This window comes from Squalius cephalus (genome assembly GCF_949319135.1).
Source record: "Squalius cephalus genome assembly, chromosome: 20".
In the NCBI taxonomy this organism is placed as follows: domain Eukaryota; kingdom Metazoa; phylum Chordata; class Actinopteri; order Cypriniformes; family Leuciscidae; genus Squalius; species Squalius cephalus.
The window spans coordinates 3,645,814-3,717,902 of record NC_137141.1 but is presented as its reverse complement, the minus strand read 5'-3'; the positions used below and the strand labels follow the sequence as shown (position 1 = coordinate 3,717,902).

At 38.0% G+C, this 72,089-nt stretch overlaps 2 protein-coding genes and 1 long non-coding RNA gene across 3 annotated transcripts; all 3 read left to right on the top strand.

Annotated features, from left to right (window-relative positions):
- Positions 1 to 26,140: 26,140 nt before the first annotated feature.
- Positions 26,141 to 27,988, top strand: LOC307148205 (uncharacterized protein; the record flags this gene model as incomplete). The annotated part of the gene is made up of 5 exons (XM_079853560.1): positions 26,141 to 26,391; positions 26,860 to 26,958; positions 27,200 to 27,432; positions 27,550 to 27,728; positions 27,889 to 27,988. Exons 1-5 carry the CDS (start codon positions 26,238 to 26,240, stop codon positions 27,986 to 27,988), a joined length of 765 nt encoding a protein of 254 aa, XP_079709686.1. The 5' UTR covers positions 26,141 to 26,237.
- Positions 27,989 to 28,094: 106 nt separating this feature from the next.
- LOC307148044 lies at positions 28,095 to 28,749 on the top strand. Its single transcript, XR_013819402.1, has 3 exons — positions 28,095 to 28,198; positions 28,422 to 28,547; positions 28,696 to 28,749. It is a non-coding gene; the product is annotated as an uncharacterized lncRNA (long non-coding RNA).
- Positions 28,750 to 47,941: 19,192 nt separating this feature from the next.
- LOC307148029 (nuclear factor 7, ovary-like) lies at positions 47,942 to 65,132 on the top strand. Its single transcript, XM_079853207.1, has 6 exons — positions 47,942 to 48,585; positions 51,053 to 51,148; positions 56,529 to 56,759; positions 56,837 to 56,859; positions 56,941 to 57,059; positions 64,338 to 65,132. Exons 1-6 carry the CDS (start codon positions 48,184 to 48,186, stop codon positions 64,817 to 64,819), a joined length of 1,353 nt encoding a protein of 450 aa, XP_079709333.1. The 5' UTR covers positions 47,942 to 48,183; the 3' UTR covers positions 64,820 to 65,132.
- The last annotated feature ends 6,957 nt before the right edge of the window (positions 65,133 to 72,089 follow it).

Below are 72,089 nucleotides of genomic sequence, written 5' to 3'. Positions count from 1 at the left end.
TAGTGATCTGAACCTTATATTTCCATACTATTCCAAATATGTATGAAGTAGACATCCTATTCAGAAATAGTTAGGGCAGTAATGTTAATATTTGATTTAAATTCAATCTCTAAAACATAAAAACGTACGGAAAAAATCAAAGCCCGAGTTATAGTTTGCCTCCACATCACAAATTAATAATCTATTGGTATTTATCTACTGCTGTCATTTCTTTTGATAATTACTTGTTTGGGGTGCTCCATTTTTAATTTAATTTAATTTTAATTCTGTAATGGTAATGTATGTACAGTATTTCAATGTACAGTATGTCATATTACACCTCTTTAGATGCTATCTTCAGTCTAAAAATGTATTTAATCAAGTAAGAATATTCAAATATACAGAAATACAATCCAGATAGGTTGCAAAAAGTAATGCAAGAATGATTTAATGTAATTTCAGAACCGTTCTGAGATAGTATTTTTCATGTCGTGTATGTTGATATTTAGTAGGCTACACTATGATTGCCCAAAGAATTCACATTTCACTTTTTAATGTTAACAAATGTATAGGTAATGCAGAGGAGTACTGTGTGCTTTGCAGAATGCTGCAGACGAACCCAACGAATTGAAATTGTATACAACTTACAATACACACACCCAAAAATCATTAGTTTAACTTAATGTGCCATGTTTATAGGGCCCAAGTCATGAAAGGGCGAAGGCCCTATTGTTTTCCTTAGGATTATTTATTATTATTATTATAATTATTATTTTTCTTACAACTATTCAGGCACTTTTGGGGCCCTTAACATGCTCGAAAACTCTTGAAACTTTTGAAAGATAGTAGGAAAACCACAAAAACATTTGACTCAAATATACATTGACAGAATGAGTAAAAAAGCAAGAAAGATCACAATAGATAGTACTCACCCCCTCTCTAGTAAGTTTGAACTTTTGAAGTCCGGGAGGCGCTTCAGAGTGCCTCTGGCTAAAAGTATTTTTTTTAAATCCTTTATTCCGAATGCCATTAGTATCCTTAATCAAATTAAGTGACAACAACAAAGGAGTTAACTTGATGTATTTAAGTATATTTATCTTCATCATGATTTTTTATATTGTATCTTCCATGTTTTAGAAATATTCTCTCGTGTACGAGTTGTTGTTTGCATGTCTCTTGTATTTGTCTTTTCAGTCTGGTGAGTCAAAGAAAAATTTCCACTTCGGTGGACAATAAAGATTTATTCTATTCTATTCTATTCTATTCTATTCTATTCTATCATATGAAACTCGGTACACATACAGATCTCATCGGCCGAGCAACTTACTATGTTATTAGCTCCGCCCAACAGGAAGTCGGCTATTTAGGGTTGTTTGGAAAACACATACAGTGGAATGTGAAAGACTCCTCCTAGGGAATTTATCCGATTGCCACCAAACTCGGTGTGAATGAAGTCAAGACATTGAGGATGAATTATTGACAGCAGATTTTTTATATTTTGAACGAGTTGGCCGTGGCGAGGAAACGAATTTATGGCGAATAATGGGACACAGGAAGTGTGTTATAACTTCTGCACACATTAACTGATCTTGATGAAACTTCACCTTCACCAAAGGCACCAGGGTGGCTGTGCCCCCGGCTTGGGCCCACAATCGCTGCCTGCAGCTATATGTAATATATATATATTAAAAATATACACAAAATATACACAAAATATACACAATCTATGCACAAAAATATATACACAAAAATATAGCTGCAAGCAGCGATTGCGGGCCCAAGCCGGTGGCACAGCCACCCATGTGCCTTTAGTTACACTAAAGGCACCAGGCTGGCGGTGCCACCGGCTTGGGCCCGCAATCGCTGCTTGCAGCAATATTTTTGTGTTTATTTTTTTAATGAAAATTAAAATACCAAATAAAGCATGACTCATCAACAGGCAGTCTCCCAAACACTGTTGACACAATGAGACTGTGTAAACAGAGGGAAGTCAACACTTTTAAACTTTTATCTTTAACAATACACTTAAAGAATGATACATACAAGCTTGCCTGCCTTTCCTCTTGGATGCCTTGAAACAGTATTGCTCCATTGAAAACCTGCATACTTACAATAATATATTAAAAGGTAGACTTCTCAAATAAGTAACAGCAATATATATATATATATATATATATATATATATATATATATATATATATATATATATATATATATATATTAGGGCTGGTCCAATACCATTTTTTGAGCTTCGAAGCTTCGGTAGTAATGACCATCGAATATTCGAAGCTTCGGAGTAGGGCTGAAACGATTAGTCGACATTGTCGACAACGTCGACAATAAAAAATTGTCGACAAATATCTTTGTTGTCGAGTAGTCGTTTGATCCCACGTGACCTAATGTAAGGGCCTGCAATATCGTGATTTGACCGCTACGGCGCTGTAGCGCTAGAGTGTAATGCAGCCGTTACAAATGCGGTAGAAGAAAACACAGCGCGAATTATGACGGAGTGCAAACGAATCCGAACCTGATCCGAACTAGCAAGGTGTGTGAAAGTTTCACAAAACTTCAAACCAAGAATACTGTCGTGTGTAATACATGCAAGGCAAAACTTGCTTTTCACGGGAGCGCAACATGCATGTTAAAGCACTTAAAGAGGAAACACCCCGGCACGAGACGAGCCAGTGAGAGGTGAATGTTCTCCAGCTGGAGTTAAATAACTAGCAGTAAATCTCTTTTTAGAGAATGCAATACTACTAATACTAGCAATAATATTAACAATAATAATATAATTACAGTAATCTGATTATTTATTTTTGCATAGAATAAAGCTTGATCGAGCTTAGGAGTCAGTGCTGTTTTTATTATTGTAACACTATTAGGTATTACAGTCTTATCACTTGCCTGTATTTTGTTCTATATTCATTAAGACTTACATAAGGAGATGTCATGAAGAATATCATGTCAGTTACTTTTTTATTCTCTAAATTAAAAGGTGAATGAGTGTCTCTGTCAGCTCAGCTCAATTGTCATGTCATTTTTTATTCTTATAATAATTGTTTGCAGTTTAATTTTTTCTGTAATGCAGCTTATTATTTTTTTGTTTAGTTTTTTCTATTGAAAGAGAACAGAATATTTAACCAATGCTTAGAGAGCATTTGTGCGTGATTTGAGTTGGACAGAAATCTGAAAACTTAAAGAGAATGACCTGTTTAGTTGCTCAAAGTTCATTAAAACAACCATTTCAAAAGCTGAAGTGATTTTCTTTTTTTATATTATAGTTAGAATATGTATAACTCAGTGTTTTAACAAATTGAAAAAGCTGAATAATCGTTACAAACTTAATGATTAGTCGGCGAAATAATCGACGATTAGTCGATTAATCGTTCTAATAATCGTTAGATTAATCGATTATCAAAATAATCGTTTGTTGCAGCCCTACTTCGGAGAGAGGGGGCTGAACATATTCTTCTCTCTAATAAAGGCAGTATTCTCTCGGTGTCTGTCTGTCTGTCCGTTTGCATTTTGATTATTTCGAGAACCGTTCATCCAATCGACTTCACAAGGGAGTGCAGTGTCGCATTTGGTGCTATAGACACGCGAGAGGTGACACGCGACACGTTCAGAATGAATAAACTTTTAATAAACTATACACAGGGGCGGATCTACTGGGGTGGCACGGGGTGGCAGCTGCCACCCCTAGTAAAGGTCTTGCCACCCCAGCTGCCACCCCATTGATGTCAGCCAGGCCGGCTGAAAATAAGACGACATTTATGGTAAAAACCTTTGTTTCCTGGCCGCCCCTAAACGCATCATGATTTGAGTAGAACCTCTCCCGCCGGCGCCTCCCTCTCTCCCTCCCTCTGACATGCGCAGTCCAGCCAAGCAAGCAGTCTCTCAACTTTTCTCGAGAAGTTTCAAGTGAGGTTCACGTGGACAAACACGACGAAACACGGTAAGAAGAACACGCTTTTATACATCATATGTTCAAAAATGGCTTACATGCAACTCTATCAGAAGGGTCGATAATGTTAATGGGACAGCCCGTCTCGCTAATGTTGAACCAAAAAAGTATTCTTGTTTTTAATGCGAACGCGGTGAATCCAAATGGCGGACAGCGGTGACAGTGCTTTGGTCGTTTCGAAGAAGGAAAGGCAAGGGAAGACTAAACTGTTTGACATGGACACAATCGGATTGAAATCAATACGATTGATGAATCCGAACAAGGTGTTTACATGAATGATAAATAAAGTAATCGGGTTGATGTGCGCGTTTATATGTCACAAGTTTCAAATCGGATGTTTTGACATGCGCACACTGCACGAATATACAGAGTATCCCGCATAAATATTTTCCTTTATTGGTTCTTTATTTGTTTTAAACAGCAGACGTAATATTAAATCGTCTCTGGTCATAATTTAGATTAGCCGTTTTGCCGTGCTGCTTATTGATCACGCAGTGAAAATGCCCCTCCCCGCGGCCAAAACCAGACGTCTGTGGATGAGAATCCAAAACAAGGACTGGTGGGACGTTGTCCTGCTTCACTTCACAGACGCGCGAGTGAAATGAGAATTTTAGAATGACACTTTATTCAACAGGAAGAACAGCTCGTTTCGCGCGTCATACGTCGTCATTACGCTAGTTAACGTCATCGCACATGCGCAGTCCTTTCAGTTTCGGTTTTCAATCCGATCAAGTGTTTACATGTTCTCTCTATCGGATTACAAAAGGGATAAACCACCCCTTTCAATCCGATCGAAATTTCATTCGGATCGAGCTCAATCGGATCGATTAAGGTGTTTACATGAAGGTTTTCTAGTCCGATTCAGCCGTCAATCCGATTATAAGTGTCCATGTAAACGCAGCTGGACACTTGTGTGCCATCTCTTCTGGTTACGGGTAATGACGACGATTAAAGTCCTTCCCGCGGCTGCCCATGTCAGTCTCTTCCCTCTCCCTCATTCTATTAAAGTATTAAGTTGTTCCCATACCCAACTTCGTCCTAATTCTATCAGTTGCATCATGATAGGAAAATAATGAGAATATCACGAGGGCGTCATCATTTTATTTTCCTTTTAATTGCAGTACGTTTAGTAAGGCATTATTTGTCTCAGTGTGGTACTTTACTGTCATATAAATAAAATGTATATCGTTCAATCATTTAAAAAAAAATTCATTATTGACACTAAAGATGTGTTCATGTATCAAAACGAAACAGATCTTAAATCAAATGCATGCATAAATATGTCCAGTATGTCAAACATTGTTTACTTGACCCCACAATACTGTTTAATGGCAAAGACTAAGTGTTTCTCTTTCTCTTTTCTTTTTCTATAGATGATGATGACCTAATGAATGGGAGAGGAGAGGGTTGGTCCTTATCTCCCATTGTGGCAGTAAGTAAAGTATTTTTGAGACATTGGATAATATGAAATATTTATTTTAATTGAGTATTTTATTGCATGAATCACTTGTAGCCTAAAAATGAAGCGGAAAAGCATAGACGAGTTTTTTCAACCAAAGAAGACGCTTAAAGAACAGGAAAGTGAACATGTGAAGGAACAGACAGACAGACTGAGTGAGGAAGACGTAGAAGTTGACAAAGGGACAGATGAGGACTGTGAAGTTGCAGTGGAAGAAGAGATGAGTGACAGCAACAATAAAGAAACTGAAAGGGAGCTTGGCGATGTAAGGCTATCGTCTCAAGAACAACTTGGTATGATTTATGAATTTCCGTGTCAAATAAGGGATAGCTGCAGTATCAATGCTGAAATATTAGTGGTAACTGATGCCTACTGTATTAATAAGGAATTTATATTTTCTGTCCTTTTAGATGTATCAAAATCCTGGCAAGAAGGACCAAAGCAAGTGAAGTTAAATAATTTCCCCAAGACTACACACGGAGGAGCAAAAAGAAGCTTTCATGCTGAGTGGTACAAGACTTTCACATGGCTTGAGTACTCTGCAAGAAAAGATGCAGCTTACTGCTTTGCTTACAGACATTTTTCTTTACCAGATGCCGCTAAAAGTGTGTTCACGTCCACGGAGGGTTACAGAAACTGGAAAAAGGCGAGCTTTAAAGACAGTGGCTTTAGCTCACATGCCAAATCAGAGAGCCACCAAAATGCAATGTTTGCATGGGCAGAGAACAAAAAAAGACAAGACAGTAACACTTCACTTGTTGCAATAATGGACGGAAAAAATAAGAAACAACTGACTGAAAACCAAGACTATGTGAAAGCATTAGCTGAAATTTTAATCGTGACTGCAACTGAAAACACTGCTCAGCGTGTCCATAGGGAAACTGCAGACTCTGAGAGAAAAGGTATGTTCCTGTCAATGTTGGAATTACTTGCCAAACATGACCCAATGATCAGAAAGAGATTACAAAACCAGCCAAAAAATGCAATGTACACAAGTAAAACGATACAAAATGAAATACTTCAATGCTTAGCAGGAATGGTAAAAGACAATATTATCAAAGAGGTTAAAGAAAGTCAACAATTCTCCATAATTGTTGATGAGACAAAAGATATTCAGAAAAAGGAACAGATTTCATTTGTTCTGAGATACTTTTATGAGGGTGCTGTTCACGAAAGCTTTATTGAATTTTCTGAGGCAGATCAACTAGATGCAGGTGCTCTCTCTGAAAAGATAATTTGTTTTTTTGAAAAACATGGGTTGGAGTACAAAAAAAATCTGGTTGGTCAGGGTTACGATGGTGCCGCTGTCATGAGTGGAGTACGTGCAGGGGTACAGGCCAAAGTGAGAGAGGTTGCGAAGCATGCATTTTATGTTCACTGCAGTGCTCACTGCTTAAACTTGGTCATTGTGGACAGTGTCAAAAATGTCTCAGATGCAGGAACTTTCTTTTCATTATTAGAGCACTTGTATGTATTTCTTTCAGGATCATATGTACACAACAAATGGCTGAAAGTGCAGCAGGAAATGTTCGATGGTGCCCCTAGAGAACTCCAGCGTCTTAGTGACACCCGGTGGGCTTGTCGGCAGGCAGTGTGTCGCAATGTTTTAGACCGGTTGCCTGCTATTATACGCGTCTTGGAGGAGATAGCTTCTGAAATGCACCCACAAAGAGCTGTTGAAGCTAGAGGGATACTTGGACAACTTGATCTGAATTTTGTTGGGTGCCTTGTGGTTTTTAAAACGATCTTAAGTGAGTCAAAAATTCTCTCAGATCACCTTCAATCAAAAAACATTGACTTCAGCAAGGCAGTTAATCTGATCAATGCTTTTAAAGATACTCTGGATGATTATCGCAGTGAGGACACTTTTGGTGAACTGTGGAATAACATTGTTGACACATGTCACCAGAGCAATATCTCCACAACACAGAACAAATCCAAAAGGGTCAGACAAACAACAAAAGCGCTTCAGGACTCCATCATCGCCTCAACATTGGGACAACACGTTTCACCAGACGGAAAGACAAGTTTTCGGGACAAAGTGTACTATCCAGTCATAGATCACATGAAGGGAGAAGTGGAGCGGCGTTTTTCAAAAACAAATTGTGACATAATGAATGGACTCCAGGCTCTGAATCCTTCCAGTCGTTCCTTCTTGGGTGATGATGTTATGCTGTTGGCAAAGGCATATGGATCAAACGCTGATGACCTAAAACATGAAATTCATCAGTGCAAAAGAGTACTTGAAAGACTTAAAAATGAAGAAAAAGACTCACCAGCTACCTTAATGGATTACACACAATTTATGGAACAATACAAGGATGTGTTCTATGAGTTGAACAGATTATGCAAAATAGCTGTTGTGATCCCCGTAAGTAGTGCAAGTTGCGAGCGGAGTTTTTCAACTCTGAGAATAATAAAGAACTATTTACGCTCCACTATGACAGAGAGTAGGTTGTCAAACTTAGCATTACTAAGCATTGAAAATAAACGCACTAAAGCTTTAGATCTTGATACATTTGTAAGGCGATTTGCTGAACAACATGGCAACAGACGCCTTCAGCTCCTGTGAGCTGTTTAATTCATCTGCTTTGTTTGATAAAACCGAGTAGCAGAGTCAAGTTTCAGTTAGTTAGTCTTCTGCGTTTATTTGTAAAAGGTTATCAAAATGTTATTCTAAGACAATTGCTCTTTGCTACTAACTTGAATATTTTACAAGAGGCAATATAAAATTAAAGTCAGACTTTTGTTTTGTTGGTGGGTGGTACCATTTATGATCAGACAACCAGATATTTGTTTCTTCCATCCTACCTGATGTTCCACGTGCACCTTCCAATGCACTTAAATGCACTTCCACTTGCAAAGGAAATTATTTGGAAGATATTATTTTGTACTGGAGTGATGGCATTATCTGCTGTATTGTTTTTTTTATTGTGACTATACATACTTTTTTGCACTGCTGTTCAGTGTGTTCAACTAACATTATTTTACAGATGTAAAATGTATTCTGAAAACCAGATTTGCACTAATTGCACAATGATTTTTTTGTATCTACTTTTTAAAGGAGATATTGTGTTGTATCACACTTGATACAATTAAACAAAGGATAAATGAGGTTGTTGTTTTTTTTAAGGAAAAACATGTGAAACAATGTTAAACACATAAATACAGTGCACCAGCAGCATATAACCTTACATTGTCAAAGTGGTTTAACAGTTACAATACACAGGAAAAAGGCAAACCGTGTGGTTATAGACCTATTCACACAGGATTAGAATTACCTAGGGACCTCAAGTTAAAAGGTGCTTCTAGTCCTGTGTGAAGTTTGGAAAGTGTTTAAACAGCGTAATGAAATTTTTTATTTTTACCAGTATATTTGTCTGCAATTAAGATAAATATTATGCTATCAAAGCATTACTCCAACCAAAATTGTGTTTTTTTTTTATCCATTTAAAAAGTATAAAAGAGAAAATTACAGCATTACAGACATGAACCGGACTTACAATCTGGATGTCATGGTATCGTTAGACAAACCAACATGGCGGCTCTGAGGGAAAGTTTGGATGGAGGAGGCTGTTTCAGAGCGAACAGATTAAATAATAAAGGAAAGTGTTGTTTTATGATTACAGCAAAATCCCACAGACCTGACACTAATGTCATTCGTCGTAGCATGCAATATGAAACATAGCTTTTCTCGTTAAAGCAAAGCTCACATAAACCTGAGAGTTAGCGCTCGCATCACGAAGGAATAAAAGGCTTGTCATCTTTCAGTGTCATTATCTATCCAAATTAGTGAATTACTGACATTGCTGTTCCCTTGCACTAGTCCTGTTTGATTATTTAGTCCCAGATTAGACCTAGTGGTGCATTCCATGTTTAGTCCTGGTTTGGAAAAGTCTTCCAGGTTTTGTCCTTGTCTGGAACTGTCTAAATTCTAGTGTAGTCATCAACATGGCACTTTATAAATGCATTGTTTCAAGGACTAGTTGCAATCCAGATCTTCAAAGCCTGATTCATTTAATCGTTTTTTTGGGGGGTCTGTATAACAAATGTGATGTCTCACATCTGCTCTTGAAGCTACTTTGGTGCTTACAGAGGCTCACCCTCAGTTAGTACCTTTTTAGCAAGACAAGAATTATAATAACTTTATAGCTAAATAAGAAGCCAGGCACCAACTCCTGTGGCTCCCAAGATGATAATTTTTTTTTTTTTTTTTTTTTTTTTTTTTAACAAAAGTTAAAATTTGATCTGAGTTAGAAACCCCCTACTTATAATATGGACAATGCTACTATTTCTATATAATTTTGCCTTGCGATCAAGCAAAACTTGAGTACCCCTGCTATAAACATTCGCCACCCCAGAAATTATCCCTGACCCTGCTTGCCACCCCGTGATTTTTTTTCTAGATCCGCCCCTGACTATACAGAACAGCGCGAACGGGAAGCGGTGCGCCTCACGCGGAAAGGACACTGCACTATACTGTATTAAACATCTTCCCAATGAACAACACAAATTAAATATGCTCGCACATAACACACACACAGGTCTGTTAACTAAAGCAATACTCTCAACTCATTTATTAAGTTAGTCTAATATTTTTCTGACTAACAAATTACTGACACAGTAAAGGGTAGATTTAAATAAAGAAAAACGACATTTAAATAAAGAAAAAACGAAATTTAAATAAAGAAAAAACGACATTTAAATAAAGAAAAAAACGACATTTAAATAAAGAAAACCGACATTTAAATAAAGAAAAAAACGACATTTAAATAAAGAAAAATGAAATTTAAATAAAGAAAAAACAAAATTTAAATAAAGAAAAAACGAAATTGAAATAAAGAAAACCGAAATTTAAATCAAGAAAAAACGAAATTTAAATGAAGAAAAACGAAATTTAAATAAAGAAAAACGAAATAAAGTTAAATTAAAAACAAGAATAATTTAGATTGATAATAACGAGTAATTAAAGCTTATTACATTTGTTTCTATTATTCTATTTTCCACAATGTCAAAGCAACGCAGCTTAAACCAAAATACAAGCTCAGGCAGGCACGCACTTCTGTCCACACACACTCCGCTTTTCTGCGCTCTAGCCAGAGAATACTCCCGTTGCAGGAACACTTTATTAGGCCAAGAAGAAAATAACGAGGTTGGGTTCCTCCATGTATATCCTATTAAAATGGCTAGGCTAGATAGTTGTAAAAAAGAGTTCTCAGAGCATTAGCTCTGCCCGCGTGTGGAGCGCTGCTTCCCGCTCGCGCTGTTCTGTAGTTGATTAAAAGTTTATTAATTCTGAACGTGTCACGTCTCGCGTGTCTATCTATATTTCGTCAGATTTTATAGTGTTGAACATATTCAAGCGCGAATGAGGACCGTTTCCATGGGGATGCAAAAAAAAAGAGAATATTCCAATGTCAAATTTTCAAATCGAATACCAACCCACCGAACGAATATTCGAATATTCGGGTCCAGCCCAAATATATATATATATATATATATATATATATATATAGATTCTACATTGTTTTAGATGTACTAATTTAAACATATATTCATCTCTTTTATTTTCAGACAGTGTGAGAGCTGCAATAGATGGGTACATTTTAGATGTTGCAACTTCAATAGCCTAAATTTGTTTATTTGCAAAAAAATTGTGGTATAGTTTGAGTGCATTTTCATTTTTTTTTGTTCTTTTTTTTTGCATTGATGCATAATGTGCAGCACATGTGGTCCTATTTAATTTATATTTATATTAATAAGTACTTTTATTGTTTTACTCGTTTTGTATTGGTGTTCCATGATTTTGATTTTTTTTAATGAATTTGATTAATAATCTCTTTTCTATATTGTTCTGCTTGATTATAACTAAATGATCTCTTTCTCTTTTTTTTACTTAAATGATAACTATTGGATTATAATAACTCACCAATTATAATCCCCTCCTCTGTAAAATTTGCCATCGATAATTCCATGCTGTTTTGCTTGGTTTAATGATAATACAAGAGACCTAAACCACATAGGGACAAAGGCATGAGCGAAGAAAAACAAGGCAATTTTATTTATATCTAAATTTTGATAAAACTGCAATTTAAATATATTATTTCTATAAGTTCTACAAAAAAGGACAAAATAGATAGGCTGATTAACCTGTTCTATGGCATGTTAAATGGTGGTAGCCTAGTCTATGAACAGTAGCTAAACCCCCCTAAGCCCACAGAAATGGTTAGACCCAAGCCTTCAGCAGCCAATGACACTGACCCGTTCAAACTGATTTTAACTTGTATTTCACGCGTCCTTTTCGCCTGGTTGGAAACTTCACACACATTTGTACTGCCTGTTTGGGTTAACTGTTTACACGTCAAAAGCGTGAGTTTTGTCCTAGTCAAAACACACGTTTTCAACGCCCATTTTTGTTATTATAAACGCGCGTCAAAAACGCGCGTTTTCGGTGACCCCAAACGCACGTTTCAAACGTGCGTTTTAAATGGCAGATTATGGCAAGCCACGAGGTTCAGAAATACGCCATAGATTAATCGCGTTTAAAGCCAAGCGCCGTCAAATACGGCGTTTTAAACCGTATTGGACGCCGTAAAATACGCCGTTGTAATTACAAACGCCGTAAAAGACGCGCGAAATACACAAATGACGCCGTATTTGACGGCGTTTTTAGTGTGCATGGAAAGCGCCTCGTTTTACGCCGTTCATCTCGCCATATGACGCCGTAAAAAACGCCGTTTTGGTTGCACAGAGCGCGCGAGCGTTTACAGCGTTTTGCTTATAGTATAATGAGACACGCCCACTGATTTCCACAGCCAGTAAGTTTGAACTGTTCTCTCCCAATCAATGATGAACTGAGTCAGACCAGACGAATTCAGCACGGATCATTTGTGGTAATCCGGTTTGCATGCTCCCCAGGAATTAATAATTTTATGTATTAAAATAATCCAAGCTAAATAATAAACTGAAATGAAAGAAAATATTAAAGAACGTTCAAATCAATAAAGCAAAATTAATTTTAAAAGGGTGTCACACTTAATTTGAACCAGAACACGCCGGAACATGTGAACATGGGTGACACATGACTTGCCCGCTTGTTGTGCTAGTTGAGATTGCTGTTATAGCCTCGATCGTTTCACCCAGGGGAAAAATATCAAAAAGACAGCAAAGTTTGCTTAACTTTTTCGAATACGCTGGCCAGATCCCAAACAAGCAAAAATCGTTTGTGGAAAAAAAAAAAGAATGTGGAGACCATGGTGGACACAGCAGTAGTAGTATCGACATAATATCTCGTTATTTCGCCATAATAAGGGGACATTCTAATCTGCATTAAGCCACATTAAGCGTTCTTATAAATGGTTTTCTATGGGGGGAAAATACTTAACGTGTAATTGCGTTCTGGGCTCATCTGATTTTTTTTTTTTTTGTACATAGCATAGCCCACTTTGTTATGATTTTAGTATCATAATGATTAATAAATGCACGCACAATTATCCGTAAACGTGATTTGAACAAATGCCTTTCAACTTGTGTGTGCAAAATTCTGAATTAAATGAATGTGCAGCAATTTGTACAAATAGGGAGTCTGTAGGCCTACTATACTGTTGTAGCCATTAAATAAGCGCATTTAGTTTCATATTTGTTAAAATATTATAATGTTATTTTTTTCCTTTTATGTTGATTTATGAAAAGTGAACAGCACGAATAAGATAGCATGCGCAATATGAGACATGGAGTGGTTCAGACATGATTTTGACCACTTCATTAAGTTTTGCTTTGTAGAAAGCCTTTCTTTAAAGTGAATTTCGTTTTGTATAAATTGTATCTTAATTTTAATCAATTTTTCATCAACCAATTAATGAATAAGAAGCAAATATAACGGACAATATAATCATGGAGGCGCCCGCGTGGTCGCTTGCATTGCACGTTAACTGGAGCGCATCTCATCCTAACTTAACGAAACTCAGTGTATGCCTCACACAGACATGAGAAATACATCAAATACACAACGCTTGAAATGTCTTTAAACGAAATAATTCAAAATTAAAAAAGAAAAGAAAAAGGCTACTCTCTGATTATGTAATCCATTATGTGCATTTCTCTCTAGGCGCGTTCACTATACGAATATGGCGATCGTCAACTTCATCTTTGCAGCAGACAACACTAGACAACACTTTGCAGTCAGAAAACACTAGTTTATTAATAAAAATCAATGCACGCATCACCGGATTTACAAATGCACAATTTATTATGTTGACAAATGCACATCTTGCTTGTTGCACGCACACATATTATGTCGAAATAACGAGATATTATGTTGATATAACATTATTATTAATAATAGCCTACATCTTTTAGAATATTTGATTGTGCTGAATGCTGACTGTTGCGCTTGTTCAATTTAATAAAACTTTAATTGTGATCATTAAAATAATTGAATATTAAATATTTAGTGGCCAAGTTTTGCGCAGCTCCCCCTGTCAATGATCTAGCACCCCTCAACACATGAGTTAAAAATTCTCTGGCGCCGCCCCAGCAGAGAAGCTACTTAGGCAGTGTATATATTTTTTTGTTCCGTTACCTCCAACCCCCGTATGGTTTTGAGTCGCCGGATCCCTGTGCTCCGGGACCTCCCACTTTACAAATTAAGCACTGTCACAAAACCAGTTGAGAAACATTGTATCAGAATTATGGATAGAGTATAGAGTTATGGATGTTATCCTGTTTTTTTCTCCGTTCAAAGCACTACAGGTGAATTAAATACGACGATGAATCCCCCTATTCTGTTGCTGCTATTTTACATGCAGGCTAAAACTAAACCACTGGAAAAAAATGTTTTTGGTATTTTTAATGGGTCACAGTCACTTGTTCATTCTAATTTAATTTTAATTTTAATTTAACATAATCTTGTCGGTTAATGAATGGAAGATCGCGTCGGTTGAAGGTGGCAAAACCCCGAAATGAATCCAGTTTGTTGATAAAAACATTTCTCATTTCCGTTTAGTTTAAGTGTTTCAACTAATAGTTATATTTTCCTTTATTTCAGGTTTATTTCGATTAGCATTTAAATGTTTTTAATAGTTTTAGTTTTACTTAACTAACCCTGCCTGGGCAAAACATCGACAGAAGTTGAACTGTCAATTTTCCAACTCTGTCAAGCCACGAATTTTTACAAATATTCACGAATTATTTAATGCCGGTCTGGGACACAATATTAGGCCAATCACACTCATCCAGGCCAATTAACCTACAGCTATTGTTGCAAGCATAATTTACATTTCTTTTAAGAATAATGACTCAAATGTGGGAAAGAAATAACTAGGCTATGTTATTTTATTTATTTTTTTTATTGTCATTTGCTGAGTTTGCTCCCCTTGCACCTTATGTTTTATCTTTTAAAATGACGGAAATTATTTCAAAATTCGTATTTTAAAAACGGCTTAAGTACTCACTGAACTTCTATACCCACAAACGGTTGACTTTTTTCCCCAAGTCGTTTATTTCACTATGAATTGGACGATCGAAAGGGCAAAATATTTGAATCTTCATTTTACAAAAATATATTGGATATAACGAAATGTAACAATGTTATTTAATGAATATATAATCAATGTAATATGAATAAAACACGAATTTAATTAGCCTACAAAAATCGGAACACTATTTAATTCTGGAAGGAGAAGCTTATAGACCTACCAACAAACCTGCCACATTTTTTAGAAATAGCAAAAAATACATTCGTCTTATTTTATTTTTTTTTCCAAATAGGCCTATTTAAAACACACAAATTCATATGCATTCTATCTATGGGTTATATCAATATTGTGTGTTATTCAGCACTTAGATGGAAATGTGCTGAGTTAAGACAATACGACCTGGATTATTTTCCTTGTTTAATAACTCCTCATATATGAGAATAAGAATTGGATTAAATGATCCGTGCTGAATTCGTCTGGTCTGACTCAGTTCATCATTGATTGGGAGAGAACAGTTCAAACTTACTGGCTGTGGAAATCAGTGGGCGTGTCTCATACTATAAGCAAAACGCCGTAAAATAGCGCGCGCTCTGTGCAACCAAAACGGCGTTTTTTACGGCGTCATATGGCGAGATGAACGGCGTAAAACGCGGCGCTTTCCATGCACACTAAAACGCCGTCAAATACGGCGTCATTGACGTATTTCGCGCGTCTTTTACGGCGTTTGTAATTACAGCGGCGTATTTTACGGCGTCCAATACGGTTTAAAACGCCGTATTTGACGGCGTTTGGCTTTAAACGCGATTAATCTATGGCGTATTTCTGAGCCTCTTGGCTTGCCATAGGCTTGTTTGAGATGCGCCTCGCCTCGCCTGAAATGTAGGCGAGAGTAGGCGGCTGCAGTGAGGGGAGGAGTGAAAAAAGCGCAGGCAAGCCGGACAGTTCTCTCTTCTCGCAGTGGATCTGACACCTGCGAGATCAAAGGCGGATATCGCGGGATTCACTGGATTCACGCTCGTTCACAGTGTTGCTAATAAACTGGATGGAATTTAAGTTCTGTTGCTTTTATATGAAAATAAATATAATGAACAAGACACCCAAAGTAGCCTACTTATATAATACATGTTTATCAGTCTTTTTTCTTTAATACAGACGTGTTTTTTTTTTTTTTTTTTTTTTTTTTTACATAAAAATTACATTGCATAACCCATAGAGATCGCACTGAGATAGTTTGGGAATATTATCACATAACGTATACACATAAAACATGATATCAGAGTTTTAAAATCAAACATTTTAAAAGAGAACAATACATCACGGTTGTTTAAACCAATGAACATTAAGCTGTGTCGTCAGCAAGTCGTTTCCCATCATGCTTTTGATCAGCGCAGTCGGTGGAGAGCAACTGCGCTCGACTGCAGAATCCGACAGGAGTGCCTTGCGCTCGCGAGAGATTTTTGACATACGTCAGCATGACATCAGAGCAAGGCGGACCGCACTCGGACACATTTCTAACCGGCATGCATCTCGCGCTGATCACCGGTGATCGATTCTGCGCAGATTTTGCTCATCTCAAACAAGCCTAATACTTTGGCTTGCCATAGACGTCACGTTCATTGAGACGAGTGCATGTTGCAAAGTCATATTAAAGTATGGCGAGTACTCCGTGCCAAAATCAAACATCCGAACGACCGACCGATAGAACGTCTATCCGAACATCTATCCGAACGTCTTGAACTTTCAAACGGGTGGCCCACGTGACGACCTGACGTGACGCCATCGTCTTGAAATTTGCAGCTTTTTAACCATACAAGTATACAAGCTGATCTGTAAAGGCTATAAATGGACATGATAGGCAATACATATAAATATTGTACCCCAAAAACAACTTTCCTGAATCCTGTGCTTGTGGGGCTATGTGTTTTACTTTCAAAGAGCAGAAATACTGCCTATAGGCTACAGACATTCAATAGTCTTGACCAGTATAATCATTTTAACCATTTTTTATTGTTAATTTTATTGCCCAATGTACAAAGTTCCCACAGTCCATAAAAACACTCAAAATCAATGTAGTCTAATGTAGTTTTATTTTTTACTTTTTGATCCAGAAGGTTTTCATATTAGATTTATATATTTGGACTGAAAGATCTAATGAATGCTCTGTAGTGTTTATGATATTGAGCTGTGTGTATGATCTGAAAGCATTGTTTGATTTTGAGCACAGATAAAATGGTTTTGAGTAAATTTCTTTATTTTGACAAGCATCAGATGTTCTGATGTAGTTTGAAGATTTGGTTTTGTGTTTAAGGTTTTGAGAAAGTGGGTGATGGTTCCAAGAAATGTATTTTTAGCAATTCAGGAAAACTGTATAGATTAAAAACATGCATTATTTTTTTTATACATAACAAATAAAGTAATAAAAAGTAAATCTAATCAAGCATCATTTTTTGTTTCAAGAACTTAAGGAAACACCAGTAATTTGTTTAGGCTTGGTTTGTAGGGAATTCCAAACCTGCACACATATATTCAAACGCACATAACTAGAACCCGTTCTTAATGCGCATCTGAACGCCATCAGCGTTTCTCACAGGTTCGCGTTTAAAGTCTGTGTAGAGAGAATGGTGTCGTCTTGGCGGCCCTGATTTAAAAACAAATGATCGTTGCGACGGAAGCGAATCAATCAAAACTAACTTTAGCTGGAAAATAACTTTATTAAAGAACCGCTATAAAGCCAAACAATCTTACGTTAAACTATACATTTATCTCTGTAAAGCTGCTTTGAGACAATCTACATTGTTAAAAGCGCTATATAAATGAAGATGACTTGACTTGACTTGACTAGAGATCTCAACCCTTACTCAATCTTAATAAAATTACTAAATTATCATAATCTTTCACAAATAGGCCTAAACATCATAATTTTAAAGTGGAAAGGTTTATTAAAAAATATATGTATAATAGTTCTAATATTAGGCTACATTTAGACAAGATCAGCTGAATATACTTTACTTTGTAATTAAGGTTAGTTGATTTTCATGTCTGCCACATATAAACAATGAGCCAAAAAAAAAAATGTAATGATCATTTAAATAAAATCATATGTAATGATCATTTAAATAAAATCATATGTAACACGTTCCTACATGTGCTTACGTGTTGTTAACGCGTTCCCATGGCGACCGGTCGGAAGTGCGAGTAACTGATCGTCTTCACCAGGGGCGATTCTAGGATTTTTTCAACTGGGGGGCACAAGAGGGGCCACAATTAATACAGAGGGGCCAATCTTATGTTGTGTTTATATGTAAAACTGTAGATATCCAAATCATTTAAAGTTCAGTAAGATTTAAAATCCTCTATGATAGCTTATTTATTTTTAACAGCATTTATTCCATGCTGTAAATAAGAACAGTCAAATTCAATTTGTATTAACTTTTCACTTTTCAGAAGTGAAAAACTGTAATAAATACAAGAATCCAATCTGTGAATATAGAGTACAACTCACAAAAATAATCAAACAACATTAGGTTATATAAACTTTACACAAATCCTCACAACCTTAAATGCTTGGGCAAAAATAAATAAATAGAACAGCCTAATTTATACAAATGCATAAGTATTTTATTCATATAATAAATACATCAATTAATATATGTTTAATAATTAAATACAATAATAACTTGTATCCACATCCTATTAAATTTGCATAGCAGCATTTGCATTGATGAATAGACAAAATCTAAATATGCCAGGGCTAATTAGCCTTGTGCATATATGATTGTATACTCATATATCCATACTTTCTGTTAGAGGTATAGCTACTTTTTCAAAAGGGTATAGTTTAACTACATGCAAATTAAATTAATCTTATAAAAACAGTTTATAATAGCTTAATTAGCAGTGTTATTTTAGTATTATTTATTTATATATAGGCTAGTATACATTTTTAGTAGGCTAATATTTTATTTACATGCTATTTATATTTATGTTTTTTTTTTTAGAGAATATTTCTGGATGTCATGACGTTTTGTCACTAACTTCTGTGAATTCTATCTTCATAGAAAACATATAGAACATTACACACTTAATTTGAGACTCAAATTGTTCACTTTGCTTGACACAAAAAAAATAGCCAGATTGTGCCACACAACATGGCAAAACTACAAGATATTTGAAGAAAAACACCATCTATTTTATGTTTCAGACAGCAAGAAAACTCAACATCAAATATCTTCATAATAGATATTATGAGTCTCTTATAATTTCTCATAATATCTATTATGAAGATAAGTCCATTTCGAAGTGTTTAAAACGAAACAAACAATATTCGTAGATTCTCCTCTGCTCCTGTATTGTTTTGTGCTTGCACCGCGTCATGCAGCTCGTAGCTCGTAGACTCTGATCAGAGGCGCCGGTGCCGCTTCTTCCGTCGCTTGCAGTTTGTATATTATCTAATGTCACAATCATTTTATGTCGCAATCATTTTTTATTAACCTTTTTAAGTTTAATTACAAATCTTATAAAGTCATTATCGAGTCATGCGGTACGACACTGATTTAATTTAGAGTAACTTATTCGTTCTCAATTCAAAGTCAAGTAATTTTCTTCATTTATTAGAAATCTTTAAATTCGCGTGCAGTCACGTAACTCAAGTTGACCTCCACCTCTGATATTTACAGCTTTAAATTAAGGAAGATATATTTTTTTAAAGCATTAGATAAACATAATAGCCTATACGATTTGCTTCGGCATATAGTTTGCAATATCAGTTGCGTATCGGCCGAAAAAAAAATCATTACACAGGAAAACCCTGATTGTGAGCTAGGGGCGTCACCACTTTTGAATAAGAAACAATATCAAGACTATAAAACTCGTCAAAAAACGCGCACACACTCAAACCACCTGACTGCACATCACATTTTTGACTTTATTGATTCTGCTTTTATTCGTAATGCAATGGACCGGTGACGGTCAACGGGACATAAATTAATCCTTAAAGGATGGGACTTTATGGGACATTTGCACAAAAAGAATATAACTTACCGTAGCCTATTTTATAAGTCACATAGGCTATCAGTCAAAAAATGCGCCACGAGTAAGAAAAAAACATATAGGCTATAGCCTCGCTCTGAAGTCGCTTTTTTTTTTTAGAAATTTATTTCACACAGACACACACACAAAAAAAAGTTACAGACAGTTCTCCACTACAGACGTGAGCACTCTAAAGCGGCACTAAAAGAACGTTTTAAAACTTTCACAGAGAGCGAAAGCACAAAGCCTGCTTAAATTTAATTTCGTTTTGTATTAATTGCATCCTAATTTTAATCGATGTTTCACCCACAAATTGTCTGGGTTTAATAAGTATAGGCTATTAGAAAATAGATAATCAGGACACGGAGGCGCTGGCGAACCTGGAGCTCATCTCATAAATTAACCGAAACTCAGCGTAGGCCTATAGCCTATTGCCTCACAGACCTGAGACATAGGCTATAGATAGCTTGAAATGTGTACTTTTATCCAGAACAATTCAAAACGAAAGAAAACAGACTGCGCTGCTTATGTAATTCGTATGAAATGTGCATTTCTCTCTGGCGCTGCGAAGATCGCGAGTCGTCAGCTTCATCTGTCTAGCCGACACTGACATAAAAATAACTGTTTTATTAGTAAACAATTAAAATGTCTCCTGCTATATTTAACATATTTGCCTGTTCCATACAAAACACTGACAGTGGGGTTTTTGACTGGGTTTTTTTTTGACAAATTCTTTTACATAACACTCTGCGCTTATGTTTTAAAAAGATCATTTAACATATGGGGACTAAATAACATTTTTTAAATAGTCCACTTAAAGTGTTTATTACAAATAAATGACTAAATGCTAAAAATTAATAAATTTTAATGAACAAACATACGTTGCATTTACAATTCTGTGAAAACACTTCCCGCGGCCCTGCATCTGTGTTCTACAACTACTAGCCACGCTGAACCGTTAATTATTCAAAAGCAAGCCGAAAGATATAATTTGAAATTTTGAGTGACAGACAAGTAGAAGGGTGGGGGCACATTGGGGGGCCAATCAGTTTTCAGGAGGGGCCAGTGCCCCCATGGCCCCTCCCCTGTCTACGCCACTGGTCTTCACCATAGACATAATAAATACATAGACGCCCTATTGGCCGCTGGATCGTACGTCAACGGCGCCGCCATACTGCGGAGGGCAACTTTCCCATACCTCTCATAACAAGAATTGAGAAAAATGCCTATTTCATGTGCTGCTTGGGGCTTTACAAATCGCCACACAATTGAAAACAGGTCTCAGGGAATTACCTTTCACAAGCAAAACTGAAAAATTGTTCCTGGTTGTATTTCATTTACTATTTTTATTTTCAGAGGAGAAAGGCCGCGAAATTTAAAAATACTACTGTTATTGTGTCACGAAATGTAGTTTTAAGAGTTTTTGAATTTACAATGTAGTTGTTTAAAGCTCAAATCTGTGGTCTATTTATAAAGAGAGCGCCTTTTTAAAAATGTTATCTGGCGGTTTCGGAGTTGTGAGAGCCAGCGATCACCGGGCGCTCAGCGCTCATGTTCCCCGCCGAGAACAGCCTTGCCTCGGCTATAGTGCTTCTGACGCCGCTGGATCTGATGTCTTTAGTCTAATGAGAATAATTCGTCTTGTGTTTATCTAACGGGCGATCTTTGGTTTCATTAATCTATTATTTGTTCCTTGGCAGATTGTTTTGGCTGAGGGCAAAGTGAAGTTTCATAACTTTATATATTTAGGCTATTTGACTTTAACGGTGTAGCCCGCTGTATTATATTATTTAAAAGGTAGGCTATAAGAAGCTATACACGTCAAGAAATAAAGTAAACGATTCAGTAAAATATATATATATATATATTATATTTTCTACTGAATCGTTTACTTTATTTCTTGACGTGTATAGCTTCTTATAGCCTACCTTTTAAAACTGAAATTTAACAAAAAGAGACAGGGTTGCGTCATTTTATTTTATATAGACTATGTAAGAATATTTTAAAATATATAAATTTACATTATTTATTATTGTTATTATAATAATATACCACTTGCGATTATCAATCTATTATAGTTATGCTGTTAAATTATTGTACTATTCATAGTAACTATTTAACTTATTTTTTATTGTCTATATTCTGTAATTGATATTTCATATTCTATTGATATTATTATAGTATTATACATAAACTATATGCTATTATCAATATATTATTATTATTATATTAGTACTTATGATATTATATAATTATACTTTTCATTACTATTTAATTTGCTGTATACTGTTTGTTTATTTTATTGACTAAACTATTTACTATTAGCCTACTTCTCACTTTATTTTATATTTACTATTTGCATTGCACTGTAGTTGTACCATGTATTACCATAAAGGATCCATCAGTTATCTTTTTTATTGCTAAAATCGGGTCAATGACAGAATATGCTTTTCTCAATAAGAAAACTTTATTTAATTTAATGTGAAAATTAAATTATATCTCAGTATGACCATGGGGGTGTTCACAATTCTTATCCAAGAATGAAAAACCAAATACATGACAACCCTGAGCTTTGGCCATTCCTTATTAAAAATAAATAAATTTTATAAGTCTAACTATCAAGATTTTAAATAACTAGAAATGGAACTTTTTTGTACACCACATACAAACCACTGAAATTGGTTGATAAATATATTTTTTGGGGTTTTATACAGAAAAACCGCAGCTCACCTGTTTACTTGCATTTGATTACAGCGCAGTCTTGCCCTCCGCAAAATGGCGGACGCGTTGACGTATCGCAGCAACGTTCCAAAGCGGCCAATAGGGCGTCTATGTATTTATTATGTCTATGGTCTTCACAACGTGACACGTTGCAACCACTGATCTATATAGAATGACTGGATAGCTCATGACGTCATGAACAGTGAAGCCACCGCGCCGCTATAGCCTATTGGTAGCCCTAGTGAGCTCATGCGTTCTATTGAATCAATAGGAAATTTTATGATTTGACTGAAAAAACATTGCCTAACCAGACACAGTTTTAAAATCTAAAGTCTCCCTGCACATTTTTACAACGCAAACACCCTTAGCATTTAAATGGGTATTTGTTTAAAGTCGGACATTTTTCCTGCTTATTAAAAAACGGCAATTTCTTTGCAAAAGGAATTAAAAGCTGTACAAGAACACTAGTCGGCCTTCACTGAAAAGCTATCTTCACAGGTAAGAAAAACAGTTTGATACTATTAATTAAATAGTGAATGCTAAAGACCTATATTTTTTTGAATTGGTGAATATTCATGTGAATATTGTTTCGTAGCCACGTACGAATTAATAATACCTCAGCACAATACTAATTTGTTCCCTCGTTTTATTATATTCTTGTGGCCACGTTGTAATTCGTTAAATCAAAATGAGGGAGGGAATTAGTTAAACGTGTCCACGATTTATTAAAACGAGGGAACAAGTCGTCGTAACAACGAATTATTTCAACCTGATCTCACAGAATTACGTGAAATGAACACGACCCCTTAACCCCGATTTGCGTGGTGGTGGCACGTAATGTGTTACAATTACGTGTCGGCACCACGCAAACAACACCCATACAAAGTCAATGAGGCTCATTTGTCGTGGTGGACACACGGATTCCCTGGTTAGACAACGTCACAGTGGGCAGCGGTAAATGTTGTTTTCTAGTTTACGAAACGTCCTCCTTTTATAATTTATTGTAGTGTATTACTTCCGATTTTTGTTGTCTAAATAACAGTAAATTGTTTGTGATATAACTATCCATTTATAGATGGAGTAGTTTTAAAGAATGGCCCGAGGCTGTGTTAAATAGATTGTTCCCTTTACTTTATTAAACCATTTACGATATTTTATTCTTTTCAAATGTATTGTCTGTCATAGCAGCGAATATTATTAATTATTATTATTATTATGAATCAGAAGACTTTCAGTCGTTACCACGGCAACAATACGTCACGTTACGCACGCTTCTTACCCATAATCACTGCGCTTTTACCACTCATTTCTCCCGCCACATGACTACAGTAAGTATCTCAACCCCTCGGCTCGGGGTGTTTGTTTGTTAAAAAGCACGTAAAACCGTTGCTGTTATTTCTTTAGTTGTAGCTGGATTTAATCATCCATGGAGTTTAGGTTGAATTTGTTAGTGTTGCATTATCATTTACACGGCTACCCGCCGAAGTAGTTACGTTAGCTAGCCAGCCAAATGACAGCTGTCCCGACCCCGGCACAGTAGGAATGTGGCACTTCCACAACAAAAATCAGTTTAAACTCGTGTATTTGTCCACGTGTTGTGAGGACAACAATTAACAACGTGTTGTTGCAGTGGTTAAAGTTTTATTCAAAGTGCAAAGTAAATGTCAGAAGTGTAACTAAGGAGAATTACCGCAATCGGGGATGGACTAGAATAAAAAAGTGGACCGGGAGTCTTTCCAGAGGATTTGACTGCTCAGTGCGACTCAATGTCAATGACCGTTCATACATACCTGATATAATTAATGCATAATTAACTTGTAATTAACATAATTATCCTGTAACACTTTTCGTGCCATACTTTTGTAAGACTTTGCCATTTTAGAAGACACTGAATCATATTTGTTACTTTAGTTATGTGTGACATTGAGAAGAGAGAGCAGTAGATATTATGAGAAGCGTTTTATGCAACAGGACAGAATAAGACCACCTTTTCCATTATTTGTAGGCCTAAATAAAAATAGATTTGTGTTGGTACTTGCTTGTGTCAAGTGAATGTAGTACAAATCTGATATTTGTACAGTTAGGATTGATTTGTATTGTACGTAGTGGTTGTGATTGATACATAGTCAGTTAATAAGTACTTTGTCCTAACAATTAAGAAATGATCATTTACTACAAATGCTATTCTAATAATCTTTTGCTTTTTTCTTGTTTTACAGCTATATTGCAACACTTTGACACCACCAACACACACACATATACACACACGCACACAAATCAAACCAACGGCACTTTTAAGAGCCACTCTCTCTCGTTCTCACTTGTCTCTTCCGATCTCTCTCTTTCTCTCTTTCTTCATTTTGTGTATTGTTTTTATATTGTTTGTATTTGTTTGTGATGTCCCTCAATTCTGACATGAGGATCTTTGATGATCCCAATGATGCCAGGATCCACATGGCAGCATTAATTAGTGATGCTTATCTCCATGAGGCCAGGGTAAGGCTTGTCATGATAAGCAAATAGTGCATAAGTCTGAAAATACTAATTGCATTTGCTTTTATAGATGTGATGTAAATGGTTAGTAAGACCCTTTTATGCAACTACTGAATAATGCTCAATTATAAGTGCTGCTGATATAAGTGCTCTGCAATATAGGCTGCCATGGCCATGGAAACTGCCTTTCCTAAAAAAAAAACGAGGAAAAGGAGGAAGAGATCCCTCACTAATCCACTGGTCACAGGCAGGCATGAGAAACGTCGGGAAACACACTGCCCTGAATCAGGTTTGTTCTTTACTAAAACATGATTACTGTATCTAAGAATAAAGATAATTCATTAAATAGTGTTTTGGTGGTTACACGTATTATAAAATGAGAGTCAGAAACCACTTTGACAAAATGGTGTTGCAATGTTTGTGAAAAATGTTCTTACTAATATAGAAGATAGTTAAAGAGCATGCGACTGATAATCCTTACTTGTGTTGTGTATTAATAATTTATATAGTTTCCCTCCCTCCAGTCCTTATGGAATATTTTCATTTGGAAATGAATTGGTTTCATGTTATATTGATCAAAGGGTTAAGCAAAATGACTGTCTCTGCAGCTGCTTCTCAATCCAGAAGAAGGGATCCTGTGCATGAGGAGGGCTTTCAGATAGAAGATCAAGAGTTGGGAAGTCTTGGTGAGAATACTGAGTGTTACAGTAGTACAGTACACTACAGTTTTTCCAATTTCCACCATTTATTTAATCATAATTAAGCATTATGTTTTGTCTATGCTTCCACTACAGACTCACAGTATAACTGATATATACTTGTGATCATAATCATGAGTATAGACCTTTTAAGGACAAGTGAATGTATATTTTTGTTTTTTAGAAACAAGACTCCAAGAGTTAAGGGACACCATAACTGCAGTCCAGGTTCCGGAGGGAACAGACAGAATGGTTTCTGCTTGGGAACAAAGGCAGTTCTCACAGATGTGAGAATGAAAACCGCTAGGCCTATGCTTTTGGATGCAAAGCTCTCAGCCGAGAGAGTATTCATCCAAAACTGTCACAGATGCTGTGCTGTAGAAGCTGTGATTAGGTGCCTGGACTGTGTACCACTAGACATGGAGTTCCTCTGTGCTACCTGTGACATGGAGGCCCACAAGAGAAATGTCTTCCATGACAGAGAGGCTGTGTTCCATGGATTTCTTGAGCCCATTCCCCCTACAACTGCTGTGGTGGTGAATGAAAATGGCCAGCCTCAGTTTTGTGAACAAAGTATGTTAAAATTAGCATTATATCAAATTGTCTCATACTTAAAGTGTAATTGTCCAAATGTTGTTGTAGATAGTGCACATGTTTATATTTAACAGTGTTTCTAAATGGCTTAGACATTTTTTCTAAAATGCTAATCTCATTTTAAGTTTATTCTAAAAACTCTAAAGTGCAAGTGTGAAATTTTATAGCTGAATAACAAAAGTATGATTGGTTTTGACAGTTCTGTCCAGCATATCTTTGACCAGCTAAGTCAATTGCGTCTTAATATTTTTCAAAATGTGCTTAAGCATTTACATGTTGTTTCAACATAATGACAATTACAGGTGGAATAGTGGTGTGGCCAGTTTGGATTAATTGTTGGGTTTTAAAGCACTATTTTGAAAATGAGGTTAGCGTTTTGGGAAATGCATCTAAGGGACTGAGGAGAAGCTGTAAATACACCCTTCATAACTTCTTTCTGTTTTGCAGTATGTCAACTGCCTGTTCCTGCACCAAGGTCAATTTGTGAATGCACTCATGACCTCACAATCACTCCAGGGAAGCATATTTCTGTGGTCACCATCAATGGTATGTTGTTCTGAAAGCCCTCCTTTTTGTGCAAGTATTATTGTACTAGAACTTTACTTTTGCACTGTGTGCAACGCAAAGCTTTTTATAACCATGTCATTTTCAGGCAATGCCCAAATGCCATGTCAAATAGCTAATATATCATATATTTGTATCTCTGTATAGAAGCCAATCTGTTGCAATTTGATTACTGAAATTATTTTAGTCTTGACTACAGTACAGTATATTCACTTGTTCACAGGACGATACAATGTCTGCTTGCCTCGGAAATCCTGTCCATCATGCTCTGCAGAATGGACTCCCGAGGTGAAGGACCTGCTTGTTTATCGGTACTGGCCAGCTAGCACCAGCTGCCAGACCCTATACAAGTTTGATGTCTTCACCTCGTTTGAGCATATGAAGGTGACTGCACCAGCCATGTCCAGACAGGCCTTCCTGAAAATGTTGGAGCACAGATCTGTTCAAGCTGGAAGGGTAAATCTGCCTGAATATCATTGAAACATATAACAAACAAAATTATATTACTGTATACCTAATATTTAATTGTGGGCATTGCTTCAAAATTCTAACCAATCATTTCTTAATATGCAGACAGGTAGTATCTGTGCTGATACATTTCAGCGGAGCTTTTTTGAGTTTACCTTCTGTGAATACAAAGAAGAGGATATGTGCCAGGTCCATCATTTTGAGTGCCCAGCATGTTCTCCAGACATGTTGGCTGTCTGCTCTGATGGGAACCGAAAGCATTACCGCTTCAGCAAGTCAAAAGGGTAGGTATAGGTATTTTTCAGAAGTTTATTTTAGACTTGTCTAACACAAATAGTAGCCCTTCGGGTTGTCATTGAGTGATCATAACTTACATTTTAACAAATAGTAAATGTAGTACTTGTGATTTTTTATTACTGACGCATGTTATCTTATCATGGACAGGACTGAGGAGCCACCCATATATGAGGGCTTGTTCCTGGCCAAGGACGAAGAAGTTGCTACCTTTGTTGATCTTGTCAGAGGCAACATGAGAAGTGTATGAACATTAGATTTATTTATTTTTTTAATAATAGTTGTTTATACAGATATTTTAGTTTTGTGTTTTTATGTATCTTAAAATGTGTTATAAACTGACTTTATAGACAAATGACAGTGCTGTCTGCGGTATTGCCAAGTTCACCGCTGGCAGAGAGATGTCCAAAAAGTCTGGTGCTCAGATAGATGAGGAGGGCATTCAAGTTGCAGTTTGCAGGTGTGTGTGTGTGTGTGTGTGTGTGTGTGTATGTGTGTGTGTGTGTGTGTGTGTGTGTGTGTGTGTGTGTGTGTGTGTGTGTGTGTGTGTGTGTGTGTGTAGCCAAGTATTATATTTATCATATATTTTGTTATAGGCACTCAGTTGACAGAGATGTGAGCTTAAGCCAGGCCTTACTGGGTCAATTGTTTCTTAACCACTACATTTTCTTCTGATTTATCAGACATGGGTTTCTTTTACGAGGACTGAACCATTACCGTGGAGAAATATTTGCTTACCCGATGTTTCTTCAAAGAGAGATGTCAAAGAAGGCAAATGTTACCTTCTTCTGTATGGATGTTACATGCAGGTATTGGTAATCCTCATTGTCATATTGAAAATCCAACTCCATGATTAAAATGTCTTGTTTCTCAGCTTTACAGTGATGTTAGTCATTTTAGATTTCAATTAAAAATGGATCTTTGTTACACTCACATGATGCTGCTCCTGCTTTTTAGGTACTGGCCCTACCTTAACAAAGTAGCAGAGGGTTTACCAGAGCTTCTGCCATTATCAGAAATGAGGCCATTCCTGAGCGTCATGCATGCCAAAGCCCATACAGCAAAATGCGAGGTACATGCAATAACTTTAAGTCTGGTATGGCTGTAGCTATAGGGAAATAATGGGTCGGATAATAGAACGTGCTGTGTGTTATCTTTCACTAACTGCTTTTCAGCTGCTTTTTCAAATTTGTTGGACAGGGATTTTGTTTTTCCCCACCAAATAAAAAGCTTGTGTCATGAGATGTTTTAGAGATAATTGTATGCATTAATGCAATCTTCAATGCAAAGGATTAGTTTTACATTTGTGCATGTTATGCCTGATTGTATGATGTTATATCAAAACTTCTGAAGTACTGCTACATAACACTTCTCACTCTGTGTTGCAGGTGAAATGGGGTGGCAGAAGCCAGGATGGAGCAGGAAACACAGTGGGAGAGGAAGTGGAGCAGGTATGGTATTATTGTCAGTATTTTAACTATGGCTACAAAGGGTCTTAATAGAAACCATAACACCAAAAGGCACTTATTTGTCATCTAAGTAAAACGCCTGGTGTGAGGGATAAAGTACATCCTTTATGTATGAGTTAATTGTGTAAAAATGAGTTATTTTCTTTATAGGTGAACAGCTTTCTCTCCAGGGCAGCACTTGTCACAAAATACATGACAAAAGCTGGTTGGTGTTACACTTACATTACACGCTCTGGTAGCCTAAATAAATAATAATAAATACTTAATAGTGTTTTTACAGGGAATTAAAAAAAACAACGTTTCTCTGTTCTGTTCTTACTAAATTTATCATTGTATTACTTCAAGGTAATTACCAGTTCAACTAACTTTTAGTGATAGGGTTTAGGCATGTCTGTTGGGTTTCTCTTATTGTCTTTTGAATGTGAAATCTTACTTTTTGGCTTGTGGGTGCCTTATTGTTTTCATCAGGAAGAGTGAACATGCTAACGCGACAGGCCATGGGTTGGAACAGAAGAAAGAGGGACAACCTTCATCAAGTGTTAGCCCACAGATATGTCAAAGTAAGGGTAAATTATAATTGAGATCCTAAGCACTGCCTCTTTCCATCAATGCACCAACTACAGCTAGATCTGAAACTATTTGTTGATTAATTGTTTAATCATGTTACGGAAAAAAATATGCGACTATTTTGATAATAATCATGTTTTATTTATTTTAAGTAACTGAGGGGAGGTCTGCTTGCTAGTATACACAGATATTTAATGTGTTATTTAATGTTACACCTGTCCTGATGAAAGTCTTGTACCGACTTTATTCATATTTTGAAATTGTTTATATTCTACAGAACCAATGCTGTCGCTAAAAAGATTTCTCAGAAAACATAATTCTGTTATACTTGTATAATATAATAATAAACATTCCTTGTCCACTATTCCATTACTTTCCCCAACCAAAGGCAACACCTTCAGGTTGAAGAGATCTGTCTTCGACCAGGTAATGCTGCTGAAACGCTTGGAGGAGGAGCAGAGCATCCTGGTAAAGGAGATGTCTCAGCACATCAAGTACCTTCTGAAGCAAGTGCAAGAAGTGGAGTCACTCAGAGGACAGACTTTGGAGCGCATCAAAACCAGCAGTATGTACAAGATCTTTAGATTTTAGTATCATGTATTTATTTATTTATTTATTTATTTATAATATAGATTATTGTAGTAATATAATATAGTCTATAATATAGATAATATAGATTACCAGCTATTTGGCACCAGTGTGCACAATGTAAAAGTTGTAAATACAGTAAATATAATGACTAAAAGGTAATGTTGAAGTTGCAAATTCAGCATTGTAAAATACAAAAATAGTTAGAAATGTCATGTTTTGTTTGATGTGTCATCTTTCTCTTTCTATTTTTTCCCACAATTCCTCTACAGGTTTCGGTGACCTGACAGAGGATGCTACACATGGGCTCAACAGTGTTCTCAATCGGAGGGGTCACTCACTTAGAAGTCAACACAAACAGGCTGTTAATGCATACAGCAGTATAGCCACTATGGAATGTGATTTCCTTTCCATACAGGAGGACATTGAGGAGTGGGATAACAATGGCTTCACCAGCCCCGAGTCTGAGGAAGAAGACACCTAAAGACCACTGCCAAACAACACAGAGGAACTGGAGATTTGTACAAAAAATCTTGCCTTGCCTTTGTTTTAAATAGCTGTACCAAAGTATCTACAGGAAAGTTTTTGTAGATTCTGTATGTATTTTTATTTAAAAAAATAGAAAAACATTGAGTTATTTATCTCTTCTAACATTTGAGCTTGCTGATTTCAAACCAAAACTGCTTATTGCTGCTTTAAATAATTAATTGTCATCATCTTTGCATGGAAAAATCTAATGAAGATTCAATGGCAGTCTGTGTAATTTTAACAAGTATAATTCGAATGTACTTTGGTATTTCCATAATATAAGTGAATTTATATTTGTATGCAATATGCATATACTACCCATATTATTTTGTAGTTTTTTTGTAGTTATAGCATACTGAATACAGTCAAATAGCATTGAAACCATAAATGTTATTCTTTTATGTTTTCCATATGACATCATCTAAATGTACATACAGACAGACAGACAGACAAATCCAAAGAATTTTCACTTACATCCTGTAAAACTGTATAAAGAAATGTCTTTGTAACTTGTGATGCATACATATGCACCACTGGTAACCACAGAGCAAGCAGAGTGTGGCCCCGCTGGGCATTACTGGTTGTAGCACCACCCCAGCAGAATACGTCCCTGGATTGAAGGTCCAGTGGCGCCGCAAACCTGCTCCATCTCTACCATCTCAGATAGGGGTGCCCCAAATTTAGTGAATCAGGCAGACTCCTGGCCTTCTTTCTTTTATTTTGTTTTTATTTTATATGCAAAGCACTTTGAAATGCAATAGTGTGAATATTTAAACTCCTTTATTATTTTGAATAACTTAATTTTTCTTGCTCTCATTTTGTGATTTTGTGCCATTCTAATAAACCCATTTGATGGAATTGTCTGTTGTGTGAACTTAATATGCTGCAGCAGGAAATGTTCAGTTTGCATTAGCAGTGACTTGATACAGACTTTTTTCACAGCTACACTCCATGATAAAGCTGTTGTTCTCTTGTACTTATATGGCACTTCTACTCCACTACATCTCAAAGGGAAATATTGTACTTTTTACTTCACTACATTTATCTGACAGCTTTAGTTACTTTACAAAGGTGGAGTTTTGCACACAAACAATATGAAGAGTATAAATTAGGTACTCAACAGTTTATACAAGAACAGTTAGTGCATTAGTTGATCGACAGAACTTTAATTACCAGCTATTTAGATAAGTCATGTCATGTAAAAACATTTCATGGTTCCAGCTTCAGAAATGTGAAGATTTTCATCTAGATTATTTTAATAGATATTTTTAAACATTTTTAGGTTTAGACTGACAAAACAAGCAGTGTGAAGGTGTTACTTTTGGGCTATGGGCTCTCGATTAATAAAAATAAAAAAAATCAGCAAATTCATCCATAATGAAATAATCATCTCATGCAGTCAGAGACTAAACTGTTCACCCACAACCAACTACAACAGTAAAATCCTGCTTTTACATTAACACATGAGGAATAATAATATCATGATAACAAATTATTAGTACTTTTACTTAAGTAAATGATCTGAAAACGTCATCCACCACTGACATCATTTGAAAGTACTATTTGGGCACCTAATAGGCCCTATGCCCAGCTGCACTACTTCCTGAACTTCAGCCAGCTCCTTTGTTTCCTGTCTGCCATTATTGGACAAACTGATTAATCCAGGTGTGTCTGATTATTGTTGTTGGTCAGACACACCTGGATTAATCAGTTTGTCCAATAATGGCAGACAGGAAACAAAGGAGCTGGCTGAAGTTCAGGAAGTAGTGCAGCTGTGCATAGGGCCTATTGCATCTTTTAGATTAATGCTGATGCTCATAAGTTCATGACTCTATCTAAAACACCCAAATAGTCTGTTTTTTGCTTGGCTGCGGTACATACATATGTGCAGTGTTGTTATAATACTAAATTTCAAAAAAAATATATAAAAGTTGAGGTCGGGGCCTCAAAGTCCTCACTGAAACTATGCCTGAGCCAAGGCTGTGTCCATGTAAAGTTAAAATTTAAACTTTGTTGTAGGACTAAACCAAATATATGGTTGGAAAGGGCTCGACCTGGAGAGTAACATATGTCAGTCTGAAGGTTGTAAATGGCTCCTGCTTTGAAATATTGACCTCTGAACCTTGACCTTGGTGCATGTTTGAAAGCTTGTCATTCAGGAACAGAAAGGGCTACAGACATGAAACCAACTGTTATAAATAGCTGTTGACTTCAGCTATATGACTATACCCATATGGGTAGAGTCACCAAGAGGTTTTGCTATCAAAAATGGTCAAACTTGATTTTCACCTATTTAACAGTAAGGTATTTAAAATTGTATTACACAAATGTGATTCCCATCCCCTTTAACCCATCAGTGTATTCTTGCATCATTATTTACAAATCTCAATTTCAATATATTGAGACATATATTTTTAAACTACAATTCCCTCTAGCCGCGCCATGCCACTTCATACTAATTAGTACCATATTTGTAGTTTTTTCTGTTTGCAAACGTTAGGCTGTGATTAGGGTTGTAAAAAGATGTATGCACTGAATATATTAAATATCTAGTACAGCCGAACTAGTACTTACACTGTATTTAGATGTTGTGTGATATGCAAAAGTAAAGATTTTGGTTTATTTCGGATATTTTCCGAGCTGGAAAACAAAACAAATCAGCGTCACAGTAGTTCTTCCGGTTTGCAAAATAGGGTTTTCTAAACACATATCATGATAATATCTTAATGTTTAACTGCAGCCGTAGCATATATTACAATGAATTTATGTGGTTTACTTTAAAAAAGCAAACCGGTGATTAAGGCGATTTTAGCAAGTAGGCCCATTATACACGCGTTTCGGGATTATGTTCACACTCGGCTGGAGTTACATAACGTACCTCCCTAATTACACATCGGAAGTGTAATTTAGGAGCTTTAGGCATTTGTATATTGTATAATTAGAATTTCAAAATGTTTGTTCGGCCGCTATGACTTAAATAAAATTGTTACGTTACACAATACTGCATTTTGTTAGTAAGGATTAAGGTGCTATGTAAATTGCGTGGTCAATGATATGAACAGTGTGTGGTCAATGATATATGGACAGACCTGAAAAACACCCATAATAAATTAAAACATTTACAGTGCGTTCTCACGTTGTTTGTAATAGGCTTAACTTACTAATATAAGGCTACAAATTACTCCTAAATGTGTAAATATGTATATAATTTCCTTTCTCTTTTCCTTGTTGTTATACAGGTATACATTACCTTTATCAAAGTCTCAATAGGCTATTAACTTTGCTAATGTCCATATATTAACTCTCCTTATGTGATTTATGTCCATATTAAATTCTTATTGTGGATTTACTGATTATCAAATAAAGTTTAACTGGAAGTTTTCAACCATCCCCTTGATATAAAACAATCCATAAAAAACTCGCTGTCACAGATTGTCAAACTTCATAATAAAAGACAAATCTGAAAATGTCACATAGTACACTTCATTTATTTTGTTAGGTATTGTTCATGACAGTGAAGTGAATAACAGAAATGGCAAATGAACAACAAATATAGTACCAAACAGCACTTTATTTAAGATGATCTCAATTCCCTTATTTGAAGTGTGTGTGTGTGTGTGTAGTCCCATTTGTGAAATGCACATTTTCATTCCCATCAAAAAATTAAATAGTTATTTTACATTGTCAACACACAATCAGCTTCAAGATGAGTAACTGCTACATAGGGTTAGCCCAAACAGTATGTTATGCAAATAAGGACATGGAATGATTTCATAGTTAATTATGATACTGTAATTTAGCAAGAGGTTGAAAGATTGATAACAAAAATTAAGGCATTTCGAAACCTGTGAATAAAATGGGAAGTTGCTCATGTAGTTTAATTTTATATTTGTGGCGGAGGTTATTTAATATGAAATCTTAAATGAAACCATGTCCTTTTCAATATTGAGCTATGTCCCCCAATAAAGCACTCCAACTGTGTGTGTCATCAGTGGACTGAACATTTTGGTAGTTGTGAAAGGATCAGTTGTTGCCCATAGTTTAGCTTGTCTGAGTCAAAATACAATCAACTGTAACTTTTCCATGGTCTGTTGGCAACAAAACAATCCATATAGGGGTCCTTCAAGTTTAAGAAATGTTAAGTCTGTTGACTGTTGCACTTTATTGAATCCATACAGATAAAAGAGGCTGCAACAAGCTTGAATAAAAACCATGAAGAATATTAAAGTTCAAATTACATTACAAACTGTTTAGCTGATGTAACATGACAATATTATGGAACAATACAAGTGGACAACAACAAAATATGTAAAGAAAATACACTTAACAAGAACAAGGAAAAAATGCATGTTTGCAATGTATGTTGCATATTTGCAGGATAGCTGCATGGGAATCAGGCTGGCTGCCAGGATGGAGGCCAGGTCTTTCCACTGAGAAAAACATAAATGAATAGAGGGAAGTTGAGGGAGAATTAGTTAGTATAATACACATTGAATTGATTGTCATGAATGTAACATTTACTGTTTTACAATACTTTGCAGAGTAATGCAGAGCATCAAGAATCTGTTGTTCCAGAGTGGGGACGAGGTGAGCAGCTTAAAAGGTCAAAATGTTGTGGAATAAAATAAATCCTCTGACTCACAAATAAATGTATCCATTCGCAGTGTACTAATCGTCAAACCCTGAAACCCTGATGTTTCCTCTGACTATACCATCAACATCTCCAATCACTGCATTCCTCTTCTAGAGACTTGCAGCAGAAACTCAAAAGTGAATAATAAATACTCAAGCATGCACATCATAATCTAAGTTAAGTCATTAAAAGTACTTTATATATCCCCTTGGGAAAATTCAGATGGGTAATTTTGTGTAGCCTGACCTAAGCCAAAAGACAACAGCCCATGTACGTTGACCTGAAAAATGCTTGGAATAAAGACTAGGTAGTAGCTATATGCTGAATTATTGGAAAAATGTTGTGTAAATAATGCATCCCTACTTTGTGGCCCTTCCATAGTTACATTTAAATAGTGAATTTCACTTTTGGTTTCATATGGCTGTGGACACACTCACAATTGTAAACAGCATACAAAAACTGTTTGCATGATCATTTTTCTTTAATAATCTCTACCCATGACAATGTCTTGTCAACAATCCCAACAAATGAAAACAGTACATTACACTACATTTATTCATTTAGCCGACGCTTTTATCCAAAGCGACTTACAATTGCTGTTTATGTCAAATGTCGCACGCCTCTGGAGCAACTAGGGGTTAAGAGTCTTGCTCAGGGATGTACAGAGTACACTCTCTGCCAATACAGAGAGATCCAAGAACCCAATAATAAAATGCATGTAATCGTACATAACCAAAAGCTATTTAACATACCACATTGTGCAGGGCTGCCAGTCATAAAGATGTTCTGTCCTCCCCTGTGGCAGGAAGACAAAGACATTGTAGGAGTGAAAATATATTAATTGTTGACATAGTTTATATACTGCATATTTAGAATAATAGTCATCAAATAAGATCCATGACTGACACTTCAAGCTAAAGGTATTTACAGGATGCCTACATATCCAGCTCAATGTTGTGACTTAGACAACGGCATTTTGTCAAGGTAACATTAAGTAATCACTGTGAAGCTGCTTTCATACAATCTGTATTGTAAAAAGCGCTATATAAAAAGGTGACTTGTCTTGACGTGGGTGTCTTTAGGGGTAATAATTGTTTTTTTGGGGGATAAATAATAAAAGCGATAAAACCATTGTTTTTATAATCACATATTTGTTGCTGCATTTTAAGTGAAATTTAACTTGGTTAAGGTTTTGAAATGACAATAGCCAATAGCATTATTTAAAGGTATAGCGGAGGATCTTTCCGAATTTTAAATAAGTCCCGCCCTCTCCACTTTTTGAAAAGTTTGATTGATTCACCAGAATGATTGACAATTAGGAGGACCAATAGTATAGAGAATCCACCCGGAAATAAAAAATCCTCCGCTATACCTTTAACTAATTGAGAGGAAACACTGTTATCCAGTTAGTCATTGTCCTACCTTTCTGTTCCTTGTCTTTTTTATTTCACGGACTGGGAACATTTCAAGCCGATTGTGAGGGCAATCTGTAATTGTAAGGAATATATTATTTGCACCAATGTCCACAATATGTGTAGTATTTTTTGTGCAGGAATCAATTCACAATGCACACATTTATGCATTTTTTCCACTGTTTGTCATTAGCACATTTAGCTCCTCCTAGTGAGATTTGAGAACCACAGGAGTATCAAAGACTGCATGGTTCTATTCAAAATCTTTGTTTCTTTGCCATCCCTTCTTTAGGTTGTGTCTCCTAATGGACTGTTTACATTTTACATCGCTTGCCACAGAGCAGATATATTTTACACTGGTATTCTTTACACTGGGACTTTAACTTTGCAGCTCTCTAATTACAGGGATGTGTAGACAACCATCAATTCAATTACTATTTATAGAAAAAATAATAAAATAATATAGCATCTAGGCATACAGTATAATTGCAATCCTGAAGTGGACAACAACAAAATATGTAAAGAAAATACACTTAACAAGAACAAGGAAAAAATGCATGTTTGCAATGTATTGTGTCGGTACACGATCCGTTCAACCTGCACGATCCGTTTCACGCATGCGCATAATTACGTACGTTAAATAACAAACGGGTTCTTATGGACGTATTTTGTTATTCTGTGCCGTGATGAAGACAGAAATATTATGTCGGTGCCTGTAACAGTTTTATACACTGCTGTCACGTTATTTGAGCTGTTTCTGGATGAAGGCAGACTTGGACGTATTTTGACAGTGGGTCGTGTTGACACGAGTTCAGGGAAAACTTCCTAATGTCAAGTTTAAAATTGTGTTTACATGAGGTAAAGTATAATCGCAATATTGCTAAAATCCCATTATACGCATGCGTAGAACGGATCGTGCAGGTGGAACGGATCGTGTACCGACATGCACCGTGAAATGTGGGGCAAAAGTGAGTTGTGCATCTGTAGAGGCAGTGGGCGGAGCCTACATGAATATTCATGAGTTTCCCAGGCATGCGCGTGGAACTGCTCATTCTAGTTCACGCTCCTCGTTTCTCAGCAGGTTTAATGGATTATTTCAAAAAAGGTAAACATAGTTTCAGCGCGAACTTAAACTACAATTGTGTATCGTTTTGTTAAACTCAATGTTTTTATTAATTCGTCACTGACTGAATGATTGCTGGCATTCACTTCATGTAGGCAGGCCTAGCCTATATAAAGCACAGCAAACTTCAACTCGTTCATTTCGTTGTTCATTTTCGTTTTGTTCGTTTCCTTTTCCTCTGTACATTGCAATGCTTTAAACTGTCTTTTGTTATCATTTGTTGAATGTCACTGCAATAAAAATAAAAAAATACGTTCCACTTTTACCGTAAAACCAAAAATTCCAGAACACCTGAATGATCAGGCTACAGCACTTATTTCCAACAGAAGAGCAGAATATTCCTAAATACATGAACCATTACCATTTAATTTATTTATTGCTAAGCTCTTCTGATAACTTACCTTATGAAGCTTTACAACTGTGTCATCTCTGGCAATAATCTCTGGGAAATAACTCCACAACCATATCCGTGTCCAAATAAACATTTAAGATTTGCATGACAAAAGTTTGGAATCACTATGATTTAAGAAATGTTATACTTTTAAAGCAGGCAAGGTCAATTTCCACACTTCATTAAGCAGCACAACCATTTTCAACTGTGATAATAATCAGAAATGTTTATTGAGCAGCAAATCAGTATTAGAATGATTTCTGAAGGGTCATGTGACACTGAAATCTAGAGTAAAATGAGCTCTGCCATCACAACATTAAAATAATAAAATCTTAGGATGTAGTGGAGGAAGTGTATGAAGAAGATATAAAGGAGCCAACTTGTTTAGTTTTTAAAATTGAACTAAGAGCCAGTGAAAATGTTGTAAAACAGGAGAAATATGTTCTGTAACATAACATTAGAGCGAGTAGACTTTGTAAAGTTGCTACTACTTACATGTCAAGTGATAAGCAATATTGGAGTTGGATGAATGATGGGCAAATATTTGGTTTTCTAACTTGTCCTGGGAACCCTCAGTACTGCACACCCACTTCAGATCTTGCAGTTTCTATAAATGAGCTAATGTGATGAATCCGGTATATTAGATGAGGGAAACGTACAAAGTCTGCATCTGAAAACTTAGGCAGCTGACTCATTGCCTCGCTGCCCTATCAGGCAACGACTTAGCAGGCAGCGTTTACACACTAAGGTGCCTCACAAAACCGATTTAGTTTAGTTTTTATTTATTTGAGCAGTAACCATTCTGATTTCAGACAGACTTATGAGGCAGCATAACGGTTTAATGATCTTCAACACTAATTATTTTTTAGAAATTACTTCAAAGTGGTAAAAGTTGGTCAAAATGTACATTTTGTGCTTCCAATATGTGCAGTGCAGGGGGTGTTCCAGGACAGGTTTGCAAACCCCTTATCTAGATACACTTGATGTGGGGCACCAAAAGGCTAACCTGACACATCTGATTGAACTGTGAAAAGGAATTAAAAAAGTGGCATAATGGTTGACTGATTTATTTTCTCTTTTCAAAGGGCCGTTGGGAGAGCGACAACAGAGGAGTGAGAAGCTGCACGGTTATTGTTTTGTTTGTGAAATGGTTAATTTTTCAGATATGCATATATAACGTGTGCATATATATATATATATATATTACTTTTTTCTTCTCTTGTTTTGTGATACTTGTACTTGCTTAATAAAGTAACTTTAAAAGTGAACTACTGGTTTCTGTTCATTGAATACCTTTAACATTTTAGTATAGTTTAGTGGATTACATGTAATGATTGTATTTAGGGGTTTACTGTAAAATAAGGTAACCCAAACAGACAAATATGGTAGCCCATATATATACCCGTTGTGGCCCATAAGAGCCCTAGATAAGACCTATCTGGGTCCCATCATCAACCCATCTGGGCAGATTCCTGTAGGCCCTAAATGGGTGCTACCTAGGTTACCCACATGGGCCCGATATGGAGCCCATCAAGAGCCCATCATCAACCCATGTGTGCAGACTCCTGTAGGCCCTAAATGGGTGCTACCTAGGTTACCCATATGGGCCCGATATGGAGCCCATCAAGAGCCCATCATCAACCCATGTGTGCAGACTCCTGTAGGCCCTAAATGGGTGCTACCTAGGTTACCCATATGGGCCAGATATGGAGCCCATCAAGAGCCCATCATCAACCCATCTGGGCAGACTCCTGTATGCCCTAAATGGGTGCTACCTAGGTTACCCATATGGGCCAGATATGGAGCCCATCAAGAGCCCATCATCAACCCATGTGTGCAGACTCCTGTAGGCCCTAAATGGGTGCTACCTAGGTTACCCATATGGGCCCGATATGGAGCCCATCAAGAGCCCATCATCAACCCATGTGTGCAGACTCCTGTAGGCCCTAAATGGGTGCTACCTAGGTTACCCATGTGGGCCCGATATGGAGCCCATCAAGAGCCCATCATCAACCCATGTGTGCAGACTCCTGTAGGCCCTAAATGGGTGCTACCTAGGTTACCCATATGGGCCCGATATGGAGCCCATCATCAACCCATGTGTGCAGACTCCTGTAGGCCCTAAATGGGTGCTACCTAGGTTACCCATATGGGCCCGATATGGAGCCCATCAAGAGCCCATCATCAACCCATGTGTGCAGACTCCTGTAGGCCCTAAATGGGTGCTACCTAGGTTACCCATGTGGGCCCGATATGGAGCCCATCAAGAGCCCATCATCAACCCATGTGTGCAGACTCCTGTAGGCCCTAAATGGGTGCTACCTAGGTTACCCATATGGGCCCGATATGGAGCCCATCATCAACCCATGTGTGCAGACTCCTGTAGGCCCTAAATGGGTGCTACCTAGGTTACCCATATGGGCCCGATATGGAGCCCATCAAGAGCCCATCATCAACCCATGTGTGCAGACTCCTGTAGGCCCTAAATGGGTGCTACCTAGGTTACCCATATGGGCCCGATATGGAGCCCATCAAGAGCCCATCATCAACCTATCTGGGCTAACACATGTGGGACCACCACGGAAACCGCGGCCAAAATTAGCTGGGTTCCCAGTTGGGTAGCCCAGGTGGGCCCCGGATATCAGCCCATTTGCAGCCCGTTTGGGCCCCACATGGGTGTGTTGGCTGGGCAGTTGATAAAAATATTTCACAATATTATTGTTAAATGATAAACTCAGATAAATGTAGTCTTGGTACCTTAGAGGTACCTTACCTTAGAACCTTACTAATACCAAACTTTTGAACAGTGTATATATTGTTATATCAAAACCAGCACAAGCACACCTTGCAATCAAAACATTAAAAATAATATTGTTGAAGTTTAAGTTTGCTGTAGCTACTGTATATAGGCCTAGACGAAGTGAATGCCAGCAATCATTCAGTCAGTGACGAATTAATAAAAACATTGAGTTTAACAAAACGATACACAATTGTAGTTTAAGTTCGCGCTGAAACTATGTTTACCTTTTTTGAAATAATCCATTAAACCTGCTGAGAAACGAGGAGCGTGAACTAGAATGAGCAGTTCCACGCGCATGCCCGGGAAACTCATGAATATTCATGTAGGCTCCGCCCACTGCCTCTACAGATGCACAACCACTTAGAGAAGGCAAAAATCTTAGAGAATGCTGTATCTGTGCAATTGCAGAGCTTTCTAGAAACAAACAATATTGCAGAAAAATTCCAATCTGGATTTAGGAAAAAACATAGTACTGAGTCAGCACTTCTAAGAGTTTTAAACGATATTTTATTATTTGTTGATTCTGGGAACTCAGCAATCTTGGTCCTATTAGATCTGAGCGCAGCATTTGATACAGTTGATCATGAAATTCTTTTAACGCGTCTTGAAAAGTGTGTGGGCATTCAAGGAACTGCCCTTAGCTGGTTCAGATCTTATCTTAGTAATAGAACCTTTTCAGTGGGTATTGGTCGCGCTGTATCATCTGTAGCACGAGTTGCCTGTGGTGTTCCTCAAGGGTCTATTCTGGCTCCCATTTTATTTTCACTATATATGTTACCACTAGGCTCAATTCTTAAGAAGCATGGAGTGTCCTTTCATTTTTATGCAGACGACACCCAAATCTATCTCCCTTTGAAACATAATGACAAGCAAGGCCTAGAAACTTTGCTTGCCTGTTTAACTGATGTACGATCTTGGATGTCTTTGAATTTCTTGCACTTAAATGAGAGTAAGACGGAAGTAATTGTTTTTGGCCCCTCTGTGGGGAAAGCAAACCCGAATACTGATTATGATTATTTAAACTCTTATATCAAACCCACTGTGAAAAATTTAGGAGTTCTTTTTGATTCATCTCTCAAGTTTGACCAACATATAAATTCTGTGGTAAAGTCTTGTTTTTTCCATATTAAATTGCTGTCCAAAGTCAAAACTTTTTTATCTTTTAACGATCTTAAAACTGTCACACATGTTTTTGTTTTATCTCGTTTGGACTATTGTAATTCTCTGTATATGGGATTACCCAAATCCTCCATGTCACGGCTTCAGATGGTCCAAAACGCTGCTGCCAGGTTTTTAACTGGGGTTCGTAGACGAGAACACATTACTCCGATACTATCATCCTTAAATTGGTTGCCAGTGTGTTATAGAGTTGATTTTAAAATTTTGTTGTTAGTTTTTAAGGCTTTGATTGGTCTGGCACCATCCTATTTGTCAGATCTTATAAATGTGAAAAAGTCAACAAGATGCTTGCGATCCTCAGACAGCATTATACTGTCGTATCCAAGATCGAGACTGAAGTTGCGAGGTGATCGTGCTTTTTCAGTGGCCGGTCCTAGGATGTGGAACAGTCTTCCCTTATCTGTGAGGTCTGCTACGTCTGTTTATGAATTTAAATCTAAACTACAGTCTTATCTATTTACTCTTGCATATCACTCATAATTTTGATCTCGTTAAACCCTATCTATAGTGTTTTATTATCTGTTATTAATATATTGTGTGTGGTTTTGTCTTATATTTATTAACTTGTACAGCACAGTGGTCAACGTCTGTTGTGTTTATTTGTGCTTTATAAATAAATAAAATGAAAATGAATGAAATGAAAATGAAACCAAAGTCCTTTTAGGCAAGTCGTGCCACTCGGCCGCCATCTTGGCAACGCCTCCGGGCAGCTATTTCGGACTAACAAGACCAGGCTCCTATCTAAATGAATGGGCAGAGAGTCAGAACTGCACTTTCACTGGTCACCGGGACATAAAAACTGCATGTATAGAAACAGCAGTAAAATATGATAAAAATCGCTGAAAAAGTTTGATGACTTTGCCCCAAAATAAGGTTTAAAACGCCTTTTTCCCCACAGGTTATACTTTTACTACGCATGCGCAAGGATTCACGTTCACGACACCAACTTCATTCACGTCTCTATCCAGAATGCCGGTGTTGTGCCAAGCAATTAAACAATTATATGTATTTAAATGTCTGAAACCTAAAATAAACATTATGTGGTTAAACACACTGAACAGTTGTGATATAGCCTATGACAAGCACTGAGCGCGTCCGTCTTTGGCTCAGCGCCAGTCACAGCGCGAAAGCACAGGTTGAATATGGCAGTTATGTCACGTCACTGTACATTCGCTCCTTAGTGGTCAGCTGCTGACTGTTAAAAGCAGATGATTGGCTTTCCAGCGGGAGGGGCGGGACATGTGCATACAACCGCCATCTTTGCCGTTACGGGTTTTCCTTATATATTTGTATTGAGGATTGAGGAAGTGGAAAACAGTGAAAAACAGTGAAACACTTGAAAGCGAAAAACAGTGTTTGAGATTCGTCGCAGCAGATTCAAGCAGCTGTAGTTATGTACTTGTGTTTGTGCTAGAAAAATATACAGGACATTTGTGAGAAAATATTCTACAAGTGTGCAACTCTCATTGGATGAATTCACATACTGATTTGCAGATGAGCAAAATTTCTCCGTGACTTCACATTTTTTGATGCAGGTGTTTAAATGCGTTTTGCACCATATTCACTGCAGCAACTGTAGCAAAAATGTGAGCGTATGAGTTTCTTAATTTGTGATTTGTAGTAGAATAGGATTTGTGCACCTGTAATGAAGAATTTGAGAAGGTGTAACTGTTGTGTTGTGTTTGTGAAAGATAAAAAAAAGTCTACAAGTTTGCAACTCTTAAAACATTTCTCTCTGTGACTTCAAATTTACTGATACACATGTGTGGCTATTCTCTACAACTACAAATTTCACTGTCACGGGCGCTCAGTAGTTTTGCACCAAAAATACCTTCATAGTATGTTATTGAGTCACATTTTACTCCGGTGAATCAGCATAAACTTATAAATGGAAAAAGTTAATGTATAAACTTAATAACACGATGAAAAAATATTAATTTGTTCGATCAAACAATGCTTAATTCCATTTTCATGTCGCATTTCAACCGTCTGTGGGTATAGTGAACCGCGTGGGTGTTCCTCGTTCACTGACGCCATTGCTGGCTGTGCGTGCCTGTGAGACGCGCCTGGGTGAAAGCAAAAGATGATAAATATAGAGGTAAATGATTAATATAGGATTAAAAGTTCTTGTGGAAACAATATTGCTATGTTCTATTGTTTAATTTTACTATTTCATTCTAAATTACTATAAGTGTGGTCATAGTGAACCGCGTGGTTATTCCTCCATTTCAGTTCACCGGCGCCATTATTGGTCACATGCGCCTGCGTGAGAAAGATCAAATGCGATTGTTCTAGAGGTAAATTAGTGTAATTTATCATTTCTTGAAAAAATGATATTTGTATGTTTAATTGTTTGTTTTGATTGTTTCGATCTTTGATGTGAAATTATTTCTGAAATCACTAAATGAGTGCTCTGGTCTGTGAACAGGCCAGGTTTTTTCTTCTTCCCTGTATTTCTATTTTTCTTCCTTGGTTCCACGGATTGTGATCTTCTGCGACATCCCTTGAAATTTCACGTTTGATGGCGAGCCACCCGAATCTGCTACAGAGAAAGGACGATTCATAAAGAAGAGGACAATATCCTTTCTTTCATTTTCCAGTCTTGCTTGTTAAGCAAGACAATTACTATTTAGAGACTATTAAGTTCCCTGTCGATTTTGACAAATACAGGGACTGATAGGAAACTGATCCGTGTTTTTTGAAGAGCATTGAACACTCTTGATGATGTATGGTTACCCATAGCCATAAATTTGATTGAAATTGATATGTGATATTTTGAGAAAAGTGTTGTGAAAAAAAAGACACCACTCTTTTATTCATTATTTTTTGGTTTATTTTATTTCATTTTGTCATTGCAATTACCGGTCTGTACAATTATTTTCTTCTTTTTTGGGGTAAAAGAAGAGTGCACTCTCAAGGGGAGATTTTCATGCTTGAGATTTGTATTATTGCCTGATACTGTGTTTTACCTGTTTATAATTCTCACTGGAAATCTAATTACATACCAGTTTGCATCTAACTTGTGTTGTCTGTTGTTTCTCACCACAACCCGCTACCTCCTTTACGAATTTTAAAATCTTCTGATAAATCTATTTGCACCAACAGCAATTCATTTAATTAATTGTTAAATTCTTTAAACACCTGCTACATACAGATTTGAATAAAATAAGGCGAATGTTTCATTGATTTCAACTGGATCGATAGTTAGTACACCATCATCTTTCCGTATTTGGGGGATTTGTTGGGATGCCGAGTGGCATTTAAGTTGGTGTGCTAATAAACGTCCAGCTTTGTCGCCATGTTCATAGAAATATCCCCGTGATTTTAAAAGAAGACGTTCTGTCTTCTCAGTTGATATCAAATTATATTGCGTTTGGAGATCCAGCTTCCTTTTGTAAAGCTCGGGGGAAGGAGAGGTAGAATACTGAGCATCCACCATAGATATTGATTTAATGAGCTCCTCTTGTTTGATTCTTTTAGTTTTATTTATTTTAACTGAATATGATATAATCTCACCTCTGATTACAGCTTTTAATGTTTCCCAGAGGAGAGAGGGGGAAATATCATCTTTTTTGTTTGATTCTATAAAGTCATCTATTTTTTGGGATATCATTTTGCAAAAGATGTCGTCGGTCAAAAGATTTCTGTCTAATTTCCAAAAGGGGCGTTCCAATTTGCAAAGAGGAAAAGCAAGATCTAGTAATACAGGCGCATGATCTGATATAATTATAGACAAATATTCGACTTTTGTGACAGAAGAAAGAAGGTTCTGATCAATGAAAAAATAGTCTATTCGACTATACGAGTGATGTACAGGAGAAAAAAAAGAAAAAGATTTACCCACTGGGTACAAAAAACGCCAAGGATCAACAATCCTATGTCATCCATAAAACGTGATAAAAGTTTGGCTTTTTTGGAAAGGTTTGTAAGTTTAGAATGGGAGCGGTCAAGTGTTGGATTTATCACACAGTTTAAGTCTCCGCCAAAAATCAACTGGTGAGAATTCAAATCTGGAATTAATGAGATCATTTTACCCATAAATTTATCATCGTCCCAATTTGGGGCATACATATTGACCAAAACCACAGGCTTATGATAGAGGAGTCCAGAAACCATCACAAAGCGTCCTTGAGGATCTGAAATAATAGTAGTCGCACTGAACTGAATTTTTTTATGAATCAGTATGGCTGTTCCACAAGTTTTGGAATTAAGATTAGAATGAAATATGTTACCAACCCAACCTTTTTTAAGTCTGACTTGGTCTTTAACCAGTAGGTGGGATTCTTGAAGAAATGCCACGTCACATTTTAAATGTTTAAGATGATTAAATATCCTGGCTCTTTTAACAGGCCCATTCAAACCTTTCACATTCCAGCTAATGAAACGTACAGCAGCCCCTCTTGCATCAGTACCATACACCATGCTTAACTAAAAAAATATATATATGATGCAAAGGAAAAGAAACCCTATGTTGCAAAAGTGTGGAGTTGTCCCTTACCCTATCCCTAATCTTAACCTTATCTAAACACAAAACCAGAACAAAGCCTATACTTGTCCCTCTCCCTGAGGCAAGCTGCAGGCTAAACACCATTTCCAAGAGCTTCTGGTAGCACATTCTCTTAATATTTAGGTCTGGGGGGGCTCCCAGTTATTTTTAATATTCAACAATAAATCCTCTCAACATTCAAGTGAATTAAAGAGAAAAAAAATATATATATAATAATGGAAATAACAAAAAAAACAAAAAAAAAAACATTCGCAGAGGCCAAAGCCTGTTCCCCTTATTGTAAGAAAACACATATTATAACATAGATACACGCACATACATACCTATTTGCACGCGTACACACATCTGGAAAGCAGCACGAATGGTTTGCTCCGTTAAGATTTAAATGTATAAACTCGTGCATAGCATAGTATGAATTAGCCTAGCATAAACATCGTTATGTATTCGTACCGGACTGCTGCTTACCATTATAAGGTGAACTTACACACCTTGAGTTCGGGCAATTAACCATCGTCGGGTTGTACAGACAGACCAGACTGCAACATATGAGGTGAAGTCCTACTCTTTGCCGAACTTCTGGTCGAAAAACTTCTGAGCTTCATCATCAAAAGTGAGTACATCGTTCCCATACATCACTCGCAGTCGGGCCGGGTGGAGCAGGTGGAATCTGACGTTCTTCTGATACAAGGCTTGCTTTATACCGTTAAACGCAGCTCTCTTTTTAGCGAGAGCTGCGCTGAGGTCCTGATAGACCCTTAGAGTGGCGCCTTGATACTTGAGCTCATGATTCCGGGCCCAGCGCAGCGCAGCTTCCTTCTGCTGGAATCTGGAGAAGCAGACCAGGAACGCGCGAGGGGATGATCTTTGGCCGGGTTTAGAAGTCGGGGTCCGATGGGCTCCCTGAGAAAGTTTTAATGGAAGTTTTGTTAAAATTTAACCTGAAGAAATCCTGATGTTGTTCTTTGAACCAGATGTGATCATAAACTCCACCCTCTTACAACACTTACCAGGAAGAGACTGACTTATTATTTCTCTTTTCTGTCATGCTGACTCTCTTCTCTCTCGACAAAAGCAATAAAGAAGCAGCGATCAGTGGAGAATGAAGACAAACACTTTCAAGAAGGATTTGTGAGACATTTGTTTCTGAACAGACAGCAGATCGCTGTGATTCTCAAGGTGATTCATTTTTAAAACCGTCGTTGAGAAAGTGACAGTAAAGTTTGTGTTGCTGGAGCTCAAACGGGGAAAATGGCTTCACTAAATGTCTTTGATGAGGAGCTTTCTTGTCCCGTGTGCTGTGAAATCTTCAAGGCTCCTGTTCTTTTATCATGTAGTCACAGTGTCTGTAAAGAGTGTCTTCAACAGTTCTGGAGAACCAAGAAAACTCAGGAGTGTCCTGTCTGCAGGAGAAGATCCTCAAGAGATCAACCTCCTCTTAATCTGGTGTTAAAAAACTTGTGCGAGTCGATCCTGAAGGAGAGAAATGAGACGCGTTCATCAGGATCTGAGGAGATCTGCAGTTTACACAGTGAGAAACTCAAACTATTCTGTCTGCAGGACAAACAGCCTGTGTGTGTAGTGTGTGTTACTTCACAACACCACGACAATCACAAAGTCAGACCCATCAGTGAAGTGGTTTCATCATATAAGGTAAGACAAATATCTCTTGTTTTACATGTAAATGAAACTGAAAGTGACATGAAGAGAGTAGTAAACACACACACTCATACACACACACACACATACACACACACACACACACACACACACACACACACACACACACACACACACACACACTAGAAGATAGTTAACTCCACATCAGCTACATAAATTCATCAACTAACCATTCAGAAATGTCCTGTTGCTTCTACATGTTGTCACTTCTTCTTGAGTCTCTCCATCATTGTCTGACTCTGGTTTGAACATAAAAGGCTAAAAGTTTTTGAAATGTTCAGTGCATGTGTGTGTGAGGTCACAGAACGAAGAAGAAGACGTTGTTTGCCGGCAGCCAATGAAGACCATAGGCGTTAATTATGCAAATGTGTTACATCGTTATGTATGCCGGTCATAGAAGTGAGACTGGAGTTACTGACGACTCGTTAAGGCGGTTCAGACTCGATTCTTTCTTTTGGGGAAACAATAACTTTATTTATGAGCACTTTCCACTTTACAACTTTACAGAACATTTACATTCACAAACAGCCGTATTACACACTGCATGAAGGGGAATATTCGAGAAAGCATATGGGGCACTTTAAGACCTTTTAACAAACTTGATGCTGTTGAAAAAGTCCTATTTAAGTGTTGATTTGATTGAATAGGGCTTCAGTAATCAGGACTGGTTGTGTTTAGTCCGGCTGAACCACATTATAAATACATTTAATAGATTTGAGGAATTAGTAACTACAGGGGCAAATACATTTTCACGCTGGTATTGAATAACTTATTGCTTTAATTAATAACACTGTCTTACAAACTGTACTTTGTGTTTACTCAGGTTGTCTTTGTTTTATGTTTTAATTTCTGAATCAATTTAATATGAGATGTGCACAAAAATAGAAGAAATCAGGATGAGGGCAAATACTAGTTTGCATAGTACTGAAACTGCTCTAGTTAAGGTACTGAATGATCTGCTTCTCTCTGGTGACTCTGGTTCTCTGTCTATGCTCCTGCTGCTTGACCTCAGCTCTGCCTTCGATACCGTCTCCCATCAACTACTCATTTCGCGCCTTTCGGATGTGGGTATTTCTGGTGCTGCTCTTTCCTGGTTTTCCTCCTATCTCTCTGACAGACTGTTCTACATTTCACTTCAGAATTTTCGCTCACCTACTGTCCCCCTGAAGCAAGGTGTCCCTCAGGGATCCGTTCTTGGGCCATTATTATTTATAATCTATATAATACCTCTTGGTCAGATCCTCTGCCGTCATGGTTTTAATTATCATTTTTATGCTGACGACATTCAATTATATACTACCTGTACATCGACTTTATCTCTCACAACAACTGACAAAATCTCTGCTTGTGTACATGAAATAAAAGATTGGCTTCATTCAGATTTTCTAAAACTTAACATGGACAAAACTGAGATTATTTTCACTGGACCTCCGTCACTCAATAATAAAATTCCTACCAACTTCACCTGTGAGATCGCTGGCTCTCTTATCAAACCATCTAGTACTATTAAAAATCTTGGTGTAATTTTTGATTCCTCTCTATCTTTCCACTCTCACATTAATTCTATCACTAAATTGGCATTCTTTCATCTACGTCGTATCGCTCAGCTCCGTCCCTTTATCAGTATCTCAGATACTGAAACTGTCATCCATGCATTTGTCACCTCACGTCTTGATTACTGCAATGCACTTTTCATTGGCCTATCAGCTAGCTCCATTTCCAAATTACAATACATTCAAAACTCTGCTGCCAGACTACTCACCCACACCAAGCGTTCTGCACATATTTCCCCAATCCTGCATGATCTTCACTGGCTTCCTGTGGCTTACCGTATCAAATTCAAAATTCTCCTTCTCACTTTTAAGTCTCTGCACGGCCTGGCTCCCCCCTATCTCTGTAACCTGCTTCTCCCCTACACCCCGACTCGCTCTTTACGATCCGCTGATTCCAGCCTTCTCGTCGTCCCTCGGCATCGCCTTGCTTCAATGGGGGGCAGATCATTCAGTGTTGTTGCGCCCAAAATGTGGAACTCTCTCACCCGGTCACTCTGTTCTGTTAACACTATCTCTGAATTCAAATCCATGCTCAAAACTCACCTATTTTCTGAATGTTATAATTCTTAATTTTCCTTTTTTTTTTTTTTTTTTTTTTTTTTTCCCAAAGTTATATCTGTTTGTATTCCGCCCCATCTACCCATTTTTCACTTACTGTTTGCACTCTCAACTGCCTACTGTTGTTCTGTCTGCTGTCTTTGTCAACTGCCTTTATTGTTGTTTGTTTATTGTAAAGTGTCCTTGAGCTCTGGAAAGGCGCTATATAAATAAAACTTATTATTATTATTATTATTATTATACTTTTTCACTGCATTATATGATCATATCACTATAATTGTCTTCTCTTCTTCTCTTCTCTGTGTTTTATGTGTTTTGTTCAATTCTAGGAGGAGCTCAATACAGCACTGAAGACCTTACAAGAGAAACTTAAATGCAATGAAAAAATGAAAGGAGAGTTTGAGAAAACAGTTCAACACATCAAGGTGAGGAAACAGAATCAAGAGTCATGTATAGTATCACTGTACAGATGGTGGACAACCAGAATGAGACTTTTACCGCCGCCGTTCCCGCGGCGGCAAAATTGGGATGTGCATTTGCTGCCTTTTACCGCTGAGTGGCGCTGTAATCACAGACTTTGAAAAGTGTCAGTTTATTCTCTTTATGACGTAATCTGCCGCGGCAGTAATCTGAGCTGAGGTCACAGATAAATTCAAGATAAATATTGTGGTTAAACGAATTCAAATCTCTCTATAAATTACAGAAACGTCTGTCTGTCTGTGTGTGTGTGTGTGTGTGTGTCTGTTTGTCTGTCTGTCTGTGTGTCTGTTAACCACATATCTCTCGAACCATTAGTCCGATGGATTTCAAACTTGACAGGTGTCTCGCTACGGTCACGAGTAAGTGCAGTGCCAAGTTTGACGTTGTTTGGATGAGAAATGCTAAAGATATCGTTAAATATATCATTTTTATAAGGTTGTGGTTTAAAAATAAACATTCTGACATTAGAGGGTTGTATCGGTCAAAGAAGCCCCAAGGAGTTTATGGTTTAAAAATAAACATTCTGACAATCTGTCAGCTACACTGTTTACTTCTGAATATTATAGTTTGGATCCAAAACGTGATAAATCCATCTACGTCCGTCTGTCTGTCTGTGTGTTATTCGCATATCTCTCGAATGTGAGATAACCACTAAATGTGTGAAAACCACTATTTTCTGTTTCAAACTTTCACATAGCATCTTTAGGTTATAATAACATAAAAAATTCAAATCCAGATTTTGATTTTCAAAGATTTATTATAAAAACGGATTATTTTTTCCCAAAAATGCAATAAATTCATGACTTTTTTTTTTCAAAATGCAATTAATCCATTGAATCAATATAAAGTTATTTTTGATCATATTGCCATCGCAAGAAATATCTCCTGAACTTTTTTGACGGCGATCAGCTCACAAAAACTGATTTTGCACGGGCACTTTGCACTGCTCCCTGAATTGAGGCGCTTATTCATTTGTGGATGTAAACTGAATCTGTAAGTCAGCTATGCTGTTTACTTCTGAATATTATATTTAATTCTGGTGCGCTAAACGTTATCGCTACTGCTTAATAGTAGCCTATGCTATTCACCAACTAAACATATCCTATTCAATGCGTTCACAGTCTCTTTCACTGGCATCATTTATAGTAGCCTATTCACAAACTGTTTCCTCAAGCATAGCGTTTTCTCGGAGTTCACTGTGTGCTTTCTACCATGCACAAATAAAAATGTCACTGAACTTTTGCTGTGTAATTGTAACAATGAGCATTCAATCACACCAAACCAACAATTACTAAAAACACACACAAAAACTGATTTTGCACGGGCATTTTTTGCACTAGTTCATTAAATTTAAACAAAGTAGACACACGTTAACATTGTGTGCCCAGTTTTTCTATAATTTAGAAAGGCTATGTCAATAGGTTACTTGTCATTTTCTTCGTGTTATTTTAATGTGTTTGTAGATTTATTAACTGAAACATAACAGTGAAATAAATTAAAATAATTTACCGTGAAATTAAAACATTTTCAGGACTTGCAGCTCCTAACCGATGTAGTCGGTTTAAGCATTCTTTGTTATATTCAGAACTAAATAGCCTTACATGTTACAAACTTTTAAAACAGAGAAAATAGTAGACATTGGCGATTCAGACGGTAGCTCTGTGGTCAAAGCATTAACAAGAGCCTCTCGGAGCTTCAAACGATCTGAGATCGAATCTCAGTGTAGCCGACAGTGTTTATGTTTTTCCGTTCTTGATGCTTAAATATGCATCTGTTTATTAAAGTCAATCATCTTGTTTAATTATCAATTGTACATTACAACATAAATTTGCTACATTCCCGCTGCAAAGACGACACATCTGATGAAGGAAGACTGTCAGCCGATTGCACCAGAAAATGAAGATGAAGCTCGTCTTTAATCTGCTAAATTATTTTTTGTGTGTGTGTGAATCATTCACGAGATTGAGATGACTGACAGTGATACCCGGCCATATCAACGGAAGACATTTTTCAAAACAGATCGAACAAATCAGAAAAATACTTTCAATACAGTATTGCTTTCAATTAAAAAATAAACAATGAAAATGTAAAAGAAAAATAAAATTAATTAAGTTTGAAAACCCATCGCACATTTTAAGATATGAATAAAGTGTCGGGACAGTTTATTTATTTAAACAGGGTTGCATCGATAGAGTTTATTCCCTTTGTGATGCAAAATAAGAAACACAGAAGCTTATTCTTGCAACATTTTAAATTTCTATTGTCAAAGAAATTGCAGCTAAATAAAAAAATTAAAACGGTACAAAACGGAAAAAGTTCAAAGCAACATAAATTAAGAACAGGCGTTTTTCTTTGCCTCTCTCGCGCTGGATATTTTTTTTAGTAAGTTTGGTCTCCCTCACTGCGCGCGGCGGGTCTTTCTCGAAATTAAGCATTTCAGCGTAAAAAAACACCATACAGCTGATAATACTGTATGTCGCTGTGTGTCATCCACACAAATCACGAAAGAAAAAATTGTAACAAATAGCTTTTGTTCCTTCAAAGATACAACATGCCTTGCTTAATTCACCTCACAATAAAACGAGGTGGGTCGCGAATTAAAGAGCTCTGTATCTGCTAAATTGAAATTGTTTGTGGAAGACCTATACAATCAATAAAACTACAATATATAATTTAATAAGATATAGGGCCTACTAGGCTATGGACTTTGAGATTTTGAGATTACTCCTTAAAAGAATTTTGCCTTTGCCTGCTCATCAGGGTTGCGTTTCCCGAAAGCATCGTTGGCAACTATGGTCGCAAGTTCATCGCAATGTCCATTGAACTCTATTGGTAACGACGGAACTTGCGACCATAGTTGGCCAACGATGCTTTCGGGAAACGCACCCCAGGCTGGCTATCCGACACTCTCCATATGAAAGACGGAACATTAACACCTCTGTCCTGCACCCCCACGATAAAGCAAAGTATTGCCTTCTCCAAACCCCCCACAGGCTAGCTGAGTTTGCAAAACAAAACAAAGAGTTTGCCACTCGTCGTGCCAAACAAATTATAAACTTCAATATTTCATTCAAAACAATCTCAAAACGCTTTGTGACATTTTGAAAAGCCGTGGATGCATTACTGCCACTGGAACCATGAACGCAACAGAATACTGGTTCTGATTTTATTGTTTGTCGTTTAAACGTCATATATATGAATTATTATAGGCTACAGAAGTAAAGTCATTGTATAATATTTGTTCCTTAGTGTAGCTAAAATGGAAATGCATGGCGATTTTATTTTGTAAATAGGCAAAAAAAAAAATGTTTTAGAAGACAAATCTCTCTGCATCAACAATAGACTATAAAATGCATTAATAGGCTAATATATAAACACCAGTAGTCCAAGTTAGTTCGGGATTCGAACCCGTGTCATCTAAATGATCGTAACGTACGTTCAACCACTCGGCCACTATTCACTCGTTGCGACATGGCCTAATGTTCCAGTGTGTGTTCGCTCACACGAGCGAGAAGCGCTCTTCATTCAAATGAACGCGTTTGTCGAACACTAATTCAACATGCCAGAATAAAACTTGGCTTTAGAACAATGCATAGCGCCACTCGTCGTGGTGTGCCAAAAAATTACAATAATTTAGTTTAATTTATTTCAGTGTTAATGTTTGAGTTAAAAAATCCTCTACAAATTAAATTAACCCAAAGTCGGCTATAAGAGTCCTTTAGGCTACGTAAAAAAGCAAAGGGCTTTCTTAACATTTAGGCTACTTTGCTTAAATTCGATACATTTATTTTCAGTAGGGCCTAATACATTTGTAGGGATGTAATTTCAGTATGCTTTACCAACGCTATGTATTCAATTAAAGTTCCAAGAGGTCTGGTCTCTATATTTCCTTCCCAGCTGACATTAATATGCAAGTGCACAGCAAAAATCACAACTTGTGCTTGCTGGAACGCAAGTTATTTAAGGTGTCTCAACTGTACACAGTCTACCCTACAGTGTGAATTCGTTACAAGGTTTCATTTAATTACATTAACGTGCAGCAATTTGTACAAATAGAGTCTATAGGCCTACTATACTGTTGTAGACATTAAATAATCTCATTTAGTATCATATTTGTTAAAATATTATAATGTTGTTTTTTCAATCTATATTGAATATGAAAAGTGAACAGCACGAGTAAGATAAGATGCATTATATCGAGAGATGGATATGAAGTGGGTCAGACATGATTTTGACCACTTCATTAAGTTTTGTTTCGTAGAAAACCTTTTTTTAAAGTGAATTTCGTTTTCTATAAATTGTATCTTAATTTTAATCATTTTTTCATCACCCAATTGTCTGGATTCAATAAGTAAGAGAAGCAAACAGACACTAATCATAGAGGCGCCCGTGAGGTCACTTGCATTGCACGTCAGCTGGAGCGCATCTCATCCTCCTAACTTAACGAAACTCAGCGTATATGCCTCACACAGACATGATAAATACATCAAATACACAAAGCTTGAAATGTCTTCAAACGAAATAATTCAAAACGAAAAAGAAAAAGGCTACTCTCTGATTATGTCTTTGTGCATTTCTCTCTAGGTGCGTTCACTACAAATATGGCGATCGTCAACTTCATCTTTGCAGTCGACACTGTCAGAAAACACTAGTTCATTGATAAAAATCATATGAAGACAAGGCATATATTAAGTTATTTTAGCTGTTATGAGAAAAATAAATCTGCTTTTGAGATCACTATAAATTACTGTGCAATTGTATCGCTCACGAGAGCTCTTCGTTTATCGAATTCCTCAATAGAATAGTAAAAATATTCAGCGTCATTGCTCCTAACATCGTCTCTATTTTTAACTTTTGATTCTATTTTTTCAGCTGTAAAATTGATTCTATCTTTGGTTCTATTCTGTTGTAGCCTAATAGGCCTATTTATATATATGAAAAATATGCCTATTAGGCTAAGGGTTTTATATTTAACCCACTTACATTTTAAAATACGGCAATTGCTGCTGTTTTGCACAATGTCCCTTTGCGCCACCTGGTGGTCATTTCGGGAACGACTTTGAAATGCGGCTGGTTTATTTTCGCCGCGGTAATTTCGCCGCGGCGGCTGGCGCGGCGGTAATAGGCATTCTGGTTGTCCACCATCTGTATACAGTTATGATTTAATATAATGGATTATAGTTGATTATTTCTGTAAATGACGAGCATCAATCTGCTTCTGGATCCGTTCTATGTCGGGTATCCGAGTTTATCTCTGATATGAATGATGTGAAGTGTTGATGTGTGTCGATTGAGATGATTGAAGTGAATGTGATGTGATTTCAGTCTCAAGCTGAGCACACAGAGCGTCAGATTAAACAGCAGTTTGAGAAGCTTCATCAGTTTCTCAGAGATGAAGAAGAAGCTACAGTCACTGCACTGAGGGAGGAAGAGGAGCAGAAGAAGCAGATGATGAAGGAGAAGCTGGAGGAGATGAACACACACATCTCAGCTCTTTCACACACAATCAAAGACATGGAGGAGATGATGAAAGCCAATGACGTCTGCTTTCTGAAGGTCTGATTTCAGATCATTGGTTGATCATTGGTTGATTGATTGAGTTGTTGATGATAAATGGTGTGTTTGTTCTGCAGGAGTTTCCAGTCTCAATGGAAAGGTGAGTGATCTGCTCCTGTCTCTGGTCTCTCTGGTTCTGATCCAAAGCCACTGCAGTTCTGACTCCTGAATGTTCTTCCAGAGTCCAGAGTTCACAGCCGGATCCACAGATGGCTTCTGGAGCTTTGATTCATGTGCCACGATACTTGGGCAACCTGCCGTTCAGAGTCTGGAAGAAGATGCAGGACATCGTCCAAAACAGTGAGTCTGACAGCAGGAGATCTGAGCTGGAGAGTTAAAGGTTCTTCATGATAGATAGATAGATAGATAGATAGATAGATAGATAGATAGATGGATAGATAGTTGGATAGATGATGGATGGATAGATAGTTGGATAGATGGATATATAGATGGATGGATAGATGATAGATAGTTGGATAGATGATGGATGGATAGATAGTTGGATAGATGGATAGATGGATGGATAGATAGATGGATAGATGGATAGATAGATAGATGGATGGATAGATAGTTGGATAGATGGATATATAGTTGGATAGATGGATAGATAGATGGATAGATGGATGGATAGATGATAGATAGTTGGATAGATGGATGGATGGATAGATGGATAGATAGATGGATGGATAGATGGATGGATAGATGGATAGATAGTTGGATAGATGGATGGATGGATAGATGGATAGATAGATGGATAGATGGATGGATAGATGGATAGATAGTTGGATAGATGGATAGATAGATGGATGGATAGATGGATAGATGATGGATGGATAGAAAGTTGGATAGATGGATGGATAGATAGATGGATAGATGGATAGATAGATGGATGGATAGATGGATAGATGATGGATGGATAGATAGTTGGATAGATGGATAGATAGATGGATAGATGGATGGATAGATGGATAGATAGTTGGATAGATGGATGGATGGATAGATGGATGGATGGATGGATGGATGGATGGATGGATGGATGGATGGATGGATAGATGGATATTATTTCTAGCTCCCATGATTCCATTTCCTTGCGTGAATTACGGGCGCGACTTCCTGTCACTGAACTGGAGGTTTCCATGGTAACGGTCATAAACAGTCTATGCTAGCGGTGCGCTAATCCTCTTGTTAGAGTGCTTGGAAACTAAAACATGTGGGAACACACCCTGTTACACCTACAGTAGCGCCCCGAGAATAAGGAGGATAAGAGCCAATAAAATGAAGATGATCAGATGAAGATCACACACACACTTACAGTTCTTCATTTACAGCAGAAATCTCAACACATCTCATTGATTTATTGTTATGTAAATTTCCAAAAGTATCAGTTTCCCTTTCGAAAGGGAACTCTACACTACGTCAGAATGACGCTAAGGGGGAACGCCTCAGGCGTGACAGGTGTCTGAAATCAAATATCAACTCACAGCAATCATGCTGACCGGCGACAGCCCGTGAATCATTAACGTGAATGATTAACGTGCAACCTGCAAGTATAAAAGGGCGCTTTGCAAACATGACAACATCCTTTTCGTCTTCAGGGACTGTTTTTGTCTGTTAATTAAAACGTCTGCTACAGCAAAGATGAAACGCACATCTAAGGCAAGTCCTAAAACGTATGTGAAATGTGTTGACCCGTGCCCAAGATATTTGTCGCCGGGTGACACTCACGAGATGTGTGTGTACTGTCTGGGTGAAGAGCACGCACGGGATGCTCTCGAGGGAGCATCCTGTGCAAACTGTGAGTGTTTTCCTATGAGAACGCTCCGCTCTCGTCTGGCTCTCTTCTCGAGGGGAGAGAGTTCAGCATCTGGTCCTCGCGGATCGGGTCCCGCTCGTGCCGAGGTAGAGCGGCGACGCGCTTCATGGGGCTCCCAGATGGAGCTCGCTGACAGTCTCGAGAGGGTTGTTCACCTCTTGGACGCGTCATCGGCTGACGAGAGTGAGCTGCAGGTGGATGACGGAGACGATTCTCCTACTGATACTGCAGCGAGTGCTCTTCAGGCTGGGCAAGAGATGGCTGAGGAGGATGAATCAGATCCTCAACCTCGTCAGCCATCCTGCCCCATGTACGCTGAGTTGGTGGAAGTTATGGAGCGCGCCACTGACAAACTTCAGTTGCCATGGCGGCGCGCTCAGGGAGAGATCGCTCGCGGCCGGTTGGACGATCTATTTCTCCCTGAACATAGACCACCAGCTCAACGGAGCCTTCCATTCCTTCCGGATCTCCATTCTGAGATCGAGAGGGCATGGGAGAAACCATACTCGGCCCGTATTCATCGACATCAGCGGGGTAATTTCGCTGATGTTGAGGGGATCGGGGAGTATGGTTATGTGTCGATGCCGCCCATTGACGAGACGTTTGCGAACTATCTCGTATCTGGGCGGGCGTCGACACTAAAAGCTCCGACTCTGCCATCCAAGCCTCTTAAAGTCACGGCTCACTTGAATGGCAGAGCGTACATGGCAGCAGGTCAGGCTGGTGCTGCCCTTCACACCATGGCAGTGCTCCAAGCCTACCAAGCTGATCTGCTGCGGGATCTCGACCAGGGGACGGGGCTGTCCCCTGAGGCGGTCGCTGAGTTGCGCCGGACCACAGATTTGTCTCTCCGGGCCACTAAACAGACTTCTGCCGTGATCGGCCGGTCGATGGCAGCGATGGTGGCCACGGAGAGGCATCTGTGGCTCAACTTGGCTGATATCGGGGAGAAGGAAAAAGCCCTTCTCCTTGATTCACCAGTTTCGCCTACTAAACTTTTTGGCACCTCCGTTGAGGCGGTGGTTGGAAAGTTTAGGGAGGCGAAGGCGCGCTCAGCCGCATTTAAAACCTGTATACCTCTGAGATCCGGGCCCCGGCCCAGGCAGGCGGGAGGACCTGGTCCGTCTTGGTCTGAGGACCATAGACAGGACCAGAGGTCTAGTGTTGCCTCTCGTGCGCCCCCTCCAGGGAGGAGCAGGACGCAGAGAAGGCGAGCCTCCCGCAGGAAGAGGGACTTAAGGGAGGTCATTCAGCGCAAGCGTAGCAATGCTCAGCGGAAGTAAGGGTTTGATCTCCCTGGAGGGCTTTTTCTACCGGCCCTCTCCCTCTTCTTGACTCCCCAGGCGTTTACGTTACACCAGCCCTGGGGTTGGGCCTATGATGAGAACTATGTTCTGATGGCCCGCCGTAGCAACTGGTTGATGTGAGCGCCTCTTTTAGGCATGTAAAAGTGGTGGACCCCAGGTTCGTTGAGACCTTTCTGGTGAAGTCTTCACTCCGCACGCCGCAGGTGAACTTTTTGGTTTTTGAGAATTTGTGTATATAACTAACACTGATTTGTATCTCTCTACAGAAGCCTTGTTCCCTGTATAGACCTAGGGGTCATTCCTAGAAAAAAAAAAAAAAAGGTAAAGTATGGAGACTTCAGGGCCCTGAAGCCTCCCCAGTTGGTGGCTGGAACGATTTAACGAGAAGCTCAAGGAAAATTGGCTTCCGTTCTGAGTATGTGATGGCCTTCCTGTCATAACATTTTTTATGCGTGGTGGGCCACCGCTCATTTCTGTTTAGCCTCAGGGCTGTTAGCCACCCTGGGGTAGAGTAGTTGGGGTTTAGACTGACGCTGGCGCTTCAGATAGATCTTATGTCTTACCTATTGGTTTGTGACAGTGGTATCCTGAGTACTTCGCTCCCCTGAGCTCTGTAAGGTGTCAGTAGGTTGAGTGTTTCACAGCCTCTCAATCAAGTAGGCTGTGGCTCCTCCGAGCCCTCAGGTAGATCTATGCGTATAGGTCGGCCCTAACCCGGGCCGCCTCTGTAGCTGGCCTAGGCTAGGTTTGGGATGTTGGAGGCGTTCTGCTAAGTATAGCTGCCGCATTCATTATGTGTTAGGCTTCCTCCCCTAGATTTCCGCCTCCTCCCTTAATTGGGAGTTGTTGGCCAAGGCCCGCCCCTTTCACTGCATTCAGGGGTGGTAGAGTAATGCAGGGTGGTAGTTGAGGTATGATCCTTTAGGCAGGGTTAGGCTGTCTTTCGCTCTGCGATGTGATAGTTTGCCAGACCCTGCCGAACAGAGCTACTTGGATTAGGCCTCTAGAGCTGGCTCCACTTAGCCCGTTGAGCTGAACCGCTCGAAAGATGGGTGAAGTTTGGTTGGCTTGCAAGCAAGCCCCGCTTCCCCAGGCTGGGCACAGGACAATCCCTGTCACCCTTTGGAGCCACTTGCAGGCCCGCTCCCTGTCTAACGTTTCAGGGGCATATGGTGTTACTCCCCCGCTAACGCAGGGTAGTTTTGAGTAATCCATTCTCAGCTCTGTATTATCTACCTCACACCATGATGGCTCCGGTTGAGCAGGGAGTTCTAACTACATTTCATTCCGGTATTTGAACTCCGCTCCCTTGAAGCCAGGGCATTGCCATGAGCTGACGCCCATGCATTTAGTAGGTAGGCCCTCAAATGGGGCCTCCACTAGGCAGAGTGGCGTATGTTGTACTCCCTGCTATGAGGGTATTGCTTTGTGCTGAGTACACTGCCTTGGGCAATGTGATTAGGTACCAGGATGCTGTAAGCGCTGTAGTAACAGTTTTTCTGCCTTGAAGGCTGCACAGTTAGGTAGTAGGCCCCAGCAGGCCTCCTTGACCGGGTAGCCCATAAGATAGGGCTCCTAGGCCAGCTCACCTTCGGTGGTTGGCCCTGGTAGTTCGGGCAGAAGACTCACTACCAAGTAGTAGGTCTTAACAGGCCTCCTCGGAGGTGGGTCACAACATTGTGGAGCATACACTAGGACAAAACTATAGGAAAAGTTTTTAATAGTATGGTTCCAGCAGTGTTCATTAAAGTAGCAGAAAGACTCGCTATCAGCTAGTAGGCTCGACCGGGCCTCCCTGTTAGGCGAGTCCCCAGCAGCAGTCACATCCAGCTGATTAGACTGTTTCAGGAAGTAGGCCTCTTCAGGCCTCCCTGAAGATGGGCTCCCACATTTTTTGTGGGGGTCAGGTAGTAGGCTTTACTAGGCCTCCCTGAGGGCTAAATCCCTCATACTGTGGTACTAAGTGGCCCTGAGGTTGAACTATCAGGTAGTAGGCCTCATAAGGCCTCCCTGAAGGCAAAGCCCCATAGACAGTCAACTGGACTGCCAGTCTGGCCCACTGTCAGCTGTGGTTTTCAGGTAGTAGGCCTCTCCAGGCCTCCCTGAAAGTAAGCTCCTTCATGTCATGGTTCTCTGGTAGTAGGCCTCACCAGGCTTCCCTGGAGTTGAGTTCCAACATACCTTGAGTTTCCACTTAATGTGGTTTTTCTGGTAACGGGTAGTAGGCCTCTCTAGGCCTCTCTGTAAGCGAACTCCCATGTACTGTGGTTATCAGGTAGTAGGCTTCACTAGGCCTCCCTTAAGCTGAGCTCCCACGTTTTGTGGTTGTCATGTAGCGGGCCTCTCCAGGCCTCTCTGTAAGTGAACTCCCATGCACTGTGGTTATCAGGTAGTAGGCCTCACTAGGCCTCCCTGAAGTTGAGCTCCCACATACTGTGGTTGTCATGTAGTAGGCCTTACCAGGCCTCCCTGGAGGGTTAGCTCCCACTTACTGTGTGTTTCCACTTAGCATGGTTTTTCAGGTAGTAGGCCTCGCTAGGCCTCCCTGAAGTTGAGCTCCCACATACTGTGGTTGTCATGTAGTAGGCCTTACCAGGCCTCCCTGGAGGGTTAGCTCCCACTTACTGTGTGTTTCCACTTAGCATGGTTTTTCAGGTAGTAGGCCTCGCTAGGCCTCCCTGAAGTTGAGCTCCCACATACTGTGGTTGTCGTGTAGTAGGCCTCACCAGGCCTCCTTGGAGGATTAGCTCCCACTTACTGTATGTTCCACTGAGCATGGTTTTTCAGGTAGTAGGCCTCTCCAGGCCTCTCTGAAGGTGAGCTCCCACGTTTTGTGGTTATCAGATAGTAGGCTTCACCAGGCCTCTCTGAAGGTGAGCTTCCACATACTGTGGTTGTCAGGTAGTAGGCCTCTCCAGGTCTCCCTGAGTAGTTTCACTGTGGTGCTGGGTTTTGTAAGCTAGTGGCCGCTTACTTTCAGTTTAGCAGACCTTATCAGGCAGCTACCGAAGGTGAGCTTGCGCCCTGGCTCGACTCAAGTTTTACTCTCTGCTACGGGTTCCCTCCTAGAACCTCTTTATCCTGCTACAGCCTGGTTGCCTACCAGGTAGATCTAATGCCCCCCTCACTGAGGGTCAGTATGAGTATGTGGTCTCCTGAGTCTGGTCAGTCGGTCGTAGGCCTCTCATGAGGCCTCCCAGTTAGGTCAGTCCTTAGGCCCTCACAGGCCTCCTTAGTGTTTTTTGAAACACAAACACTGGGTTGATCCGTGGATCGAGTAGAGAAACTCCCCTCGCTGGCAAGGGTTGTAAAGCACTATGCTGAGTCATACTCTCCAGGATATCCCGTCTCTGAGATCCGGTCCGAGTGGTTCACTGCCTGCTTCGCAGTCCCTCGGGTTGGATGCCTTCCTAAAGGCAAGTGTCCAGAGGCTCTGTCTTCGGACAGACAGGAAGTGGTCAGATTGTAGTGTCTTATATAGTGACACCAGGTCAGGCCTGCCTGGTGGCATTTCAGGTGGCACGTTCCCCTGAATAGTGACTGGCTGGGGTTCCCTCAGGTTCCCTAGCCACATTCCCTAGAAGGGACCCCTTCGAATAAGTTGAAGTTGTGGTCCTAGGCCCTTGAGCAGGCCCAGGTAGACCTTTAACTAAACTATGTTTATGGAGGTTTTTCTGTGGTATCATATAGCTTGGGCTATGACCGTATGGAGTGCTGTCACTGACAGCCCAGTGTGACCTGAGGGTGAGTGGCTCTAGCATTTCATTTGAATTTGCGAGTTCTAACAGTTGTCACTGCCATTGGGCATGCACTCCCCTTAGCATGGTGGCGTTGGTATATCGTTCCCCTTAGCGTCATTCTGACGTAGTGTAGAGTTCCCTTTCGAAAGGGAACGTCTCAGGTTACGACTGTAACCTATGTTCCCTGAGAACAGGGAACGAGACACTACGTCTTCCTGCCATGCCTCGGGGCCTGCCTGCAACAGTCCCTTCAGACGATAGGATGTTGTCATGTTTGCAAAGCGCCCTTTTATACTTGCAGGTTGCACGTTAATCATTCACGTTAATGATTCACGGGCTGTCGCCGGTCAGCATGATTGCTGTGAGTTGATATTTGATTTCAGACACCTGTCACGCCTGAGGCGTTCCCCCTTAGCGTCATTCTGACATAGTGTCTCGTTCCCTGTTCTCAGGGAACATAGGTTACAGTCGTAACCTGAGACGTTCTCTTGATGGACACAAATGTCTGAATCCCATATATTTAATGTTTGTAGTTGATGCCGTTAAACGCTGATGATAAAAACGAGTGTGAAACTAATAACAGCACTGACAGTGATCAGAGGAAAATGTGTTTGATCAACAGGACGAGTGTCATAATTCATAATAATCTGTGTTGGGTTCACTGTCGATCATTATATGAAGATCAGAATAAAAGCTTCTGTTGATTGTGTCTCATCAGCTCCTGTGATTCTGGATCCAAACACTGCAGATCCACGTCTCGTCCTGTCTGATGATCTGACCAGTGTGAGAGACAGCGAGAACAAACAAACTCTTCCTGATAATCCTGAGAGATTTAACTGTTATTCCTGTGTTCTGGGTTCAGAGGGTTTTAACTCAGGAACACACTCCTGGGATGTGGACGTTAAAGAGAGTAAACACTGGGCTCTTGGAGTAACTACAGCATCAAACCAGAGGAAGGGACGTGTTTTCTTCAGCACTTATGTCTGGAGTGTGTCGTACAGATGTACTGGAGGTTTTCGTGTTAAACAGAAGCTTGATCATGTGAGAGTGAATCTGGACTATGACGGAGGAACGGTGTCGTTCTCTGATCCTGTAACTAACACACATCTACACACATTCACAACCACCTTCATTCACACACTCTTTCCATTCTTCTGGTGTTCTTCCTCTCTGAGGATCTTACCGGTCAATACTCAGTAAACGTCACTCCTGTGGATCTGGATCTTCCTGCTTTCATCATGTTTCCAATATTTACTCCATATCTCATGAGTAAGAGAGCTGTTGATCTGAGTATCAGTACGCTGGCTGTGATTGGGCCGTGATGATCACATGACTGATATCCAGCACTACAGCAACACACACACTCTCATGTTGCTTTAACAGATCAATAAACAACAGTGAAGTTTGTCACTTTGCTCATTTTCACATTATTATATTAGTCTAATTCTACACATGGACAGTTTCAATGAATTTGTAAATAATTGTTTATTTCAGTTTAAATGATCATTTGCTCTCTTCAGTACACGGATGTAAAGGATTTCTCAGCAGATTTCAGTGGTTTATGATCTACGTGGAGAACGATAAAGGTTCTGTCTGAAATTATTAAGAATCTCACTGGTTAAGAGCTTGAAACTCTTTAATGGTTAATTATTAATTAGGAATTGTGAAAAATTGTGTGTCAAGCATAGTTTTGGTTTGTTTTTCTGGGTTAATAATTGTAGAGACGTCCCTAATGTAATATAATTTAATGTACATGAAATATGCATAATGTATTTCATTGTGGAAATGTCTTTTTCTGTCTTAAACACCGTCATATTAGCTTTTTCTCTTGTTCCTTTATCTTTCTGTCTTCAGTCACGTCATAGGATGGATGTCACAGGGCAATTTTAAATGAATGTGAAGATAATTTGCAGCTCAAAACCTTATTTATCTTAAAGATGAACTGAATTGAAAAAATCAACATTGATAATGTGTTGTTTATGACAATTTAAAGTAAATTACACACAAAATATTTTTTTTAAATATCAATATAGCTTTTTTTTAAGCAACACAAAAATTGCGTTTGTTAGTATTAGAACGCTGGCAATTCTGATGACATCACTGGCATGGTAGAACCTGCGAAGGTATATAGGCAGCTGCAACTGCAGGTCCTATACACCCGAAAATGAGTCATTTTGGTTACGCGTTTGAGCCTGTGAGGGACAGGCCAGTAGTACCTGACTACCACCACAAGGAGGACGATCAGTTTCAGGCTCCACCTACAGTACAGGATCATTTGGGGGGAAGACACTGGTGTGGGTGCGGGCGCTGCCGGAGCATGGACACTGCACCGGAATCAATCTGTTGCAGAGAGGACAACCTGGAACATTTATTTTTGAAATGCGATATGGAATTACACCATATCGCATATATCGATATAGTTCAAATTTGTGATCTTGCTCCCCGCGCCCCCGATCCTCCTTTTCCACTCTGCATGCGTGTTTAGAGCATGTTATGTTATGAGAGGCGAATCATGACTACTTCAGAAAACCCAGCACTATAGGAACTACCAGGCAGCGACATAAGTGTACGCTGAAATAAAGTCTTTCACCTCAGAAAAACGGACTTTCTTGTCCTGTCAGCCGTTATCCTGTTCTCGTAGTGCACACTCAATTGCACGCGCCAATGCAGCGGAGCGCGCTGTATCGCCTCACTGATCCAAGTGCAAAAGAAACTACGAGCATGCAACGCCGTTACGTTGTAAATTACACAATATAAAAGTAATGCAGGTATGATACAGATTGTATTTGCAATGTACATAGTCAATTATTAATGGAGCAATAGTGGTTCATGGTGTTATAAGAGGGAAATGTGGTGGGAGGTTGGAGGGTTGTAGCCTGTCTCTCTTTTATTGTTTACAAGCACATTATGCATTTTAGTAAATAGAGACTGCATATATGTCGTGTGCATTTAGAGAAAAAATACTAAAACATGTTTGAGGTACTGTGTGTTTTAGAAAGTCGAGGACGATAAATGGCAAACGTGATTGGACGAATTCATCCAATGGGATGGCTTGTTAAGTTAGCTGCACGCAAAATGTTAAAATCAAAATACTGCACGGCCGGTTACTGCACAGATACCTCTTACTATGGACCTAGCAGCTAACGTTAGTTCTGCGAGTTGAACTCCCTGCATCAACAATGTTTCCTGACACAATGAACATCAGCTAGCTTCAGGGTGAGTAGGACATTGGATTCTGTTTACAGACCTGCTGCGGTTTAGTTAGCTGCTAGTAAACGCATTATTATCGATCTGTGATATCGTCGGAGTCATGATTTATTTATACAGTTTATATGGTCGGAGTGGTGGCTAGCTTGTGGAGTTTGACAAAAGTGCTTCCAACGTGTTTAGCTGCTAGCTCTTTCACTAGGTTGGATCGTTTGGTATCTAGCTTGGTTTTGTGACTCAATTTCAATGAATGCCGAGTGTGTCAGTCTCAGTTTTGTTGAACGCTATAAAGCCTGGTTTCCTTGTCAAATGTAGCCTGTGAAAATGTATCGTAACCCCAGCTGCCTAGCCCTATACCATTCATTACTACAACCAGGGGCAATACAGTATGAACACCCCCCCCCCCCCCCCCCCTAGACCTGTTGGTTTCTGTTTCCTCAGCCATGTCAGCTAGCCTCAGACTATGTACATGCTATGGCTGCTCTGCTTGTGTTGCTTAGCAACAGAGTAGCTTACCATGCCAGTGACGTAGTGGAATGCTGAAATCCAACATGGCGGCGCCCGTGTAACAACAACAACATTTTCAACATACCATTTTATCCCTTTTAACAAATTCTGCCATTTTAATAATTGTACCAATGAGAATAAATAAAATACATCTGTTATATCACCTTTACTCAAATTTTCAGTTCAGTTCATCTTTAAGGCTCTTTTCATTTATATCATTTATTTCTATATATAGTTTTCCTCCTAACCTTATGCTTGCAGTTTAACACACAATTGTTTGTTTTATTATTCATACATAAACAAATGTATTTATAGAAATTTTATAATATAGTGAAAAATAAATAAAATTGTCTCTTCATTTTAAATGTGTTTTATTGGAGTCTAAAAAAATGAAACTTTAGACTTTATTGTCGTTTTTAGTTCAACAAAATTCTGTCTAGTGAATCTCAGTAAAAGACCTAAACAGTAACAGCAACAATTACAGCAAAATGCAAGTGCAGTTATGTCACTTGCAGAAATGTGTGTGTGTGTGTGTGTGTGTGTGTGTGTGTGTGTGTGTGTAGCGGGAGTAATGGAGATCACAGCTCTCAGAAAGAAGCAGTTTCTTAGTTTGTGTGTTTTCATAGCCGTGTACATTTAATTAATTATCTATAAGCGTTTCACAGATTTTTAGATGATTGACAGGTCAGTTCACGTGACAGGATGATTGACAGAGAGCAACCGTTAAGTGTATCCGTTAATTATGACGTGATAGTTTGTCCCAAAGCTTGTCTACTTTTTGCTACACACTCAAAAGTATGGGATGAATTTAGTCTCAAAACAATTAATAAATGCATGCTCAGTTATCCATGAACTTGACAAATGTTAGAGATAAATGTTAGTATGTTTTATTATCCACAAACAAATGCCTTTCAACTTGCGTGTGCAAAATGCAGCATTAATTGAATGTGCAGCAATTCTTCATGCTTTAATAAGGTAGGCCTATAGTCTTGCTGAGTTTGGTCTTTTAATGCAGTCTGAGTGCATTAAGGGTTTTCTTTATAAACATTTGATGTGAAATGTGGCGCGTTTTGAATTCATATTTTTCTGCTTGTCTGTACAATATACGTTTTATTTATAAGCTATGTACTCAATTTGGTTGCTTGAATATCACTTTCTTAATCCACATTAAGCGTCTTAAACGGGGAAGAACGCTCGATTACGGTATCTTACTTGTTGCATGCACAAATTCTGACCAACATTAATACAAGATCGAGGTTTTATATTTACAACTATTTCTCTATTTGTACAAAATGCTGCAAATTCATTTAACACTGGATTTTGCTCACACAAGTTGTAAAGTATTAGTTTCAATGTAGTAACGTGAATTTGTCAAATAGATGGGTAGTGCACACATCAATAATCAGCACCAGGCCTATTCAGTTGTAGTTGTGTGTAGTTTGTGAAATGCTTGAAAACCGCGAAAAGAAAGTCTCAAAATCCAAATTAATTAAATGAGATTGACTCAGAAAAGAAGTCAATGAATGAACGCGTGTCGCCTGATCCACAAATGCACATCTTCTGTGTTGTATGCGCACATTATGATACACTAACACAAAAGAAAACATTTGTATTCACAAAAAATAATCTATTTGTACAAAATACTGCACATTCATTTCATTCTGAATTTTGCACACGCAAGTTGAAAGGCGTTTGTTTGTGGAAAGTAAAACATACATCGAGTTTATCATTTATCAGGTTTATGCATACACTCTAAAAAACGCTTCGTTGGCTGAACAACCATTACTTATAAAAGTAATTAGATTAAACACAAAAAACGTAGTATTCATAACTTTTCAACCTCTACTTAACATATATAGTGTGTGTAACACAAAAATATAAGTTACCAGGTGAACTTAAATGTATGCATAAATAAAATGAAAAAACACAAGTCAAATCAACTACTATAACAATTGCGTCAAAATTAAGTAAATCTAGCATAACATTTTAAGTAACTATACGAGCCACGTGATATGCAATTTCCCGTGATGCCTTTCCAGCCAAAAAATTGGAGCCATTTTGTGAAGCACATGAGGATGGTGAAAAGGTAAGCTTAACTTTCTATAAACTTAGTAAAATATTAGATTTTGACGTTTTAACATTAATAGGCTAAACACTTGTTTATTGTTTATTGTGTTAGTGGGTGAAGATTTTCTGAAACGCAACGTGATGAAGACACTGAAAAGAGGTAAGCTTAACTTTTTTCACTTAAGGTAGGCTACACTAGATTATTGCATTTTTGGTCAAGAAATTAACTTTTAAACTGAATTTCAGAATTGCTATGAATTTTCAACAAGAAACGTGTTACTTACGAATACTTATAAAAACGTTTGTAGACATATTAGTTGATGTAGCCTATGAAATGAGTGACTGTGTGCGAGTATTCAAAAACATAGGCTATAGGCTATATTTTATTTGAATTATTAAGCGAGTGAGCTTCCATCGAATGTAGGGATAAGTGTTTATAGTAGTCAGAGTATTTATTGTTTATTTCGTGGGATATGACCATGCATCGCATTGGCACGTATGCATTAAGATTGCATTAAGATGACTATTCAGACGGCGTTATTGGGAGGCTTGCTCTCCCGCACGGAGAAATTCGTACTTTACATTAACGAGTTGTCACGTAGCTTATACTTCAGTATTTTTTAAGTAAATGTAGTTGTCATTTATTATATATGCATATAAGTTGTTCTTTGCATGCTTACATATTCCCATATTCTCTATGGATCGCGGGAAATGGGGGCGGCCTGTGGCCTTGCGTGAGTTACTTTTGGTAACGTTAACGTACTGTATAAATATTAAATTCGAAAACACATTGGCTACAGCTCCATATGTGTGCACTATTTATCATTAAAAAATGGCGATCTTGATTCAAGCACAATATTATTCCTAAATGACAACGACGACTGTCTATTAAACCTTCGAAATTATTATCAAAATAAGTAAATGCAAATAAAGATTGTAGATCTATTACATTGTTAGGCTATTCCAGTAGTTACTGTTAAAATGTTTTCAATGAGATTCGTTCCAAACCTCTGGACAAAAGTCTTCATTAATTAACTTATAGTTATTATATATATATATATATATATATATATATATATATATATATATATATATATATATATATTAATCAATATTATTGAATAGACTAATTTTTTATATTTATAGGCATTTAATAATGGACTAATTTGTAACATTTAATTATTATTTTTTTATTTTTAGATAGATTTTTGATCAACAGACAAAATAATAATTATATAGATATAGATACACACACACACACACACACACACACACACACACACACACACACACACACACAACCAGTAAGATTTTTTTAATGTTTATAAAAGAAGTTCCATCTGTTCGCAAGGCTTAATTTATTTGATCCAAAATACAGCAAAAACTGTAATATTTTGAATTTCTTTTACAATTTAAAGTAACTGTTTTCTATTTGAATATATTTTAAGATGCAATTTAAAAGTTTAGGGTCAGTTTGATTTTTTTTTTTTTTTTTTTTTAAAGAAACAAAATGAATACTTTTATTCAGCAAGTATGCATTATACTTACATTATAGAAATTCTATACATTTCTTTCTAATTTTGTGATTCAATACAATGTATTTTCAATGCACTGTATTTTTCGCGACAATCTGAACAATAGCAGGTGATGTTGCAAGTAAATGCAGATTTGCTGGGTTTTTTTGTTTTGTTTTTAAGGATACTCATGGGAACGAAGAGGAACTGGAACAGCTCACATTGAGGATCATCATGAAAGGTGGCTCAACAGAAAATCTTTTTAAGTGTTGCAAAGGGTGAAAAAGTGACCTGTTGTAAGTGAACTTCCATTTGTCAATTTGCCATATGTTGTTGTATATTTCATGATGTGTGGTTTCAGGCTTTGCAGCCTGTGGCAAAAAAAATAAAGTGAAATGCTTTATTGTGTGTGATTTGCATGTTTTATTTATTTTAAGACATTGAAAGCAGTGCAGTAAGCAGACCAATAGCTGAAGATCTAAAATAAGTTAAAAATGTTAAGTAAAAATGTTAATTCATTTAATTGTCTTATTTTTATTTATAAATGAGCTTAAATGTTAAGTTAACACAACTAAGATTTATTTTGATCTCACATGGCCTGCACTGTGTTGGATTTACTTAAAATGTATATGTGTTGGATTTACTTAAAATGTATATGCACCATTTTTGCATCACACTTTTTAAGTAATCCCAACTTGGAATAATTTTACTTAAAATTAACAAGAAAACCTTTGTTATACGTATTTATATTTTTAAGTAAAGAATGTTGCATGAACTCAAATATTTAAGTACATATAACAAAGGTTTTCTTATTAACTTTAAGTAAAATTATTACAAGTTAGGATTACTTAAAAAGTATGATGCAAAAATGGTGCATATATATTTTAAGTAAATCCAACACATCATTTTTTAGAGTGTAATTGTGCATGCGTGTGTTAATCATTTTGAGCCTAAATTTGTCCCATACAAAGGTGTATTTTTATTTTTTATTTTTCTATATTTTTAAAATGTCATCATGGACACACTCAGTTATATTCATTTATACACACCTAAACGCTCCACTACTTATTATGTCATGTGCTGAAGTAGTATAGACTTGTTGTAGATGCAGATTTTGTGAGCTGCTAGGATGAGGTGTTTTGTCTAGCCAATCAGCAAAATATCTATAAAAATAT

Coding starts and splice junctions, on each gene's coding strand:
- LOC307148029 (XM_079853207.1), top strand. CDS start 48,184: ATGGCTTCACTAAATGTCTTTGATGAGGAGCTTTCTTGTCCCGTGTGC. Junction 51,149..56,528: donor AAACAGTTCAACACATCAAG/GTGAGGAAACAG, acceptor ATGTGATTTCAG/TCTCAAGCTGAGCACACAGA. Junction 56,860..56,940: donor TTTCCAGTCTCAATGGAAAG/GTGAGTGATCTG, acceptor ATGTTCTTCCAG/AGTCCAGAGTTCACAGCCGG.